Source organism: Aegilops tauschii, chromosome 4 (assembly GCF_002575655.3).
Source record: "Aegilops tauschii subsp. strangulata cultivar AL8/78 chromosome 4, Aet v6.0, whole genome shotgun sequence".
In the NCBI taxonomy this organism is placed as follows: Eukaryota; Viridiplantae; Streptophyta; class Magnoliopsida; order Poales; family Poaceae; genus Aegilops; species Aegilops tauschii.
Window position 1 is genome coordinate 103,757,117 of NC_053038.3, and position 72,089 is coordinate 103,829,205.

General features: G+C 46.1%; 2 protein-coding genes and 1 pseudogene across 3 annotated transcripts; 2 read left to right on the forward strand and 1 right to left on the reverse strand.

Moving 5' to 3' along the window:
• The first annotated feature begins 9,942 nt into the window (after nt 1–9,942).
• Nucleotides 9,943–13,080, forward strand: LOC109737052 (uncharacterized). The gene is made up of 2 exons (XM_020296277.4): nt 9,943–10,665; nt 12,721–13,080. The coding sequence occupies exons 1-2, from the start codon at nt 10,480–10,482 to the stop codon at nt 12,835–12,837; spliced, it is 303 nt and encodes a 100-aa protein (XP_020151866.1). The 5' UTR covers nt 9,943–10,479; the 3' UTR covers nt 12,838–13,080.
• A 1,964-nt stretch (nt 13,081–15,044) lies between these two features.
• LOC109737050 (uncharacterized) lies at nt 15,045–21,891 on the reverse strand. Of its 2 annotated transcripts, XM_020296275.4 has the most exons (8): nt 21,426–21,891; nt 19,364–19,810; nt 17,645–17,790; nt 17,524–17,556; nt 16,080–16,148; nt 15,896–15,976; nt 15,737–15,810; nt 15,045–15,281 (listed from the first exon to the last, which is right to left on the reverse strand). In XM_020296275.4, the coding sequence occupies exons 2-7, from the start codon at nt 19,425–19,427 to the stop codon at nt 15,763–15,765; spliced, it is 441 nt and encodes a 146-aa protein (XP_020151864.1). In that variant the 5' UTR covers nt 19,428–19,810; nt 21,426–21,891; the 3' UTR covers nt 15,045–15,281; nt 15,737–15,762. The 2 variants fall into 2 exon arrangements, with proteins under 2 accessions (XP_020151864.1, XP_020151862.1); XM_020296273.4 differs by lacking the exons at nt 17,524–17,556; nt 17,645–17,790.
• Nucleotides 21,892–23,710: 1,819 nt separating this feature from the next.
• On the forward strand, nt 23,711–26,713 carry LOC109737049 (putative disease resistance RPP13-like protein 1; annotated as a pseudogene).
• Nucleotides 26,714–72,089: the final 45,376 nt, after the last annotated feature.

A 72,089-nucleotide genomic window follows, 5' to 3' on the forward strand; every position in this document is an offset into this window, starting at 1 on the left:
GGTTTCCAGCTGGAGGCGGTGACTCAGCAGGTGGGCGAAATGCAGATCGAGAGCCGCAGTGAGAAGGCGGCTCAGCTGTTCGCAGCAGTGCCCCCTCCGGTCCTCCCAAGCCAGTCACCTCGTCCTCGCCACTCTGCTCCTCCGAAGTCCAGGGCCACCTCTGCCCCCTCTCATCGCAGCGCTCGACATGCAGCGGCGGGCATCACCACCCCAGTGGCGCAGAGGGCGGTGCTGCGCCTCGTTCAAGAGCTAGGAGAGCTCGGCCCAAAGGACAAGATGACACCGAAGGCGGCAGCACAGATCATGAAGCGTTTCCAGGAACCTCTGTCTGAGGGCGACATTGCTGCCATAGCAAAGCTCACAGGTCTCGACCAAGGCGCCCTCAAGATCACGGCGGGCATGGCTGGGCTAGCTGAAGCAGAGGAGATCATGCAAGTTTAGTTATGTTAGCAGTTTCAAACGTAGTTAGGTTCCGCCAGCGGCTGGTCTTCCACCGGCTCGAGTTAGGATCAGTGTTCATGTTTAGTTCTCTCCTGCTGCGGTTAGCTTTGCGACGACGGGGTCTTGGGCCTACTGGTGGCCGTCGTCTCCCCCGGATGTATGTGTTGGTGTATCGTTTCTTCTCTAGTAGTTTCTTCAGTTGGCGGAGCAACACCTGTTTCTTAGATGGATGACAGCGCCCTGAACTTCATGTCATGGAATGTTAGGGGGTTAAACTGCCCGGCAAAGCGTACTGCGATCAACGATGTAGCCTCCGCGCATAGATTAGCTGTGTTATGTTTGCAGGAAACCAAGATAGAGGTGTGGTCGACGACGGTCGCCAGGGAGATCGGTGGCTCTACGATGCAGGGCTGCGTGGTTCTGCCGGCAGTAGGAACTAGGGGAGGTGTAGCGATCTTCTAGGACAAAACAGTAGTTGACATTGTTTCACATCGCATAGGTAGCTTCTCCGTCACTGCTAGGGCTCTAGAGCTACAATCAGGACTACACTTCTGGATCACCACAGTGTATGGACCGACTGACAACGCCTAGAAAGACAGTTTTTAGCTGAAATTGCTGCAGCAGCTCCTCCAGTGTCTGAACCTTGGATGATCAACGGTGACTTTAACATGATCTATCAGGCCGCAGACAAGAGTAATGCAAATATCAACAGAAGGATGATCGGAAAGTTTCGCAGGGCCATTGATCTGGCTGGGCTGAAAGAAATAAAGTGCAAAAACCGCCGCTTCACATGGAGCAACGAAAGAGAAAACCCAACTCTCTGCAGCATCGACAAAGTTTTCCGCAATGAGCATTGGGAAGAGCTGCACTCTGATCACATCTTGTGGCTGCCTCAACCTCTTTCTCCGATCACTGCCCGCTCTACCTGACATCCGCAAGCAAGCCCTGCAGAAAGGCGCACTTCAGATTTGAAAATTTCTGGCCACAGTTCCCCCACTTCACTGAAAATGTTCTCCAAGCGTGGCAAAGGCCAGTGCCTCACGACTGCCCTTTTGTCAGAATCAAGAAAAAGCTTGAGCGTACGACAGTTGATCTGAAGATCTGGAGCAAGGCCACGTTTGGAAAGGCAAAGATGCAACCCCACATTGCAAATGAAGTCATACGTTTACTTGACCTGGCCCAGGAAAACAGAAGACTTTCGGCAGTAGAACTCAACCTCAGAAAGCAGCTAAAGCTCAAGGTTTTAGGTTTGGCAGCCATTGAGAGAGCCCGGAGGAAGCAAGCATCCAGGATCACCTGGCTGCGTGTTGGAGATGCGAGCACCAAGTTTTTTCACGCAAGAATGAAAGCGAGAAGCAGAAAAAACCACATCCACTCCCTCACAAGCGGCAACACTGAGGTTTATGATCATGCGGGAAAAGAAACGATCATCCATGATCACTTCACAAGATGTCTGGGCAAGCAGGAAGCCCGTCAAACAACTCTAAACTGGGACAGACTCAACATCTCGATGATCAACCCGCAGGGTTTGGACGCTCCTTTCTCTCATGCAGAAATTTGGGCCGTGATCGCTGATTCCCCGGCTGACAAAGCCCCGGGACCGAATGGATTCACTGGGCAGTTTTTCAGATCATGCTCACATATAGTCAGAGAGGACATCATGGCAGTTTTTTAGAAATTCTATCAGCTTTCAGGGCAAAATTTTGCAGACCTAAACACCGCCCTGATCGTGCTGCTGCCTTAGAAAAATGGAGCTTTTGCAGTGGGGCACTTTCGACCGATCAGCCTGATTCATTCAATTGCCAAGCTCATTTCAAAGGTCCTCTCCTCCAGACTTGCAGGTGCTCTCAGTGCGATCATCTCTCCAGCGCAGACAACGTTTCAAAAAGGAAAATGCATCCATGATAGTTTCCAATATGTGCAAAGTTCAGTTAAAATGCTGCACCGCACGAAGAAAAAAGCTCTGTTTTTCAAGCTGGATATCGCGAAAGCTTTCGATTCAGTTTCCTGGGATTACTTGTTTGAGCTGATGGAGCGAATGGGCTTTCCTCCGAGATGGAGAGACTGGATAGCGCTGCTGCTTTCATCGGCCTCATCATCTTGCATGCTCAATGGAGTACCAGGGCCCCCGATCGCCCATGGGTGCGGGTTCAGGCAGGGCGACCCTCTCTCGCCGCTGCTTTTCATCATGGTGATCGACCCATTGCACCGCCTGCTCGAAGCTACCGCAGCGGAGGGAGCAATGGCACCGCTGCCAGGTCACGGGATCAACATGAGAGTCAATTTATACACAGACGATGCAGTGATCTTTGCAAACCCCAAGAAGGAAGAGGTGGACACGCTGCTACTCTTGCTAAACAAATTAGGAGAGTCCACAGGTCTCAGACTAAACCAGGCAAAATCATCGGTTATCCCAATCAACTGCGGTGAGATTCAGCTGTCTGAGGTGCTGGCAAGCTTCGGCGGGTAACAGTCCTCTTTCCCGGCCACTTACCTTGGCCTCCCGATCTCCACGAGAAAGCTACGGCTGGTGCACTTCCAATTCTTAACTGATCGGATTCGATCTAGGTTGGTGGGATGGAAAGGAAGGCTGATGAGCATGGCGGGCAGGCGTGTTCTCGTGCGTGCGGTGTTAACCGCCCTTCCTGTGTTTGCTATGACCTTCCTCAAAGTCCCAAAGAAAATCCTAAAGGAGGTGGACAAAGCTCACAGGAAGTTTCTTTGGGCTCAGGAAGAAAAAGTCACTGGCGCCAAATGCAAAGTGGCTTGGGAAAAGGTTTGCCGGCCGGTGGACAAGGGGGGCTTGGCATTCTGGATCTCCACCGTTTCAGTTCTGCCCTGCGGATGAGATGGCTATGGCTCACCTGACAGCAACCACGGAGGCCATGGATGAACTTTCCTGTCCCGTGTGATCATGAGGACCGGCTGCTTTTTGCAGCTGCCACCTCGATTCAGCTGGGCAATGGAAGAACTGCCAGTTTTTGGACAAGCTCATGGCTCGGATCAATGGCACTATGCAAAGAATTTCCAAGTCTTTTTCAGCATTCGCGAGGAAAGAGCAGGACAGTACAGGAAGCCCTAGCTAATGACAAATGGATTCATGACTTGCAGCACGACAACACTGATGCAGTTGTTGTTCAGTTCCTGCAAATGTGGCGCAAATTACAGAGGGCCAACATCGCTCTATCCCCGAACGAGGAGTCGATCACCTGGGTGGCCGGCGGTGGCAATTCTTACACAGCCAGTGCCGCGTACAAGATGCAAACCAATGATGCTACATCTCCAGGAATCAAAGCGGCAATATGGAAGGCCTGGGCTCCTGGAACTGTCAAAATATTTGCCTGGCTGCTTCACCATGACAGACTTTGGTGCAATGATCGCCTGCAGCGGCGCGGATGGCCAAACGGATACTTCTGCGCCCTCTGTGTCAGAAACCTCGAGAGCTCTACGCACCTCTTCTGGGACTGCCCATTCTCCTGCTCGATCTGGGAGAGAGCCTCCACCTGGAGGGGCTGTGCAGCTTTGCAGTATAAGAGAGCAGCGAACCACAACTCCCTAAGCCACTGGAAAAGAATAGTTCAGCTCACGCCGTCAAGCTTCAGGAAAGGGCTGAAATCGATGATGCTGATGATCGTCTGGTAGATATGGAAGGAGAGAAATGCATGCGTGTTCAAAAACAAGCTGCCTCACGCTGGCGAGGTGCTGCACGCCATCAGGGCTACGCTAGAGCTGTGGAGACTAGCAGGAGCGCGATGCCTGGAGCCCCCTTTTGGGGATAATGTAGCGAGAGATTAGCCCTCTGGCAGCTTGGGTCAACTGTTTCTCTATTTTGTTCTCTCTTGTAACCATGATCACTTGATCCCCCTGTTTTCCTGCTGCTTTCTCCTAAATCAATGAAGCCGGTTACCCCGGATCTTTAAAAAAAACAAGAAGGCTTGTGGATCATGTTGTCTTTTGTACTATCGTACTTTCGCCCGGCCACCATCTTCTTTAGTTAGATCATCAAAACACCTTGGTACATCATTAATATTTTGCATTGACTCTTTGATGATGCACGCCAGCCTTTTACCCACGAACCCGCTAAGAGACAAGCATTGAGAGTGCCCTAAGGGCATCTCCAACGTCGATCCTCAAACCCCCCGCTTCCATCCGGACCATGTTATCCAGACCGCGGGAGCCATCCAACGCGACCCTGTATCGGTCCGTAGGGCGGTCGGGACAGGTTTTCCCCGTAAACTGGACAAAGGTGGGGAAGAGGGGCGAGGGGGGGCTTTGCAGAAGTCCGGACCACTCCCAAGCCCGCCCCTCTCGTGCTTTCCATCTCACGCACCGCGCCGCATTCATGCCGGCTCAGAGCATGTAGCAGCCCACATTGATGTCGCATTTGACCGGACGGGCAGGCGGCGCAGACGGACGTGATGTCTCGCGCATCACCACTGCTTCAATGCGGACACCGCGTCGCGAGAAACCAACTCCTATCACTGAGCCACGTTGAAGCAGGTTGACCGTCCCTCCGCATGGCCTGGTCGCGGCTAATTAAGCCACGCTCCAACGCCGTCCAGATCCGCACACCCTCCCGAGCACCGCACCATCCTCCTCCCCCTCACCGAGCCCTTCCTCCTCTCCGACGCATTCTCTTTGATGCACGTCAGCTTTTATATCCACGAACCCCCTTAGAGAGAGAGGGAGAGAGATAGGGGTTGTATGATTAAAATTTATGGTCAAATTATGATTTTTTGAATAAAATAAATATCATTAGTCCAATAATATGAATTTGATACATAAAATAATATATTTGTAATATTTATAAGTAATATGTTGTCTAAGTAACTAATATTCATAAGTAATTTATGGTCAAATTATGATTTACTATACAACTAATATACTCGTGTGAGAGATTTACGACTGAGTTATGAATTCGGACAGTCAAATTAGTCGGACAGGGTTTCCTAATAAGGGCATCTTCAACGCTGACCCTCAAACCGCCCGCATACGTCTAGACCGTGCGGTCCGGACGTGTTGTGCTATCCAATGCGGACATGTAGTGGTCCGTCGGGCGATCCAAACATACTTTCTCCCACAAACCGGAGACAAACATGGGGCTTTGCGGGCGTTCAAACCGCTCCCAAGCCCGCGTCTACTCGCCCTGGCCCATCAAAGTCCCCCACCCACCTCTCCCTCGCTTTCCTTCAAACGCCCGTGTCGCTTGCCGCACCACATTCATGTCGCCCCAGAGCACGCAACGGCCAATATTGATGCCGCGATTTGACCGGACGGGAGGGCGGCCTTGACGAACATGACCTCTCGGGCGTTGCCAATTCAATGCGGACGATGCGTACCAAGGAACCAACTCCGCCCGCTGCGCCACATTGAAGCGGGCTGACTGTCCCTCCGCCTAGCCTGGCTGCGGCTATTTAAGCCATGCTCCGACGCCGTCCAGATCTGCTCCCCCTCCCGAGCACCACACCATCCTCCCCCTCAACGAGCCCTTCCTCCTCTCCGACGCATTCTCTTTGATGCACGTCAGCTTTTTTATCCACGAACCCCTTTAGAGAGAGAGATATGGGTTGTATGATTATAATTTATGGTCAAATTATGTTTTTTTGAATAAAATAAATATCATTTGTCCAATAATATGAATTTGATACATAAAATAATATATTTGTAATATTTATAAGTAATATGTTGTCTAAGTTAACTAATATTCATAAGTAATTTATGGTTAAATTATAATTTACTATACAACTAATATACTCGTATGAGAGATTTACGACTGAGTTATGAATTTAGATAGTCAAATTAGTTAGACATCTCCAACGCCGACCCTCAAACCGTCCGCATATGTCTGGATTGTGCGGTCCAGACGTGTTGTGCTATCCAACGCGGGCATGTATCGGTCCACCGGGCAATCCAGACATACTTTCTCCCACAAACCAGAGACAATCATGGGGCCTTGCGGGCGTCCGAACCGCTCCCAAGCCCGCGTTTGATCGTCCTGGGCCATCAAAGTCCCCCACCCGCCTCTCCCCCGCTTTCCTTCGAACGCCCGCGTCGCTTGCCGCAATTTGACCGGACGGGAGGGCGGCGCTAACAAACGTGACCTCTCGGGCGTTGCCAATTCAATGCGGATATCGTGTACCGAGGAACCAACTCCGGCCGCTGCGCCGCATTAAAGCGGACTGATTGTCCCTTCGTCTGGCCTGGCCGCGACTATTTAAGCCGTGCACGGGCGATGCACAGAGGCGCACTCCCCCTCCCCAAGCACCGCCCCCTTCCATCCCCCGTCTGAGTGCCCGAACCCCTCCCCCTCTTCGAGCCAAGCGATGGCGATGCCGAAGTCATGGTGCTCCATGAAGGAAATATGCCCTAGAGGCAATAATAAAGTTGTTATTTTATATTTTCTTATATCATGATAAATGTTTATTATTCATGCTAGAATTGTATTAACCGGAAACTTGATACATGTGTGGATACATAGACAAAACACCGTTTCCCTAGTAAGCCTCTACTAGACTAGCTCGTTAATCAAAGATGGTTAAGTTTCCTAACCATAGACATGTGTTGTCATTTGATGAACGAGATCATATCATTAGGAGAATGATGTGATGGACAAGACCCATCCGTTAGCTTGGCATATTGATCATTCAGTTTTATTGCTATTGCTTTCTTCATGTCAAATACATATTCCTTCGACTATGAGATTATGCAACTCCCAGATACCGGAGGAATGCCTTGTGTGCTATCAAACGTCACAACAAAAATGGGTAATTATAAAGATGCTCTACAGGTATCTCCGAAGGTGTTTTTTGGGTTGGCATAGATCAAGATTAGGATTTGTCACTCCGAGTGTCGGAGAGGTATCTCTGGGCCCTCTCGGTAATACACATCATAAGAAGCCTTGCAAACAAAGTGACTAATGAGTTAGTTGCAGGATGATGTATTACGAAATGAGTAAAGATACTTGCCGGTAACAAGATTGAACTAGGTATGAAGATACCGACGATCGAATCTTGGGCAAGTAACATACCGATGGACAAAGGGAATAATGTATGTTGTCATTACGGTTCGACCGATAAAGACCTTCGTAGAATATGTAGGATCCAAAATGAGCATCCAGGTTCCGCTATTGGTTATTGACCAGAGAGGTGTCTCGGTCATGTCTACATAGTTCTCGAACCCGTAGGGTCCGCACGCTTAACGTTCGATGACGATATAGTATTATGAGTTATGTGATTTGGTGACCGAATGTTGTTCGGAGTCCCGGATGAGATCACGGACAGGACGAGGAGTCTCAAAATGGTCAAGAAGTAAAGATTGCTATATAGGACGATGGTATTCGGACACCGGGAGTTTCGGAGGGTATCGGGTACTTATCGGGTCACCGGAAGGGGTTCCGGGCACCCCCGACATATGTATGGGCTTAATGGGCCAAGGTGGGGAAGGAAAGGGGAAGGGGGGAACCCCTCCCGCCTTTCCTTCCTCAAGGGAGAAAGGAAAGGGGGGGGGCCTCCCTCCCCTGCCATTCTCCCGCACACACATATGGCAGGGGGGGGCGCAGGTTTGGGAGGATGCCCAAGTGGGATTCCTCCTACTCGGGGCGCCCCTAGGGCTGCTCCTCCCTCCCTCCCACCTATATATACGAGGAGGGGAGGCGCCTAGCACAACACAACATCAACTGTTAGCCATGTACGGTGCCTCCCTCCACAGTTTACGCCTCCGGTCATATCTTCGTAGTGCTTAGGCGAGGCCCTGCGTGGATCACTTCACCATCACCATCACCACACCGTCGTACTGACGGAACTCATCTACTTCCTCGACATCTTGCTGGATCAAGAGGACAAGGGACGTCATCAGAGCTGAATGTGTGCAGAACTCGGAGGTGCCGTATGTTCGGTGCTTGATCGGTCGGAGCTAGAAGAAGTTTGACTACATCAACTGCGTTATCATACGCTTCTGCTTACGGTCTACGAGGGTACGTAGACACACTCTCCCCTCTCGTTGCTATGCATCTCCTAGATAGATCTTGCGTGGGCGTAGGATTTTTTTTGAAATTGCATGCTACGTTCCCCAACACTCCGCGCCGGCATGCGGAGTCGGTGGAAGCTCCTCCTCTGGTGGTTCTTGGCGTCGCCGTCCACGCTCTCCGGGACCGTCGACGTCCACGGCGGCCGGCTCCTTCGCCAACAAGGAGCTCGTCATCTTCTCCGGTGACGAGGAGTATCAGACGCCGCAGCAGTAGCCGCAGTCACCGCCCCGACTCATCAAGGAGGCCGCTCTGACGGACAAAGATTTCGTATTTCAGATCGAGATAATGACGGAGTGCTCGCTCTGTCACATGGGCCCGTCGCCACCATCGCCGGCGCACGTAAAGCAGGAGCCACCATCCCCGTCGCGCCACAGCGTGACACGTGGGACGACATCCCTACTTTGGCCTGTCAAGGATGAGCCGGCCTCGTCCCAGCACAACCACGGTGTCCAGATCGGACGCCGTGTCAAGGACAAGCCGCTGTCGCTCCCGCACCACCAAGGCATCCAGATCAGACGCTAGGTCAAGGAGGAGCCGGCCTCCCCGCAGCGCAGCCGGTATGGCCGCATGGACGCGCCCTCGTCGCTGCCGCACCGCCACCGCCTCGCCGTTAAGGAAGAGCTGCCGCCCGCAATCAAAAGGCGCTGGGCCGCCTCCTCCACTACCTCGAAGGAGGTGGTTACGACGGTGCCTCGGGCTCGAGGGCCGTCGTATCAGAGGCGGAGCGCGCGGCGAGGCAGCAAGCGAGGTACGACTAGTGCAATGCCGGTCGCTGCTTCGCGTTCGCCAAGAGCGACGTGACGTCGGGCTGGGTCACAACGATCCTGACCTCGCCTCCGCATGGGCACTCATACGCTCTGTGATCATCGCGGAAACGATCGCCGGGCGCCGCCCTGAGGACGAGCTCGCCATGATCGACGAGGAGTGGTCGCTTAGCGATTGCTCCACCAACGCCAGCCGCGGCAAGGTCGCGGCCAGGGCTCCGAAGGCAACGTCCGCAGTGACCGCGGAGGCACTCCGCACATCATAGTAGGAGGCGGAGCGGCTCCTCCATGAGCGGTAGGCAGCCACGGCCCTCCGACGCCATTCTGCCGACCACGACGAAGACGGCACCGACGACGACAGTGCAGTAGGGCAGGGACCATGCATACAAGGTGGTCGTCCGGTATAGGGTTTAGATTTTTTTTGTAGTTTTTTTTAAGCGGTTAAAATATCGACCTTTTATGTAAATTATATCCGAACTTGAATGAATTCTCGTGTTCGAACGAATTTCGTTTGGTTAGTTCGCATTGATGTTGAAATGTATATATGCAACGTTAAATGACCACTTCCCGTATCCATGCCCGCGGACTAGTCCCCGCCGGTGAATGGACGTGTGAGAAAATTTGCGGGTCCCGGAGATGGCCCAGCAATTGTCGCTGCTTCTGTACTGACACGCGGGCTCGAAAATCCTACGTCACAAACCAACCGCGTTGTTTCCTTTTGAACAGGGCGGACAGGGGCCCTCATCCTCCTCCTCTCGTCTCCCACCGCGAATTTCTCCTCCTCTTTTATGCCCACAAAAGAAAAAAAAACACAATTTCTTCCTTCTTCGTCTTCCTCCTGCCGCCTGCGGGATCCAAGGAGCGGAGGGAGGGGATTCTCCCCGCGAACTCAATAAAAGAAACCCAATCTCGCGTCGCTCGAGACCAGAGTTGTTTACCGCCCCTCCATCTCATCAAAGGGATAAATAAAGAATACCATTGCCCAAAAGCCGCAGGCGTTAGGTGGTGGTGGTGGTGCGTGCCAGTCAAAGAAGAGGTCTGGGAAGGAAGAAGAATCAACATCCATCCATCCATCCGCCCACCAACCTACTCCTCCTCCTCCTCCTGCCATCCCTAATCCCCCTCCCCTCCCCTCCCCTCCCATTCTCGCCACGCCCCGCGCCGCACCACGCCGACGAGAGGGGCGAAAGGGGGAGCCTTGCTTGATTTGATTCCCGTGCGATCCTCGGTTAATAACTCGGGGCAAAGATGTGCCCGCTGAGGGTGATACTCATTTTCCTCTCCGCCACCATCGCCGGCTTCTTCCTCCTCCGGGGCCTCAACGCCGAGCCGGACCTGTTCCAGGACGACGACGCCGCTGCCGTCGCGGCGAACGACGACGACGACGAGGGGTCGCCGGGGTCTCCCAGGGACCCCGCGCCGCTCCATTCCAAGGTATTGCTCTTGCCTTGCTGCTGCCTTTTTCCAATCTCAGTGCACATTTGCGCAATCGTTGTCGCAAATTCTTGGCCGTTCGTGTTATTATTTAGAAAGATAGATTATCTAGGTCTTTGTAACGTACAGGTACAAGCAACGAGATTATGCCTGTGTATTGCACCGGCTAATGAAGTTCTGATTTTCCCGTCCAAATTAGCGAGGACATGCTTCCGTTTTTGACCCCCAAATGCGTGCACGGCACGAGGTAAAAAAGGGGAACATGTAGACGCGCAATGGGGATTCATAATGATTTTGTGTCGACACATTGTTCCTGGTTGAGAATTGCTGACGTCTTGATGCTCCCAGACTAACTGCTAGCGGCTTAGCACATCGTTCAGAGACGCCATAGATAAGCTAGCCTCACTATTGTTTACATACAGGAGTACCTGCCTTGTTGACAGTGGTGACTTGTGTGATGATTTCATAGATTGATAGCTGCTGGCCATGAATTTGTGCTAATTTTGCTAAATGGAGAAAGCAGTAAGAGGATGGGTACCCTTTCGGTAATTAACCAAGATTATCTAGGCCTTTATAACATACAGCTACAAGCAACAAGATTATGCCGCTTAATGAATTGCTGATTTTCCCATCCAAATTAACCCATGGCATGCTTCTATTTTTGATCCCCAAATGCGTGCACTGCAACGGGGATTCATAATGTTCTAGTGTCAACACATTGTTCCTGGTTGAGACTTGCTGACTTCTTGATGCCCCCAGACTAACTGTTAGTGGCTTAGCGCATCCTTCAGAGACGCCATAGATAAGTTAGCATCACTGTTGTTTACATACAGGAGTACCTGCCTTGTTGACAGTGGTGACTTGTGACCTCATAGATTGATACCTGCTGGCCATGAATGTGTGCTGATTCTGCTAAACGGAGAAAACAGTAAGAGGATGCATACCCTTTTGGTAATTAACCAAACTTGGAATCTTTGAAATTTTCACCAGTCTGAGACCACAGCATGTGAAGGTTAAGGTCACACTAAGGCTGCGTTCGGAATCCCTCCGCTCCATAACTCCTTCGCGGAGCGGAGTGGCATTCAGTAGAAATTTGGGGAGCGGCCAATAGGTAGCTCCGCGCGCTCCGCTCCCTGATGAAGGAGCGGGCGATTGCCGAACACAGCCTAAGATCTTCTGTTTCTCTTGCATCAACCGGTCTAAAATATCTGTGATGTAGCATCCAAACTCATACTCCCTCCGCCCTGATTCCTGAATTACTTGTCACGGAAATGGATAGAAATGGATGTATGTAGAACTAAAATACATCTAATCACATCCATTTCTGCAACAAGTAATTCTGGACGGAGGGAGTACTAGATACACCTATCTGGAACTGTATGCTATAGCCTACAAATTTGTGCAAATTCTTACAGTCCTGTTCATAGTGGTTCATACCTTTTTTGTCAATGCACCGAAGAGTCCTCATTTGGATTTTTCATCGTCTGGACAAGGTTGTAGCCACACCCAAATACTCTGTTGCTCTCATAACGTGGTATAGAATTTGTGTGTGAATGTTTACTCTCTTCGGATGTACTCCCTCCGTATCAAAATATAAGACATTTTTTAATTTAAATCTAGACCAAAAAATGTCTTATATTTTGATGCAAAGGGAGTAGCATCCAAAACCTATAGTACTCCCTCCGCCCCGAATTAATTGTCTTAGATTTTTCTGGATACGGATGTATCTAGACACAACAACTAATTTGGGACGGAGATTTTAGTTCAAATTTGAACTAAAATCACGACACTTATTTGGGAACAGAGGGAGTATATGTTTATCTTGAACTATATGCAGAAATATTATGTGAAGTTAAGTATTCAAACAGTTGATGTATGCATATTAACTTTGCTAACGTGTATTGGGTTACCATTGATGGAGGGTTGGTAAGTTTCATTATACTTAAGAAGAAGATTAGGCCACAGTTTTCCATTGTGCACAAATTTGCAAGAGATGTGCTTACTGCTTTTGTGATGAGAACCTAAGACTGAAGGGCTACTTGAACCCAAATGTAGGTTGCATCTGCCGCGAAGACAGGATTCTGGACGATGGTGGACATGGCAAGCGGGCGGTACCTTTGGAGGACCCTTGTTGCACCACCGGCAAAATCTGACTCCGAGAAGGCCCGGTGACGAACCTTCATCACCCGTTCGATACTCGTGTAATTGGAGCGCCCGAATGGGGATAATTTGCACTGTATCTGTTTTGGTTGCATCCTGTGTGTAATGCGGCGGCAGTTGTAACATGGGGGTTATATGTTTGGACTAAATGTGCCAAATTGTTTACGTATGAACCTTGTGTCGTATATGCTGAGAGCCTGTTGTATGGATTTGGAACTGAATTTGCATGTTTTTATTTAATCATTGTTTCCACTTCGTTGATGTCCCAAATGCGGCAATGCAAGTATAGCCATTTGGTGGTGGTATGGGATCTAGTAATTTGGTGAAATAGAAGATGATTTTTTTGACTTGCTTTGATGATGCAAAATTAGCTTTCTTTTGAGTTGTCTTGTTGGTTGCTGTGGTGCCTGGGATGCTACCTTGTGAACCGAGAGCTGTTGCAAACCTTGTGAGCCTGGAGTAGTTGCTTTTCTGAAGTGTATGCCTGCCATAGTAATAATATCTTGCATATAATTGCTGAATAAATGTATCATCTGGCTAACAACGTCTTCATTGCTGCCCAACTGTCTCTCAAATGCATAAACCATACTTACATGCTGCTTGTCTTAATAAAGTTGTCAAATACAGTAGTATTACTTGCAATAGCTGAACGTGTTTTCTTTGCTTTTCTCACATTGGCACTGCTCTGTGTTTTCTTTGCTTTTCTCACATTGGCACTGCTCTCTGAATAAACTCTCTGTCTACCCTCCCCTGACCTCCTGTATTCCTTCCTGAAGTGGATTTGGACATGTGTATACAGAAAGTGATACTGATTACGACCGAGAGGTTCCTGCATCCTTGAGACTGATAAAGCAGATGCTATCTGCTGATGTGGCTGATTATGCCAACGGGGTATTCGAGGCAACTTGGTCCATCTGAATCATGTTGATGCAGCGATGACCATCAATATCACATCTAGTCTTTGGTGCCATGGATTTGTCTCACTTGCGATTTTGCGAACCCACTGGGAGTGATGTTTCAAGCGTACTGTGCTGAGATGATGGAAAATGAGGGCAGGCCTGTAGATTTCGCAATGAGCACAAACGATTATGCAGTTTCATTTTTTTGTCCTGGAGGGCGGACAGCAGCAAGAGTATTAACAGATGCCATGCGATAAAGGAGATGCTTTTAGTGCCTGAAGAAATGGTTTACTGAGGTTTCACAAGTGAATCGATTTGATGCTCTAATGCATCTTGCTCCAATCTATTCGGAGGAAGATGTTCTGAAAATTCTTACAGTGTATGCAGATTTGGTGCGTGGTTTATTGGGTCTGTAAATGTTCTTTGTTGTGTGATGATGGACATGCTTCCAAAAAGGGTAAAATTATATACTCCCCCGATCCAAATTAATTGGATCAAAGGGAGTACTTGAATTTGTAAATAAGGAATCCATACCTGTGAAATATGTAGAGACGAGCGAACAAGGAACAATATTGAATCCACTGGGTAAAAGAAGGGAGAGGCTGTTTTTAGTGCATTTTTATTATAGCATGGCCCAACTTATGTGCTACATAATGTGGCCATGTTTTTAGTGTATTTTGTTTTCCACTATCGCTTCTTCTTTTTTTGCAAGAGTTTTCCACTATTGCTGTTGCTATTTACAGCGTCAGTCAATGTAAGGGATTTGCAACACGTGTTGCTATGTTGTGATCTTCTGCATAGTTCAAGCGCATCGAGTGGTTAAGCAAAGAACGGTGCACTTCTCCAAGTTTATGCATAAGCAGTACGCTATTCTTACCGGGACATGATAGAGCTACATGCTCCAAGTCTTGCAACAAATGACTCAATAGCATCTATTCAACTTTGAGTTACACAGAAAGATATCACAAGGGTTTTCACAATCATTTGGACTATGTCATCAATGTGCTTCCAATTGCTCTTACTCGTGTGCATAGACTATTTCTAGATCGGGGTCTTGAAACTTCCGTTTGTTCCAGAAATAATCGAGCTCTGCTCCAAGTTGGCAGTTTTGCCAAATGACTATCAATCTTTGTAAATCACTAAAAAATTCTGCTGTGAGATGGAAGCTGCGGGTGGATAGTCAACTGAAAGCCAACATATACTCACTCCGATCCATATTAATTGATGCTGCTTTAGTACAAAGTACAAAGTTATACTAAAGCAGCTTCAATTAATTTGGATCGGAGGTAGTATCGATTATTCCATCAAGCAGGAGTAATATAATGGCCAGCACAATTTGTAACAATGGTAGGCCAGTAATTACAGTACTTAAAATGGCCTGTGAAAATCAAACTAAATACATACATACATATGTTCAAACCCACTAGCTTAAACCCATATATTCAAATGTTCCAACCCTTGTTCCTCACACAGCAAAGCATGGATTCATCGTGTCAACCTCTTTATCTTCCTTGCGTGTCATCCTTCATCGTGTAAGCACCATCATGATGAGTTTTTCTGTGCAATAGTAGATAATGCATCCAATTAGCTATAACTGCTTGCTTCCTAAGCCAAAGCAAAACAAACTATTATACACAAACAAGGTATAAATTGCTGATTAATCGCACTGTTCCGATAACAAAACCAATACACACATAACATAGTAAACACATAAGCAGTCAGAATATAACATAATATTGGAGAAAAGCAAAATGTGACAAACATGGTCTTTAAAGAGTGATCATCTTGATTAGAATTAAGTACTATCTCCATTCCTAAATATAAGACGGTCTTATATTTAGGAATTAAACTGCCCAAACGCCTTATATTTAGGAATGGAGGTAGTAGATAATTCCGACTGGACAAAAGCCCGACTATGTGAATACTAGAAACAAACAGCAGCAAGACAAGCAATCCAACATTTTAGTGAAATGACGATATATTCCGAGAGAAAGGATGTGCAGAAGTAATACCCTCTCAAATGTGGAAATGTGGAAGTTTATGGTGCAATACAGAATCTCCTTTTATCCAGAGCTTCACAAGTTCCCTGCAAATTGGACAAACAGAATGTCCTTTTAGCAAACAATCTGGAGCAAAACAAACATAATTGATTACACAGCTCAGAAGTTTGCCTTGCTTATCACGCCATGTTTTTCGGCGGTCTCTATCTTCATCTTGAGAAAATGCATATAAAGCCGAGTACGTCTTGGGAACTGAGAGGGGGAAAAGAGAGAAGAAAGATAAACTTCAATGCTAAGATACCCTAATCACTTAAAAATGGTAACTGTGAGACTTCCAAAAATCAAACTTGGTTACCAGCTTATTGAGCTCCTTACAAATCATCTTTTTATAAGCACCATTCTCAACGCTTTCCTTTGAAGGCAACTGCATGATGTGGTATCAATTATCATGCAGAAAAAAGATGGAATTAGTGTATTTGCAAATCACAAATGCACAACAATATAAAGACAACGAGAAAAATTTAAAAATAGATAGATTGCACAGTATGTGTTGAATTTCAGATTATACGTTCAAGCTAACTTGTGATTCAATATTTGACGCTAGCACGCTTGCTTTGCTAAATTGTACTAGTTAATAGTCAGAGTGGAAGCTAAAGTTTCACCAAAAGATGCATTTTTGGCCCCTCGCAAGGTTGAAAGTGGACAGGCAGAACCCGAACTTTAAATTTGGCATTTTTGACAAATGCAGAAGTAGTTGCAAGGCATAAAACGACACTTAAGATAGCACTGAAGTGCCATCTCAAAGGTAGTAATATCACCCAGCACTACTATTAGAATATTTCCACATCTCTTTTCAAGCGAGACAAATGCCCCTCTCATCTCCCTAATAAGGTAAGATAACTAAATGTACATCTATGCCTCCTGAATGCTGGTGCGAGTTGAATGAAATTCTTATGATATAGTCTAAAAAGCTTGACAAACAAATCAAGTGATTTTTCTCTGTGTCATAGTACCAGAAATTTGAGTGAAAGATTAGAGCTCAGTAAATTTGTCGCAGGCATGAAGATCATGGAAGAATTCCTGCACGGAAGGAATTGGGAATTTTGTTGACAGTTTTGCTGTGTGGTAATTCACACATCGCTATGAGCCATCGGGGGGGGGGGGGGGGGTCCTGGGTATATGGGCCTTTTACTAAGGTATAATCACAAAAAAGGTCATGGGCTGTGCGCCGGGGGGGGGGGGGGGGGGGGGGGCGTCCACTCTGGCCCGCCACTGCTCAAAGCTAGTCAACCTCTAGCGCAAAGGGGTGAGTACTAGGATACCAAGGGTTTTTCAAATTATCAGGTTATAATGTATAACCACTTTGCATCTGACCAATGGGAGCTTTGACTACATTGTATCAAACTACTCATTTCAGCAGAAAACAGAATATCCTTATGCAGCTTCTCCCTCCAAACAGAATGCCTTTGCCCTTTTTAATCAGCACAAGTCTAGGTTTTGCCATATCACTAACTTCGCTGAACATATATTTCATTTACAGCATCCATGTTATGCTCTAAATTTTGTGAATAACTCAAATGGTTTGACAAGATAAATTCATCTCAAAAAATAGGGATGGCACCAAAGGAATCATTTCGGGAGTGCACAGACAACGAATCAGTAGCATATAATGTGACATATGCTACTCCAGGGCATCCATAATTCTAATCTCAGTAAAACTTGGTTGACAAATGGTTATTAGTCCTTCACTGATTGGAAAAAAGATAAACCAATAATTACATGACAAATTTAGATGCTACCTTGTCATGAGATACCTCAACGAGATGGTCAAGCTGAAAAACAATTAACTCAGGCGTTAAGCAATGCTGTGTGCCAAAAAAAAAACTCAAAGCGGGCTGATTATACGAGTGAGTATTTTACCGTTTCTTGTACCATATCTTTATAGTCATCCACATCTAGGCGGGCGAACTCGATAAGATCATAGAAAAGCTGAACTTGTCCCTCCTGGATATGCCTGATAACATCTTCACGCTTCTTGTTTTTTATCGAAAAAGGGTTGCCCCCCGCTTTATATTATAAAGCAACGATCACAAGATACACTTGCTGGGGCCTCAGCACAAGCAAGCCCAAAAGAAACGAAAAAGGAACTGAAGAGAAAATAATGCCAACAACGGCGGATCAACGAAAACAATGAGGACCCGCAACCGCCGCGCCCACCGGAAAATTCCACCACGCTCCTAGCACTCCGGACCGCCGCATACCAAACAACACCTTCAAGAAGGATCGCGACGATGACGACGCTGTTGCCCGGACATGTCCTAGGGTTTCCCCCGGTACGCGAGGGGTGAGGTGGAAGGGGTATGCCCGACACCCTTCAGGAAGGCACGGCGGCGCCCACAGGCGTCACCGCGTCGGTGCCGGCCCTGCCGACAAGGATTTCTCCCGACCATCCACCAACCACGACCCCAGACGATCCATCCCGCGCCACCAAACACACCGCCCACCAACTTGCGCCACCACGGTCGAGCAGTACGTCTCCATCGCTGTCTCACCATGGCAAACGAAACGGGACCGACGGAAACAAGACGACGCAACCAGGAACCAGGAGCGGCAACATCAGCAGCTTCGCGGGAGGGGACATCCTCCACCGCCCCCGGCGGGATCCGACCGGACGCAGCACAGGGGCAAACCGGGCCTCCCCCGGCCCAGCCGAGCCCGAAACGGGCTCGCGAAGCCCCCGTCGCCGCGCTGCAGAAGGCGAGCCACCGTCGCCACCACCCCCAGCACGAGTCACGCCCCCGACCCGCCGGAGACGCCACAAGCAGACCGGGCCAGGCCCGCCCATACCCAGATCGAGCCCAAAAGGGCCCAGATCTGGGCCCGGGAGGCCCGCCGCGAGCCACCGCGCCGCCCCGCCGCCAAGCGGCCGCGCCACCGCCCGCACGCCACCCAGCACTCCGCCGCCCAGGGAGCCGCGCTGCCGCCGGATCCATTGTCGCCGAGGAGCACCCCCGTCGGCCGCCGTCTACCCGAGCCGAGGCGCCATGCGGGGGGGAAAGGCCGGGGCCGCCGCCGCCGGCACCACGCGGGCAAGGCCCGGTGGCCCAGGCCGACGGCGGCGGAAGGGAAGGAGGGGGAGGGGAGGGCTGGGAGGGGCGACGAGAGCCCCCGGTCGCCCCGCTCGGGGGGGCGACGCGGGGGAGGAGGAGGGGGGGGGGGGGGGGAGGGGACCAGTAAAGTCTCCACGCTTCTTGTTTTTCAAAACAGTTTCATGCACTATGTGATAATACAGCTGTTTTCTCTGCCACATCTTCTCTCCACGGAGCATCAGTTCTAAACACTGATCGACGGCAATCTTAATTTGGAAAAAGAGCATTTTTCTGAAACCACTCCTTGCAAGGGCGATAGCCCTAGCAAACACCATATCTCTGGTTTCTTATCTTGTTAACTCCACCAGTTTGTCGAAAAAAACTATGTACTGAATATCACCTTCTAAGGTGGTAGGTTTAAAGTAGTCGATGCGTGGAGAGGGATCCTGTCGATAAAGCAAAGACAAACATGCATGGCCAAGGCTTGAATTGCGGTGCACTTCACAAAACTATTACGTGCAGCAAATTTTGTACTGTAGGAGATATGTACCTTGTGGAAGAAGTGCGCATAGGAAGTCGCAGAGAGGCCATTGCTCATGGCATCGTAGCAGCATGGTGCGGTGAGATTGGGGTCAATAAGAAGCTCGTCCTGCCTGGCCTCGCTCTTGAAGAGGGTCTCTTCTTTAGTGTAAGACTCCTTTGCACGGTGCATCTCCACACGAACGCGAAAAACGTCATCCTTGGTGCACAGTGGCTTCACCAAATCCATTGTCTCCCCAAGAATCGTAGCCGAAGTAGATGCCATGTAATTTTGTTCCTTGTCTGATAAGAATTTGGCCAACGCTTTATTGTAACTTAATCCATGGTATTCATCCGCCTTCATCTCCCCCTTGTCTTCTTGCCAACGATATTCCGAGGGGATATCCCGGAGCTCGGCATGACCATCCATGAATGTTTGGACTGTATGTAAACTTGGAGCCAGGATTTCCTTCTCCATCTATGATCAGCGAAAGGGAAATTACAAAATTTATTAACACAAAACAGCACAAAATATCATTGCTGAGGTTTATACTCTAGAGAATAAATAGTGAAATCATGATTAGAAAAGGCACAAATTATTACATTGAACATTTACTGAAAAGTTCAGATTTACATTCTACCAAAATTTGCAAAGTTGTAGAAATTGTGGCGTCGAGAGTCTGCTTAACCAACTCCCAAAGCCGCCCTATAGAGACGACCAACTCCTGTCAAGCACCACATTAACCCCAAGTGAACAATCAAATTTTCATGGCAACTATGGGGAGCAGTCACCTGCAAAGGACTAGCTTTTTGGCATTGACCCAAGTGGATGTTAATCTGGCATCAGAACTGAAAGTACTTGGCTAGTGAGGCTTGTCTAGAGAAGGCTAGAAACTGGCAAATGGCCGGGACGAAACTACAATCTGGCAAAAGGTTGGACTGGCTGGAGCAAGAGGGTTGCTTAATGCTTTGTACTAACTCCGTCCAGGTTTATAAGGTCCACACGTATTTTAAGAAAAAGTTTGACCGTTAATTTGATTATTGATAATATGCGTTAAATGCCACAAAAAGTACTCCCTCTATAAACAAATATAATACGTTTTAGATCACTACTAAGGGAGTATATCACTGGATATACCTTCCAAAGAAGTTCCCAATGGTATATTTTGGTCATATAAACTCATATTTTTTGATCAAGTTAATGATCAATTTTTTTTCTTAAAATAAGCGCGGGGATTATATAAACCCCAAACAGAGTAGTACTTTTTATATTTTCCTCTGCCCTTCCCTGCTGTATTACCTTTTTTTTCTCTTGTTAATATAATGAAAGCAACCATGTTTGTTTCCATCAGAGAAAAAGACCCTACATATGAACTACAGATTTTGTGCCAAGAGAGCAAAGTGGTAGCAAAGACAGCTCTAGCGGAGGAGACGCGACATTCTCTATCCGCCATCCAATCTGCTTAGCCTATTAGCTGTCCCTCGACGGCGTTGACTCTCATTCTCCTCCCTTGCAATGTTCAGGATCCCCGCAAAAGAAAAAGGGATAAAATCAACTCCACAAGAAGAAGATGAATGAAGGACGAAGGTACCTGGTCTAAATGCATCAGATCTGATAATTTGTTTCCTTGTTTACATAATTAATTTATTATTGCACTTTGCTGCCTTTTACTAGCAGGCACTAATTCTCTAGTTCATATGTATGGAAGATATTGCATATTCGGGTGGAGTAGTACAGTAGAAAGCATTAAGCAATCCTCTTGCTCTGAGCAGCCTAGCCATTTGCCAGCCTAGTCTGAACAAGCCTCCCTAGCCATGCATGTAGCATCACCTAAGGCCTAAGCTAGCTATGGCTCTGATAATTACAAGTAGAGTACTTAGTTTGCATGATTGGCTGCCAGAGTTAGCGTATACTCCATATAATATATATGCACAAACAAACAGGCAGAATAATAATACACAAATAATTCAACTTGCTCATCAGAAACAGCCATTTTAGTTGGAGCTTGCTCCATGGACGGTTATGAATAATGTGTGCATACATATTGGCTACTTAGTTCAGATGGATCGCGTAATCGACAGACAGGTTGTACCTGGCTGTGCTGTCTGGGACGACAATGACGAACAGTCGCGTCTCGATCGGCGACGCCGCAGTCAATGTCGTAGACGGTGCAGATGCAGGTGCAGGTGCGGCGGGGCTCGATCTCGTTTCAGTCCAAGGAAGAACCAATTCTGGACCGCCAACACAAAGTTGTGGCGTCCGGCGGTAAGTAAACCCAGATTCGGGTAGGGTACTGATTTAGGGGCTGGAGTCAGGTCGTGAGAGGTGTGCAGATTATCTTCAACACAAGGGGAATTCCTTTTTTTGAGAAAAACACAAGGGGCAATTTTGCAAGCAAAACGGCGAGACGACCTAAATGTTGTGGCCCATTTTATTAAGGATGGGCCTCTAATGGGTTGCATAACTATACCATAAATATCCCTGGCCCAAAAATACCGCCGCGTGTCACATCATCACTTAATAATCCAACGTGGTGCCTTGTCACCATGTTCTTTCTTTTTAACAAAGTACGCCTGACACTTGCATACACTCATCCCTATGAACGCACGCACACCCTACCCCTATGAGCACCTCCGAGAGACCCAGCCGGCATAACACCTTAAGATTTACGAAGTCACCACAGGAATGAACATCGCCGGAAAGACTGAAATAAATCCAGAAAAATGCGTGCACCAATGCAAGTCTAGGACTTGAACCCTGATGAGCTGGGAATACCACTACGGCGGGCTTATGCCGGCCTGAACCTTATATTACCAAAAGTGAAGCAAGTACAAAGAGAGTAGAGAGTTACAAGAGGATTCGGAGGAGAAAAAAAAGAAGATACATGATAGCTATAATCTTGCAGCTAAATGAGACAACATGGTCCCCCAATCCCGCATAAGGGATTGTTTGTCGGGGTTTTTACATCTGTGAGACCAGAGAAGAAGGTCCTCCGCAGCATTATCAGCGATTAGGTGAATGCCACGATCTTCATTCCTAAAAACCTTCACGTTGCGACGTTTCCAAGTCACTATGTTCTTTGAAATAATTGTTTTCTGTCATAAATTTATGTCACCTTGTGTTGAAGTCGTTTTTTCAAGGAAAAAAAACAGGCCAATTAAGTGCTCTATGGAAGAATAATGACGATTTTGGAGCATCACCATGACGGAAATATTTTGCTATAGATGCAACATATCCATGATGAAACAGTTCTCGTCATGGAAAATTGATTTCCATCATAGAAATTCATATGCATACATGTTTATCAGACGACTGATGTTTATTGAGTCATCATCCCTCATGTCTCAACTTCACGCATACAACCTTAGTTTGGGCAGATATCGCATACGTGTAAATTTTCTGCTTGACTGAAATATAACGGTTGGTACAAGCCAATGATTTGGACTCTAGTGTGCCACATGGTAATGAGATCTCCATGGTAATCATAGGGTAAATGCTGCAACCTGCTACTAAGATAACATACATTATTTGTAGAAGACTAGAGATAGGATGATCTGAACTCTGAAGTCGCCGCTCTAACAACCACATTGGCCTTCGGAGCGGTGTAAAATGCTCCATGAACCGATAATCTTCAGTTGTCCCCAACAAAAATATATGCCGCTTGTGGACGGAAGCAAGCCTCACACACACAAAACAAACGTTGATCCTTCACTTAATTTCTCATGACAATGGTTGTTGGTTCTGAACAGAGGCTGTTGAACTAACTGGAAGGGCCATCAACCTTTCAGTCGACACAGGACTGTCAAAAAACGTCTTACATTATGGGACGGAGGGAGTAACTGACTTCACCAGATCTATATATGACTGCACATGTATGAAATGCCAGTTCATCCTCAAACTCAAGCCAAACCAACAGCATGTGAAAGGCGCACTGCTGATTAATGTATCCTGTAGTTTACAATATCTGAACCACCCAGTTGACTACCAACACATTGCAGCATATGAACGGCAGCACAGATGCATGTGAGTCGGACATTTTATCTTCTGCACATGGGGGAAGAAGGTTCAGATAAGCTGGCAGTGGCAGTGCATTCCTGTGTTATTCATGTCCCCTCCTAACTAACTTGACTGACTAACTGGTCATCAGCTCAGACCCACCGGCCCTGGATTGGGTCTATGTTCAGAGCATAATGATAATAGAATAGGAACAGACAGTCAAGGCATCCAGTCGGATTAAAGAAATTGAGATAAGCGCATAGCCAGTTAAGCATACACCATTGATCAACCAACATAAGCTGCCAACTGAGCAGTGAAGCCCTGGAAGGTCTCATCCTCCTCTTCCAGGACCCCCCTGAGATCCAGAAATTTTGATCTGCCATGGTGATGGTCGAGCTCGCTGTGGCTGGATGGTTCGTGTCTGTCTGCCTTTCCAAGCTCGCCGACCCTGTGATACAGCATGCAAAGGACCGGTACAAAGACCAGAAGAATTTTGTGGCCAACACCGAGAAGCTCAAGTGGCGACTCGAGCAGATTTCAGAAGCAATCAGCCGGGCCAAGGAAAGGGAAGTTGATGATTCCAAATTGCAGTCGTGGATCCAGAGACTCGGAGATGCGGTTTTCACAGCAGAAGATGTTCTTGATCCCATCAAGTATGCAATGTTGAAGCACCAGGTAACGATCGAGCCTGTACTCAAGCGTTTAATTTCTCCTAGCAAAGATGCTTCTGATTTCATTCCCCAAGACACAAAAGACGCTGAAGATTTGACCAAAGTCATCATAAAGCTTGACAGAATTTCTGCAGAGATGAGTAGCTTGTGCTTCTTGTGTGGGCAAGATGCTACACAAGGATTGGTGCCTGATCAAGCTCCTGATTGGCGGGTGACCACTGCGTCCGACACACAACCAAATCTGGTTGGTCGGCAGAAAGAAGCAGATGAACTCATGGCATTTTTACTCAAACCTGAACAAGGTAATGAGAAAGTCTCACGTATTTCTGTTGTCGGAATGGGTGGTGTTGGGAAGACAGCTCTCGTCCGGGAAGCTTACAACGATAGCAGAACAGACTGCTTTGGAGTGAAGGTCTGGATCTGTGTATCACATAGAGCCAGCATCACAAGGGTCTTGATTGACGCAACCAATGCTGCTTCCAAAAAATTACTGCTTTATCGCCATCCTGCGCCCGACAAGGGCACCATCAAGAGTATGCTGGCAGATGTTTTGAAAGATAAGAGATTTCTCATAGTCCTGGATGACATATGGGATTAGGATTTATCAAGAAACATACTGGACGCATTCGATATGCCATTTAGTCAAGCACGTGAAGGAAGTAAAGTCATAGTCACTACTCGAGACCCAAGCATAGGAGAAGGAATGAGTACAGTAGGGCCAATTCATGTTCACGGCTTACAGTCTGAACATTATTGGCAACTGTTCAAGGAACTTGCATTTCATAACAAAGACCCAGAAGAGTATCCAGAACTCTTACCCATAGGCGAAAACATAGCCGAAAGGCTAAATGGCTTGCCCCAGGCAGCAGACATTTTGTCAGGCGTTACGGTCAGACTTCAATGCTAACCACTGGAGGGGTATTTCGAAAAGGAAAATGTATCAAATGGGAGCAGAGAAGGGTGGCCTCATGGCCACACTGAGATTAAGTCATGAACAGCTGCCAAGAGACCTCAAGGAATGTTTCGTTTCTTGTTCTCTCTTCCCAAAAGGGCATGCCTTTCGAAAAGAAGAAATTATCCGTGTATGGATGGCTCTCGGATATCTTGATGGCCCTGGAGCTGGAGTGCAAAGAATGGAAGATACAGGAAACAGTATTTTTACTCAGTTGCTGCAGAGATCCTTCTTCAAGGAAAACAATGAGGCACCAGGAACATACATCATACCTGAACCATTCGATGAACTTGCTGAATTCTTATCTTCTGGTGAGTACTTCAGGATCAAAAAAAGAAGCGAATTTGATGATGGGCCAATAAATATCCCAGAGAGGGCCCGTCATGTTTACCTTGATATCAATGATCTTGCAAGGGCCTCTGGAAGACTGAGTCGAATTACTAATCTGCGCAGTCTTGTGGTAGTCGGTCAGATATCCTCTGGCTCACAGAAGTCGGACTTGATTCAGACCCTTAAAGAACTTCTTATAGGGATGAAGTGCCTGCGCGTGCTGATGGTCTCCGAGCCTCTCCTAGCAGATCTTCCTAAACTGAAGCACCTCCGTTACCTTGAGATCCATGTTGAGGAAAATTATGGAAATGCGTCTCTTCCAGAATCTATATGCAAGTTATATCAGCTGCAGACATTGATCAGAAGGTTCTGTGGCAACAAATTGTCAATGCCGAAGAATTTCAAACAATTAATCAGCCTGCAGTTCCTCGAAACTGAACCGGAAGCAGTATGCACAATTGCTGATATTGGAAAGTTGACTTCCCTGCAAGAAATTAATACCTTTGAGGTTGGCGATAATGATAATTTCGGCATTAGTCAACTGGAAAATATGAACCAGGTCCGTGGTAGTCTTTGCATCAAAGGACTTGAGATGGTGGAGGGCAAGGATGAGGCTTTGAAGGCAAAACTAGGCAAAAAGGAGTATATTGAAACATTAGATCTACGCTGGAAGCTTGTGAGCAAGGAGAGAACTGAGTCCATGATGACTGCTCCTCACGAAGTGCTGGAAGGCCTTCAGCCACATTGCAATCTTAGCAAGCTCATAATAAATGGCTACACAGGCATGGAACCCCCAAACTGGCTGAAGGGGGCCCCGGCCCAGGAGCTAAATCTGAAGTGCATCGAGCTCTCAAATTGCAGTGGATGGAAGGACCTTCCACCTTTTGGCATTCTACCATACCTCAAGGTCTTGCATCTAAGGCAGATGAGATCTCTGCGGCGGATCGGGGAAGAGATATATGGCCAAGACATCCCATCTGGATTTCCACAGCTGCATGAGCTCTTGTTTGAAGGCCTCCGTAATTTAGAGGAATGGTTCTTGCCCAACAGAGACATCCAGTTACTTCCCAAGCTTCGCAGTCTGTCCATAACCAATTGCGGCAAACTGAAGGGACCCCAAGCCCTTCCATATTTATTAGAGAACTTGCCATCTGTGTTCATCAAGAACTGCCCCAACATCGGTAAAGACTATATCCGTCCCTCTATGACCATTGGCAAGCCAATATTGAAGAAAGATGTGGAATGCATCAGGACTAGCCCTGTTTATTGTCAAAAACCTGCATCCCTGAAACGGAAATTTGCTGATAGATCATGGTGAAGAAACTTGTCTTGTCTCATTTTCCTTTATGGTGTGTTAAAAAATATATTTTCCATGTTTTGTTCCTGACATTTGTCAACAATCTGATTGCAGAGAAATGTTCGCCAGAATAGTTCGACCTCAGGGACAGATATCGAGACAGACGAAAAGCTTTGAATGTTGCTTCATGATGTCGGACTGCCTTCCATGTCATCGACAACAGAAGACCATCATTGGAATACATCCCTGCACCAGGAACCAAATTATCAGTGTATTTTTCTATTGTGCCTTTTCCAATCAAGTACTTGTTTGCTCTACAGTTTCGAGCAAGTTCTAATAAATTTATGTATTGAACTATAGGATGTTATATCATAACCATTATGTTCCATGGTCCCACGTTTCATTTAACAGACAATCGCGTTTTATCCTGCTAGCTTCAGTTTCGTCTACAATCTGCAATTAATTTTCAAGTGATTTCAATTAATCTCCTGTTGATGGTTCCTGCCAGTAAACCATGCTTATTGATTATGGTCAACATGTATAGTAGTTACATTTCAGGCAAGTGAGGAAGATCATTGAATAAATTATGAAAAATAATAATAATAGCAAAAGTAATATACCACATGAACGATTTGGTGAACTAAACCATGCTCAATGATGCTAAAATAAGGTGACGGCAGTTCCTCTATGAAATACTCTTAACTGTATGGACCAGATAATTCATGGTATGGAGGAGAACTAAAACAAGGTTTAACATAACTATAGAAGTGCCATGTAGACAGGGTGAAGACGTCCTTGTTCTCGGGGTAAAATGTACGGCGGCCGCCCCCAACTTACATAACATATCCACCTGCATAAACGAGTTTTATCATATTCGCTGGTTGGACAAGACAGAAGGAGACAACTTAAGGTGAGTGCAAAACAAAGATCTTGCAAAGCTGCCACTGGCATGGCGCCTCCAGCAATGCAGAAGCTCGGCATGTGCGGGTGGCACTGGTAGCGTGCGACTCATAAACGGGTAAATCGTCGAACAGGTCGTGTGCACACACAAATACCAGCAGATTACAACCCTCGCACGCACTCCAGCGCCGTGGGATCACTCACTCATATAGAGTGGAGTAAATTATGCGGTCCTGTGACAGATCCCTGGTGGTGTAAGGTGAAATTGATGGGTAAGAAATAAGAATTGGAACAGCACGCGCATGGGCTATACAATGGTGAACTGATAATGAATGGGTCAGGAAGTAGAGAGAAGGGGAAGCAGTTGCCGGGGGAGGAAAAGCTTACGGGTTTGGATGGAGAACACTCCTTGCCCCGGAGATTTCTTGATCCATCAATCATCAGTGGGTTTAGGTGCACACTTCTCGCCCACAATAATTCTTTCTTTTTTCAATAATGAACACTCTCGCCCACTGTGGTGCTACGGAGAACCCTTCGGAAGTAACTAAAATTTTTTAGGGAAAAGGTCGTGTGCACAAATGATGATTTTGCACATTTAACCCCTCTTTAAAGAACTATAATCGACGTAGGCAAGAACGTCCGCTCTACTTTTCTCCACCCTCAATCGCTGCTTCGGGTCGCTAAACTTGTTTTGATACATAAAAAGTCTAAAGATGATACTCTTTTAAGCTATCAGCACTAAGTTCAATATATACTTTTCATTGTATGCCCAACGGGGACTTTAAATTCACTATGCTCCCTAATTTTGAAGCTCTCTCGATTAAGGTGTTTAATTTTGAATTTAATTTATGATTTTGATTTTGACGGATTTCACTCGGTTGAGGTGTTCAATCTTGAATTTGATTCATGAGTTTGATTGGGTTAACAATTTCCCAAATCAATCGGCAGCAATCAGCCTATAAATATATATCAAACCCATGCATCGTCTAATCACTTAGCAAAAGAGAAGCGTCACTGTAGCGCCAATATATTACATGTGACCACTAGGGCAAGAAACTTCTTCATATACGTGTTGGTTGATAAGCAGATAACATAGAATCACACCGCCGGAAAGGGCCCATCAAGACACCGCATGAAAGAAAACACACACTTCATCGGCTTCCCCATATACCCCAACCACATGGAAGTTTTTTTATGAAGTTCTAAAGACCTTCACCGGTGTACAATTCTAAGACATAGGTTAGGGGTTAGGGTTTCCATTAGGAGAGAGAGAGGGAGGGAGAGAGACGAAAGGATAGCTCAAGGTCAGGGTATTTTTCGGCCGCTCGCGAGTCGTGGCAAGATGAGCCAAGCCCGAGTCAAAATTTTCATCATTTTTATTTGGCGAGCCGAGCCAGGCTTGGCTCATCTTTTCAACTGAGCTGAGGTGGCTCTTACCATGTTTGCCACATGGTATGCATTTATATTTGTACGACTGTGATTTGCATTCTCAATTTTTTTGACACCGTGACCGTAGAACAATAGTTCTACGGTATATTTTCATTAATTAAAATATTTACAAGAGAATAAAAAAAGTGAAATACAAATGGGCTACAATGCCTCAACCAATGCCAGTGGGTTCTAACATAAGAAGATTACAAATTATTATCCATCCAGGACTGAATCTTGCTTGCTTTGGTAGCCTTAGCTCGCAGCATGAGCACTTTAAGACCTTCTCACATGTTGTATTTCCAGCACATAGGGTGAGCCACTGCTTGTTTGAAAATCTTGTCATTTCGCACCGACCAAATACTCCAGCATCCAGTAATGATTATGTCAATCCCACACTCCTTTGGAAGATCTGACATTGCCAGAAATATTTCATCGAAGTTTGAGATTCCTCTTCTCTTTGGGGGCGTGATTGAGTTCCAACATTGTATGGAGAAAGGGCAGTCCTAGAAGAGGTGCAGAGAAGTTTCTTCCATCTTATCATTGCACAATGCACATTCATATGAATCAAGGAACATGGATTTCCTTTTCAGAAGATTTCTGGTGTTGACCCTGTCATGGAGGAGCAGCCAAAAGAAGATCTTATGTCTGAGCAAATTTGATGCTTTCCATATTATATTGAAGATGAAGTGAGTGTTGCTTTGTCCTATCAAACAATTGTACATCTTGATAGAGGAGTAAGCTGGGGAAGTCCAATTATATGACCATGAATCCCTTTGTTCAACTAGTGGTGAACTGTTGAGTAGATCTTGCATTACCAGGAACTGCTGGTGAGCTTCAGAGGATAATGGTCTGTGGAAAAGATTTTCTCTGTTGCCCAGCTATAGTGCATTGTGTAGTGTGATGTCCACATTGATTGTGTAGGAGAAAAGCTCTGGGAAGTGCTACTGGAGGGGTGCCTGATTCCAAGGGTCCTTCCATAACCAAATAGTGTCCCCAATGCCTGGAGTGCATTTTTCAAAATTTTGAAATGTGGGAAGCAGTTTCATACCAAAAGAACCCATCACTTTTGCTCCTGGTGAATGTTGTCTCCCAAAGTATTTTCACACATGGTAAATCATGTTTATTGAAGAATTTGTGCAAGAATTTCATGAGCAATGCCTGGTTGTGGGTTGGGATATCAAGAACTCCAAGACCACCATGAGATTTAGGTAGGCAAGCTTTGTCCCAAGCGATCAGAGCTGGTGTATTTTCTTCAGTGCCATATTTTCTCCAGAAACATTGCCTTAGATATTTGTTGATTTTTTGCACCACTGTTAATGGGAGAGATAACATGCTCATATAGAATATTGGCATGCTTGCAAAAACAGACTTGATCAGCACAAGTTTGACACCGTAGGAGAGTAGTGTTGAACATCCTTGCAGCCTTGTCTCAATTCTCTTGATAAGAGGGAAAAAATCAACAACCTTGGGTTTGTGGACACATAGTGGCATTCCTAAATAAGGAAGTGGTAGAGATCCAATTTGGCATCCCATTAGAGCAAATAAGGTATGAATTTGTCCTCCAATGTGTTGATAGCAATCAAGGTTGATTTGGCATAATTAACTTTCAGACCAGTGTAATTTGCAAAGTGCAGAAGTAGGTTCTTGATGTGCATTAGTTGGTTGGAGACAGCAGGAAGTACCAGAACAGTATCATCTGCATACTGAATTATGGGAAATTCTAGGCATGAGGCATGTTTGATTGGTGGTTCAATGAGAGAGTTGCTCATAGCTTCATTCATCATAGACTGGAGGAGATCTGCTGCAATCACAAAGATCAGAGGGGATAAAGGGTCTCCCTGTCTTACACCAGTTTTACACAGGAACTGTTTACCAGGCACTCCATTAAGCAGAACAGAGGAGTAACCAGCGTTGTATATTTGCTTGATCCAGTAGATCCATCTCAGCCCAAAACCTTTAGCTTCCAAGATCTCAATGATGGTGTCATGGTTGAGAAGGTCAAAAGCCTTTTCAAAATCAAGTTTGAGGAGTAAGATTTCCTTCTTGGATTGGTGGAATTGATGTAGGTATTCATATGCCCATGCCAGGCAGTCCTGAATGCTCCTGTTATTGAGGAAACCATATTGATTCTTGTGTATCAATATCAGGATGACTTTTTGTAACCTGTTGGCCAGCAGTTTTGTGATAATCTTGAGGGTACAAATGAGGAGGTATATGGGTCTGAATTCACCTGGAGTGGCTGCAAAGCTATTTTTGGGAATCAAGGTGATGTAAGAGTACTTAATACTCTGAATGTGTGCTTTCCCCTCATGAAAATCTTGAATTAGGTGGTAAAAATCAGGTGCAATTATGTCCCAACAAGCCTTGAGAAATGCAGCATTGAAACCATCAGGACCTGGTGCTTTGTCATTAGGCATCTGCTTGATGATGTTATCAATTTCCTCATGTGTAAATGGTGCTTCCAGATCTTGAAGCATTTGATCTGGCTACAACAAGTTGTGTAGCAACAAAGGTTACTAGTTTGTCTGTGAGTTCCTAGTCTTTCCTTAAAAGCACTGAAGAGAATAGCAGCTTTGGATTGGTGATCCTGCTGTTCAATGCCATTTGAGTCTTTGAGCATAGCAATACAGTTGTTCCTCATCTTGATAGTGGCTTTGGCTTGAAAGTACTTTGTGTTTGCTTCTCCCACCTTGATGGCTCTGATGGTTGCCCTTTGCTTGCATTTTTTGAAATATCAATACCCTTGCAAGGTGCTCTTTAAGGATGTTTCTGCCCTTTACTTCATCCCTGGACAGTGGCATGTACTCCTCCAGATAATCAAAAAATATGATAACCTCATTGGTATTTCTGATGATAGCTTTAAGGTCAGAGATGTTCTTGGACCAGTTCTTTAGTCCTTTCCCGAGTCTCCTGAATTTTGCAGAAATGATTTTTGCACTATCTGTTTCTGGTACTGGTTGTTCCCATATCTCTTTAACCACTTGCTTAAATTGACTGTGCTCAAGCCAGAAATTCTCAAATCTGAAGATTTTTTATTTTGGGATAGATGTACCAATCTTGATAACACAAGGAGTATGATCTGAAGTGGTTCTGGCCAAGGGGATACTAGTTGTGTCCGGGTATGATAAAGTCCATGCTTTTGATGTGAAGAACCAGTCTAGTTTTTCAAGTAAAGGGGCATTTTGCATGTTACTCCATGTGAAGTTTCTGCCTTTTAGTGGGATCTCCAGCAGAGCTAGCTGATTTATCGCTTCATTGAAATGTAGCATGTCTTGAATGTTGCCACCCGCTCTATTTCTGTTCTGAGGATATCTAATATAGTTAAAATCTCCCAATACCAGCCAATTTTTATCATCCTCCATCTTAATGTTTGGAAACCAATTGATGAAGTTGGTTATAAGATCATGCTGACAAGGACCGTAGATGTTGGTCAGAGTCCAAGTTTCACCAGACTTCTTGGAAGTGAACTCAATAGTAATAGAGAAATCATTCTTTAGGATTGTATGCCCAGTGAAAAGTTGGTCATTCCATACCACAAGGAGCCCCCCCCAGATGCACCCACAGAGGTCAAGTAATCAAACTTGGATAGGCATTTAGGATATAAATTTTTTAGGCACTGACTATCAAACTATTCTCTCTTGGTTTCTTGTAGGCAAAGAATTGAGCAGGTTGATTCCTCAATTTTATTGGATAGAGCAGACCATTTCTTATCATCATTAATACCTATGATATTCCAATTTAAAACATTACAAGTATTGTTCATTGTGCAGGATTTAAGGAACTGATCAAGTTCTTACAAAAACACCAGGAGTGATAGACTGTGCCAAAAGTACATAAGCATAAACCACCATGGACTGACAACCTCTCATTACATGCATCCAAAATTGATGACCCACAAGTATAGGGGATCGATTGTAGCTCCTTTCGATAAGTAAGAGTGTCGAACCCAATGAGGAGCAGAAGGAAATGACAAGTAGTTTTCAGTAAGGTAATGTCTGCAAGTGCTGAAATTGTAAGTAGCAGAGTAGTTTGATAGCAAGGTAATTTGTAACAAGCAAGTAACAATAGTAGTAACAAAAGTGCAACAAGGTAGCCCAATCCTTTTGAGGCAAAGGACAGGCCCAAATGGTCTCTTATGATAAGCAAAGCGTTCTTGAGGGTACAAGGGAATTTCATCTAGTCACTTTCATCATGTTGATTCGATTTGTGTTCGCTGCTTTGATAATTTGATATATGGGTGGACCGGTGCTTAGGTGCTGTTCTTACTTGAACAAACCTCCTACTTATGATTAACCCTCCCGCAAGCATCCGCAACTACGAGAAAAGTATTAAGAATAAATTCTAACCATAGCATTAAACTTTTGGATCCAATCGGTCCCTTACGGAATAGCGCATAAACTGGGGTTTAAGCTTCTATCACTCTCGCAACCCATCATCTAATTGCTACTCCATAATGCATTCCCTTAAGCCCAAATATGGTGAAGTGTCATGTAGTCGACATTCACATGACACCACTAAGGGAATCACAACATACATACTATCAAAATATCGAACACAAAGTTCACATGATTACTTGCAACATGATTTCTCCCGTGACCTCAAGAACAAAATTAACTACTCACAAATGATAATCATGCTCAAGATTAGAGGGGTATTAAATAGCATAATGGATCTGAACATATAATATTCCACCAAATAAACCATATAGTAATCAACTACAAGATGTAATCAACACTACTAGTCACCCACAAGCACCAATCTATAGTTCCGGTAACAAGATTGAATACAAGAGATGAACTAGGGTTTGAGATGAGATGGTGCTTTTGAAGATGTTGATGGAGATTGCCCTCCTCAAGATGGGAGAGTTGTTGGTGATGATGATGACGATGATTTCCCCCTCCGGGAGGGAAGTTCCCCCGGCGGAATCGCTCTACCGGAGGGCAAAAGTGCTCCTGCCCAAGTTTCGCCTCGAGACGGCAGTGCTCCGTCCCGAAAGTCCTCTCCTTATTTTTTCTAGGTCAAAATGACCTATATACCAGAAGATGGGCACCGGAGGTGGGCCCCCTCTGGTAGTTATTTGCTCTAATATTCCTCAAATATTCCATAAAAAATCTCCGTGAAGTTTCAGCTTGTTTGGAGTTGTGCAGAATAGGTAGCCTAACTAGCTTTTCCAGGTCCAGATTTCCAGCTGCCGGAATTCTCCCTCTTTGTGTATACCTTGCATATTATGAGAGAAAAGGCATTAGAATTACTCCAAAAAGCATTATTATGGATAAAAACATTATAAATAACAGTAAGAAAACATTATGCAAAATGGACATATCAAAAATCAAGTACAAACTGCTAGATAGATGACATTCTACAGTGCCCATTATCCTAGTTACCGCTCTTGCTCTTTGATGCAGTCTTCTGAGTTGTGGTAGTGCCATTGGACATGCTGCTCTTTTGTTTCTTGTTTCTCATATGTGCCATGTCCTCCTTGCCTTCTCCCACAAAATTAACCTTGCAAAAAGAGGAGTTGAGGTTTTTGATCACCTTCTTAGGAACCAGAGGTGGTAAAGTGTGGCATGCTAAGCAGTTCTTGTCAACACAAACTATTTTTCTGAAACCTTTGCTGAGTTTTTGAAGTCTACAACTCCTTCTTACCTTTGCTTCAACCAAGGGGAGTTTGTCTTTCCTTTTCTTGTTCCTAGCCAGAGCAGAGGTTGAAGAAGCTGATTGCCCCTCAGTGGATTTGCATGCTGGAGTGGCCATGTTTTCCTGGTCTACTTCTGTAGAGGTATCTTGCTGTGACAAGTAGTTCAGTGAGATGGAAGCAGGACATGTGTATGGTATAACAAAAGGTTTGAAAATTTTAGATTCAGATCCTTGAATGATATAGTTCCGTACTTGAGATGTTATAAACTTTTTAGCCCATTCAAATTTTTCTAGAGATAGAAGAGCTACAGAAAGGAAGTTAACCCATTCAATTGTACCTGAATGACCTGCTTGCTGTCATGCTTAAGCTTGAAATGTTTATGCCGTATCTCTGCTCCTTCTATCCCAAGTAGTGTTAAATCTACATCTCCAAGCACAGGTGAAAGCCTTTCTTTTTCCATTATCACTGGATCAATAGCATCTGATGAGATATGAACAAACCCACCATTAGGTTTTGATTGACCTCAGCATATTCAGGGATAGGAAAACCTAGAGGAGCAGATAGTTCTGCGGATGAGCTCTCACCTTCAGTCTGTCTGCCTGGTGATGGAACAGTTGCCCTCTGGTCATCTATAGCTAGAGCTCTATGTTGAGGTGAGATGACTATAAATGCTGCCTTTGATGTAGCGTCTCCAATCTTTGTGCCAGTTGCATTCTCAGTATGCAAGTGCTGATGTTGTTGAATGGTAGGAGGAATAGATGCCTGCAATTCTTATTTCATAGGGTCAAAACCTTGATTATTAGATTGCTCTTGTTGGACTAGAATGGCCTCCAGGTGGATATCTTGTTGTAGTGGTAGACGATGGTTGAGTTGGGCTTCCATTGATGGGCCATCTGGTGCAAGTTGCAATGGATGGGCCTGTACTATCACCAGATTCAAATCAGGCAGTTCTTGTATAATGGGATCAATGTTACGCCCATTAGCAGATTCTGGTGAAGGAGCGCTGCTGTTGGTAGGAGCAAGAGAAAGGGTGATGGTGTTGTTGTTGTTGTTGTTGTTGTTGTTGTTGTTGTTGGAGCTGCACTGCCAGAGCCTCATTTTCATTCAGTGGTGTCATCAAGTCTTGTAAATCCACGAACTCACCAGGGTGATTTTCAAAATAAATTTGAACATTTTCTTGTGGGAGGGCCCAGTGTCCCCAATCGGGTAAACCATCATCTCCCTCTTCCATTGCATCATCTTCATTGGGTGCCTATAGACCTGGCTGATCAAGGGCCAACTGGAGATTTGGTGGATTAACCACCTGATTAAGATCTGGGATGTGCTGCTGGTGAACATCATCTTCCTCATGGTGTTGGAGAGGTCCCAGGAAATGGTTGTGCTGCTTGGCATGGAAGTTAGCTTGATGTGGCAAAGGATGAGGGTTGCCATCTGGAGGAATAGGATCTTCATCTGGCGCTTCTGCACCTAGCATATGTTGTTGTATTATCACAATGGGGACCGTTTCTGATTCTGTCTGAAAGCCCTCCCCTTCTCCTATGACAACACTTGTAGGGATATCTCTGAGTTCTTCAACTCTGACTTTCACAAGCAGACTAGATCTGGTACTTTTCACTCTGTCCCAGTGAACTAGTTTGCCAAAACTTCTGACTGCATTGGCAATCTCATGCATGCGACGTCCACTACAAAAAAAGACACATCCTTGACATTTTGGGCCGAACGAATTTTTTCTGTCATACATATGACACTTCTATGACGATAATTGTGACAAAACCCGGTATCATCATAGATGTGGTGGGCTCCTACTTCTATGACAAAAAATCATGAGAGAAAATGGGCTTTTCGTCCTGGGCGGGCCGGAGACGCAGCTGCATGACATTCTTTGGGCCGTCCATGACGGAAAAAACCGTGGTAGAAGCGAGGGGGAGGAAAATTTCGGGGAGTTCCCGGTTACGGTGGGAGGTCGGGGGCCGAGCGATGCGCGTTTCTCTCGTATACGTACGCGCGTGTGTGCGAGGCATTGGCTCTAACTGAACCCGAGCGAGGCGTTGGGCTCTAACTGAACCCGAGCAATTGCACTGCAGGCTACGCGTTACTGAACCCGAGCAATCGATCGATGGCTGTTAACTGAACCCGATCGAGCGATTCACAGGACCCCGTGGTGTGGTGGAGGGCTGGATGAACAGTAGACGGTGGAGGGGTGCCCGTGGAGGGGTGGTTGAACAGGACCCCGTGGTGTGGAGGGCTGGATGAACAGTAGACGATGGAGGGGTGCCCGTGGAGGGGTGGGTGAACAGTAGCCGGTGGAGTAGCGCGCGGTGGAGGCTGGATGAACAGGAGCCCGTGGAGGCTGGAGGGGATCGACGGTAGCCTGTGGAGGCTGGAGGAGGTCGACGGTGGAGATGAACAGTATCCCGTGGAGTCCCGTTTTGCGGTACGCCACACCCCTCCCGATGAACAGGACCCCCGTTTCGACCGTAGGAGGTCCGTTTCGTCCGTTTTGCGGTACGCCGCACCCCTTCCGATCAACAGGACCCCCGTTTCGACCGTAGGAGGTCCGTTTCATCCGTTTTGCGGTATGCCACACCCCTCCCGATCAACAGGACCCCTGTTTCGACCGTAGGAGGTCCGTTTCGTCCGTTTTGCGGTACGCCACACCCCTCCCGATCAACAGGACCCCCGTTTCGACCGTAGGAGGTCCGTTTCCTCCGTTTTGCGGTACGCCAGACCCCTCCCGATCAACAGGACCCCGTTCCGAACATAGGAGGTCCGTTTCCTCTGTTGTGCGGTACGCCAGGCCTCGTCCATCGCATGTTCCGTCCAAGCCCTCCCGATGAACACGACCACGCATTCCGTTCCGACCCAGCCGGTTGGCTCCCACGCGTTCCGTTGCCTCCCGATGAACACGACGCATTCCGTTGCCGCCCCATGAACACGACGCATTCCGTTGCCTCCCCATGAACACGACGACGACGCTGTTTCTCCGTTCCGACCCAGCCATGTACACGAGCCCTGGCCGTACGTATGCGCGAGTAGGCGTTCGAGACCCCGCCCGTATGTACACATACGTGGCCGTATTTTATTTCTTGCACCCTGGCCGCTGTACGTACGTGTACATGCTACGTGCGCGCCTCTACTATGACACGTGCGTGCCTCTACTACGACACGTGCGCGCCTCTACATCCACCAGTATATATGTACGTACACGTTCGCGACCAGAATGACAACGCTGCGTACGCTTCGACCAGGTGGGTCCCGACTGTCAGGCACTTCCTTGCCTGCGAAGATGTAGCTGGTGGGTCCCATCAGTCAGGGGGCGAATCGTTTTTTTGCCCGGACGCACTTCCTTGCGTGCGAAGATGTAGCTGGTGGGTCCCAGCAGTCAGGGGGAAACGTTTTTTCACGAAATACAGTGGCCTGTCCGGTGGGTCCCAGCTGTCAGGTGGAGGAATCATTATTTTCCGTTAATAAGGAGGCACTTCCTTGCTGCGGCCGTGGACCCAGCTGTCAGCCTCTCCACGTACAGTCCACGTCCGATGGAAGTCGTTCCTTGACCACGTTGACCACGCCGCGCCGAGAGCACCAGGGCGGTGGACGACGGCGAGGCCTAGGAAGGGGACGACGGGGAGCCGGGGAAGACGCGGCAGTGGAAGCCCGCGCGGAGAGGAGTACGAGGGTTCACTGGTTCGGCTGCGGTGTGAGGCTGCCGTCGCCGCAGGGCCTGGCCAGCGGTGGGAATAGTAGGGGGCGGTGAGGCCTCCGCGGCAGCACAGCCGGCCACGGGAGGCAGGAGCATGCGGCACGACCGGCGCTACTTTGGGCGGCTGGAGCAAGAAGACCAGAGGTTGAAGAAGCACTACGGCCGTTGGATGGACATCGTACGGTCACTGGAGCTAGAATCGTTCATATTGACTAAAGTTGACAAAGGCCCCCGTCCCAGTCAACTTAGTAGGCCCACAAGTCAGCCTCCCACCATGGTGGGTCCCAGCTAGCAGGGGAGTATTCATTTTTTGTGCGTAATAAGGAGGCACTTCCGGTGGGTCCGACCTGACAGCGGGGGGAACGTTTTTTTCGCGAAATACGCTGGCCCGTCCGATGGGTCCCAGCAGTCAGGGGGGAAACACTTTTTTCAGGAAATAAGGTGGCCCGTCCGGTGGGTCCCTGCTATCAGGTGGAGGAATAATTATTTTGCACGTAATAAGGAGGCACTTCCTTGCGGCCGCCTGGACCCAGCTGTCAGCCTCTCCATGTACAGTAGTCTTCCGATGGAAGTCGGTCGTTGACCACGTTGACCACGCCGCGCCGAGAGCACCAGGGCGATGGTCTGGACGACAGCGAGGCCTAGGAAGGGGACGACGCGGAGCCGGGGAAGATGCAGCAGTGGAAGTACGAGGCTTCACTGGTTCGGCTGCGGTGTGAGGCTGCCGTCGCCGCAGAATAACAGGGGGTGTGGGTGAGTGGAGGGATGGCCTGGCCAGCAGTGAGAGTAGTAGGGGGCAGTGAGGCCTCCGCAGCAGCACAGCCAGCCACGGGAGGCAGGAGCAGGCGGCACGACCGGCGCTGCTTTGGGCGGCTGGAGCAAGAAGACCAGAGGTTGAAGAAGCATGACGACCGTTGGAAGGACATCGTACGGTCACTGCAGCTAGAATCGTTTATATTGACTAAGTTGAAAAAGCCCTTGGTACGTCAACTTAGTAGGCCCACAGGTCAGCTTCCGAAACAGTGCGCCCCAGATGTCAGGGGAAGGAATCATTTTTTGGGCGGGTGAAGCTAGAATATCCGAGATTAAAGAAGAAGCACGACATCCGTTGGATGGACATCCAATGGCCACTGCTGCTAGAACCGTGTGTTGACTATAAGTTGACAAAGCCTTGCATACGCGTCAACTCTGTTTTTTTAGGCGACGCGTCAACTTAGTAAGGCCAGAAGTGTGTGGCAGAGAACTTATAGCCCATTTGAGATTTGTAAGAATGTGTAGCCCATTTTTGAATTCTAATGGAATTTACTACAACCCATTTACAGTTTGTTAAAAGTACACCCATTTCAACCAACCGTTCAAAACAGAATTCAATAAAATTTCCCACATTTTGATGGGATCCGAAATATTTTTATCCCAAAATTTCTAGTCAGATTAAATACAATTTCAATATAAATTTATATTACGTAAAAATCCAACGAAACATTGCGCTCGCAACAATTAATGAAATTAAAATTTTCAATATCCAAAAATAATATTTTATAAACTAATCACGTGTTTGGTGCATTTTTCTATAGTTACTGCCCAGTTTTTATAATTACATCCCATTTATTATTTTTAAAGCCCATTTCTTGTTAAGCCTAATGCATCCCTCCTAGGAAAGATTTGCAGCCCAGCGGGGCGGAGAATAACAACTTGACCTTGCCTGGGTATTCCTAAAAAAAGTATAGCGGGGCTAGCCATTTTCAGCTTGAAAAAAATTAATATCTGGGCTGGATATCTGGCCTGGGCTAGACGGGCCACAGCCCGCCCAGTTAATACCTGCAGTGATGTTTTCGTTGTTGTTCAGAGGAGAAAAATTAATATCTGGGCTAAACATTGAAAAACTCTGCAGTGCTCACACCTCAAAAACACAAATACTGCTCGAGCTGCTTGGTCCCAGCTGTCGGCCGCTTCTTGTGCAATTCTCTCGTTTATTGACTACTACATAGGTTGACAATGGTGTGGGACCGTGATGTCAGGAAACCAGGAGGAAGCAAAATAAATTATAGTTATATATATATATATATATAAAATAAGGAGGCACTTGCGTACGTGAGGCTATGGACCTGGTGGGTCCCCATTGTCATCCTCTCCAAGTAAAGTCATCTCCTCGCCCGCGCGCGCTTTCCGCCCGAAACAGTCAGCGCCGCCCGCCCCGCTTCCCGGTGCAGGCGATTGCTCCGCCTTCAAACGACACAAGTGCCGTCCGTCCGTTCATCTGCCGCCCACATTAATGATACGCAGTTGCCGAGGCGGCCACTCCGGCGCCACACGTTCGTCCCTCCGCCCGCCCACCATTGCTATATAAACTGCTGCGCCGGCCATAGCCGCAGTCATCCGCATCCATTCCCTTTCTCCTTTCCACACCACTACTGCCCACCATGGCTTCCTCGCGCTCCAGCGCTCTTCGGGACGGGCGGACGACGGACCACAAGGAGATGGCAGCCATTGTTGCCGATCGGCTGGCCGGCAAGCAGCCGGAGGACGACGACGTCCCAATGGAGAACATGGTAGTCAACGATCCGGCGCCAACCACCTCCTCCGTGCCATCCTCGCCGGTGCATTGCACCATGACCATCAACTAGGCCCGTGCCCAATATATGGACAGGGTGAGGCAGATGCGTGAGGAGCAGTTTCGGGAGGCGCAGGCCGACGCCGCCTACAACCACCATCTCCTCCAGGAGCACCTGCAGGCGGAGGAGCAGATCGCCGCGGAGCGGGCGGAGCAGCAGGCGCTGCTCGACTCGTACCGCTCCGCCCGCAAGGGCCGCCTCGAGCGCTGGCGGTACCGCATGCGGGTGGCGGAGGCTGCGGCCGCCTACAAAGAGGCTAGCAAAGAGGGCGATGAAGCGGGCGAGGCGCTGTTTGGCGAGACCGAGGACGAGGCAGAGGACAATGCAGGCTCTGAAGAGTCCCCGCTCCGCTGGCGTCGACGAGGCCCTGCTCCGCCGAGGCCCCGCGGCGCCAACAACGAGGCAGAGGACACCGCCGGCTCCGCCGAGGCCCGCCCCGCCAACAACGAGGCAGAGGACATCGCCGGCTCAGCCGAGGCCCCACCCTGCTGGCAACGTGGGGGAGGATTTCCACCGCTCCGCTGAGGCGCCGCCCGCCGGCAATGAGACAGAGGACATTGCCGGCTCCGCCGAGGCCCCGCCCCGCTGCCAACGAGGCCGCGCCACACAGAAAACGAGGAAGAGAAGAACACGGTAGGTCGCCACCGCTCGGGTCCAAGTAAGGCCACCGCTGCTACCCTCCGGTTGAAGCCAAGCTAGGCGGGTTGACCATTGACGGCCGGTTAGCTTCTTGGCGGCGACGTGGAGTCGGAGAGCTGCGCTGGAGAAGAACGCTGCTTCTACTTAACTGCTGGTGCAGTTGGCTGACTGACACGTGGGCCCAATAGGCCACATGTCAATTACGCAACTGCACCTGCAGTTAAGTCTCTGAAGCTTCCGTTCGGCTCAGCGGGACACAGGTGGGTAGCTTCGGTTAATTAATTATACCTCCAGCGCACCCCTTTTTAGTTGAAGAATGTATGAAATGTAATGAAATCCGGCATGTTTATATGAAATCCGACCGTGTATGAATGAATTTATTTCGATTAGTTCGAATTCCTGTATCACTGGCATTGGATGAACATGCAAAACAATACGTACTAGCATTATTCCCAGGGTGATCACCTCGTTTGCAGCAGTTTCACATGTACTCCCTCCGGTCCTTTCTAGTCTGCATACAAGTTTTGTCTGCAGTCAAAGTATCTCTACTTTGACCAATCTTATACAAAAAAGTATGCACTTTCACAATGTGCGAAGTAAAAAGGAACAGAAGGAGTACAAAGAGTTTGAGCAGCTTTTTAGCGTTTCTGTACATTGCAATCAAACACACAGGCCTGGCAATTCATAGAGAACATTCAGAACAATCAATGATTATGCATCTCAGCAACTCACATGTCAGAGGCAATATTTACTTCACAACTAAAGAATAAAGAAAAAAATTGATCGACGCTGCTGCAGCAAAGGGCGTCCCATTTAAAAATATCAAACGCATGTCTTGCTAAAATCAATGAGCAAAATTTGACAAGGTTGTCCCATTCCAAAATATCAAATGCCTACGATTGTGGAATGGGCAGGGTTTGCCATCAGTTCGGACATTGACATGGCACCTCGTGCTAAATAAACCAGCTGTTCTTTTTGTGCAGTTCCACCAAAATCAACCAAATTCGCGCGTAGCTTGTATGATTTCGCCCTTATATGTTGCAACGCCTTGAACTTATCGGCACCTCCTTTCTTGTGGTGGAAATGAATGATTCAATGTATTCATGAACATTTTGTGCAGTTCCCATTGAAATCAAGCTGAGCACCCCTGTTTGCACAAATACAAAAAAGTGATTAGTATAAAGCAAACTGTACTATGAATTGATAGTTTCAACAGGCACATACATGGTCCATGTAGAGCACACTTTTAGAAAAATGGAACTCACCAGAAAGAATCCTAGAACAACATTGTACTCGCGCATCACAGCAAAAAAATTGAGATTTGTCAGTCCTTCTGAGCTGAAGTTAGTTTGGTCTTGTGGGGAGTAATGTAACCATCCTTCAACTGCTCCTTCTGATGAGAAGATAGACAGGGCTTCTTCATCCTGGCATAATCGAAACTAGTCACTTCACATACTCCATATTCTTCTTCAGAGGAAGATGATCCTGTTGTGCAAAGACAAGAGGACTACTAAATGCTAGCATCCCTGTTTGCTCGAAAAAAAGTAAAGGAAATATTTAAAACAACACAGATGAAGCACTTCTCAAGGACAATACCACTTTTTCATGACAGTATCTAAACAGTAGCACAACACCAATAGAGATGACAAAGCTCAATCATATGGATGAAATCAGTGGGCGCGTACTAACCTTTGTCAGGAGGCTTATTGTGTAGAGCATACAGATGAAGCACTTCTCCAGAACCATCTGTTGCTATCTACGATGGTGGCCATGCTTACTATATACTCCTCGATTAGTTTAATGTTTCCAACATCTTCTTGTGCAGTTCCACTAAAATATATGGTATCTTCAAAGAAGATCCCTGTTTGCACAAGTAGAGATAATTACATATTACATTAAGAGTGGCATCAAATCAGTGGCAAAACAATTGCTTGTTCCAGCCATAGCAATAAATTAAGATGCAAAACTATATCATTACTTGTGTCATCACAGTTCCAGTGCTTCATTACAGCACCGGGAGTTGATTTTTGTTTTTCTTCCACTTGTTCTTCCCCTTCATCACTTGGTTCAATAACAGACAAGCTTCGCCTTCAATGTAAGATTTGGCATGTCAATTAGGGAGCACAAGTATAGTACTAAACTTAATTTTCTGATGAAAGTGGCAAAATGCAGGCCAGCAGTTGTGAAATATCCTTATCTTACCTCAATGGGATATTACGGTGCACATACAGATTGGAAGTCTTGTCTCCATTTGTGCAGTTCACTAAAATCAAGCAACATTATTGTACAAGTAGCACAACATATGAAAGCACACTGTAGAATCATGTGAAAGAAGGCTAGTACTGACCAATGATGCGGAATTCAAACAACTCACAAGAAGAAGATCTGAAGCAAATTCGCCTTAACGGATAGGAAGTAAGATCTCCTCTTGTGCAGTTCCACTAAGATCAAGCAATCAAGCAACGTTGTCGGTGTTACATTTTGGTTGAACTGCACAAAACACTCTTAAAACAAAAGTGTTTTGTGCAGTGCAACAAAAGGTCACAATGGCAACAAGGTGAAGTAGATAACCTTGTTTACACAGAGGTGCAAAGGAAACAATTAGTGGTCAATAACGGTGGATGACATAGAAGCCAACAAAAAGAAGCATCTACCTTATCTAAATGGGAAAGAAAGCAAGACAGTAGCATTTCTCAAACGGTGGCATTGATTAATATTAACATAGAGATTATATTAACAATAAAATTCGTTAAACATGTAATTTGCTTTTAACTATGGCATTGCATCAATTTTCCAGCGGCATTATTAGAGGGTGTTTGTTTACAGGGACATTTTGGTGTAGGGACTAAAAAAACTCCGTGTCAGTCCCATCTAAACCAAACAGGAGGGACTTTTAGGGACTAAAAGTGGGCATTTGGGACTAAAGAAAGAAGACCCCGAGGGAGTCTTTTTGGGACTTTTTCCAACAGTTGCCCCTGCCACGCATCGCACCTTGTCTCTATTAGTTCATTACTAGGGGTAGCATGGTCTTTTACCATGTCATTTAATAACCTCTAGTCCATGTTTAGTCCCTGGAACCAAGCAGGTAGGGACTAGGGAGTTTTTAACCAAACAGGGCCTTAGATTAGCAACAGCTAATGAGTTGCACGGGACAGTGGACGCACCAGCACCATGTGCATCTAGCGATGTACTGTGGTCATGCACAGTCTGTTGCAACAAAGAACAAACAACCAAGGAGCATATTTGTGTTGGTCCCAGTTTTGTTATCTTTGGACACCTTTCCCTATGTGAGCGCAGCAAATCTAGTCCTGCTCAAACTCTACAGCCTTCTCCCTTCCTTTCCTTTTTGAACTAGTACTTTTGCCCCTTCCTTTCCTCTTTGAACCACGTCCTAGATTTATGCGATACAACTTTCCCCCATTCCTTTCCTCTTTGAACCACGTCCTAGATTCATGCTATACAACTTTCCCCCTTCATTTCCTCTTTGAACCACGTCCTAGATTCATGCTATATACAACTTTTCCCACTACTTTCCCCCACTCCTTTCCTCTTTGAACCACGTCCTAGATTCATGGTATACATGCAGCTAGAGCAATGCATGTGGAGTAAGTAAATTATACTTTAAGGTTCTTGGGGCGTGGTTCGGTGGGCGAGGGAACGACGGCGAAGAAGAAGGGGTCGGAGGCCCTCCCGCGCCGCCGCTGGGTGGAAAGTGAACAGCTGCGCCGGTAGTCCCTCGCCGACGGCGACAGCGTCAAGCCTCCTTCCCTTCCCGGCGGACGGATCCTGCCGGCTCTTTGAGCAGCGGTGAGGGGAGAGAGAGGCCAACAAAGTCTATTTTAGATCTGGAGAGGGCGAGAGAGTGTGAAGAGAGCAACTACAAGCGTTGAGGCTCCAACGGGAGAGGGCGAGAGAGTGTGAAGAGAGCAACTACAAGCGCTGAGGCTCCAGCGTGTATATATATACTGGAGAGAGAGTGTGAAGCGTGCAAACCCTAAAAAACATTTTGACCAGTCAAAGAATTCTCCTGGCACAAATTATGCTCAAGTGTAGTTATCGAACCCGAGACCTCAAGTTTGATGAGCGAACAGGCTAACCAGCTACACAACCCTCCCGTTATGTTCAACGAGAGGGAAATAACCTTTTATACATTCCTGCATTCGTGTGACAAGCATGCCGTGTTTTTTTGTGTGTGTGTGGGAGTCATTGGGATTTCAATCATAATCGTGTCATGTGGCTTTGGTGGTAAGGCTATCCACAGTGGTGCAGAAATAATGCAGCCTTAGTCACCTTACCTCTCTCCACGTAGTACGTTGGGTCCCACCAGTCAGAGGGTGAAACAAACAAATTAATAAGAAAAATTAAAAGCGCCAGCGATGTATCTTACCTCACACATCTCGCTACTGCTCGGGAACACTATCCAATTGATCCCTCTGTTCGCTCACGTACTATTTTAAGTGAATCCTTATTATAACATGCACACAAATTTTGGGCACTTGTATTCGACTTAAGTTAGTGTGCCACCGTATCTCGTATACTTACTACTCCCTCCGTCTAGGTGTAATAAGTCACGTTAGAAGGTGCAACGGGACCAAGGTGTGTGCGTGTGCGTGTGTGTGTGTGTGTGTGTGTTTAACAGCATGTGTGTGTTAGAGAGAGCGACACATCGACCTACTCCTATAGAGAGATGTTGTGTAGTGTACGATTTTAGCCACGAGAGTCGGTGCATCCTCTCGTTTCCGGGCGTGTCCGGTAGGGACATGCAGACAGCTGCCACGCCCGCTCCTGACCAGCCTGGCCCACCCAAAGCCCCTCCATCGCCCGCGTGCGCTTCCCGCTATAAACGGTCAACGCCGCTCCAAAGAATCGGTGCCGCATTCATGCCCGGGCAGAGCGGACGCGACCTCTCACTGGCGCAAGAGTGATGGTTGCTTCGTCCGTCCAACTTACTGCTGGGTCTATGTGATTTGACGGCTCATTGGTCTTTATTACTGAGGTGGTAGGACTGTTGGATGTCCCACGCTTTCGACGAAAGGAGGTACTACTACTAGATTACAATTTTCTCCATTCTTACAGCGGAGGCGTGCAAGAGCAGTGAAAACACGCAGGCTTAGTGATTACATGGCCCACCTCACACTATCACCGTGCGACACCTAACTCTTTACATAGTACTCCCTCCGTTCCTAAATATTACTAGATGAGTCCCCGCGCGTTGCCGCGGAACAGCGGTATATCTCTCTGGGCAAAATTAACGATTTTATAGAACTAAAAAAACTCTATAACCGCATGACAAATGTGGTAGCCAAACTAAATAAACTCCCATCATCATTTAGATCATCCCACACAAGGAAAAAAGATCAGCCAACTCCTACTGCATAACAGGATTATATTTTTCTTTTTGACATGTTAATGGGACTTAAAAGCTCACTTACATGCATGCTACCGGTGCATGCTTGCATGCAGACATGTTGATGTGATTTAAAACCCACTCACATGCATGTGCCACGGTATTTCTGCATGCTTGCATGTGGCTTAGTGCGGAGCCTCTCAACGTCTAGATCAGACGGCTATTATGGACTGATTTACTTCATCTAACGGCTACATCAATTTTGATGATGTGGCTCAAGGAGAGGATAGAGAATTCCTAGTAGTGGGGGCTAGCTATTAATAGTAGATAAGTCTTTGTAGAGATTCCACTACATACGGAACAAAATGAATGAATCTACACTTAAAATGCATCTATATACATCCGCATGTGGTTCATGGTGAAATCTCTACAAAGACTTATATTTAGGAACAGAGGAAGTACTAGTATAGTACGTACTGTAATTTATCAGCGAGATAAATTTGTACAATGCTATGAAGCTTCCAGCTTCTGTTACATGTATCTTGCGTCCAAGGTTGCCCGTTGCAACATTTCATCAAATACAAAGGAGACTAACATGCATGCTATTGCATCTCAATGATTGACAGGTCATAGCAAATATGTACTCCCTCCGTTCCAAAAAAAGTGTCAACTTTGTGCAAACTTTAGTACAAAGTTGTACTACTACTAAAGTTGACACTTATTTTGGAACAGAGGCAGCTAAAGAAAAAAACGATCCATGCAGTCCCTAGCCCTTGAACCGTGAACCCTGACCAGGCTTCAATTTGCTGGCAACGTTCGAGCTTCCTAATAAATGAAGTTTGCAACCTTTTGACCATCGGATCATTTTGTGCAGTTTCACCAAAATCAAGATGAGCATCCCTGTGGCAAAGAAATTGAAGAAGCGTGATTAGAATAAGATTACTGGGATTAGTTGATGAGACATAAACTCATCACAAATACAGTACGTAGAAGCCAGTAGAGGTATGTGCGGGGCAAAGAAGTAGAGAAATATCCACAGGGAGTGATGTGGGCAGCTGGAGCAGTGGTGCAAGCCGGCTGTAAAGGGAGTTGTACCTGAGGGACGTAGCTCAACCTTGAGGAGGGCGGCGGGAGGCAGCAACTGCCCACGTCGCCGCAGTGAGCAAGGGACGAAGGCAACCTCACCGGCTTTGTGAGAGAGAACGGCGGGGACCCCTGATCGAGACGTGCCGACAGTGGGTTTTCGCCGTCAGCGACGGCCACCGCATCTACACTAAGCATCCACCCCTTCCCCAAGCGGACGTGATCCGCCGGGATGTTAGAGATGTGGCCACAGTCATTTTGTGCGAGAGAGTGTGAAGAGAGCAACCCCAACAAGCAACCGTGTAGGCTGGCCCGTCCTGACTATGTATATAGTGGAGCGGTTTCCTTTTCTCTCCATATGAACCTATCATATTGTGTACGTGCCACTGAAGAAAAAAAACTTTATTTATAAATGACGCGGCACCTACTACTCGTTCTCCTATAACCTTGTGCTTGGCATCTCCAAAATATTAACCTTGCGATTGGCTCTTCGCCTCTTCGGGAAGTCGAGCAATAATGGTAGTGCAGTATATATCGTTCTGGCTATATGAGACCGAATGAATTGCTGCACGTCCACCACGTGGGCGAGGGTCGAGGGGCGAGGGAGAGTGCTACATACGGAGCAAAATGAGTGAATCTACACTCTAAAATACGTCTATATACATCAGTGTTTGGAGTATGTACTAGTAGTTCATATTGAAATCTACTAAAGGACATATATATTCCAAACAATATGATATAATATCTATAACCAAGGTAGTAGGGACGAGGAGTAAACGGAGGGAGTAGTAAATTTTTCTCCTCATCCTGCGAGCCACCGCGCGCATGGGCAAGGGAGCGGGCGTAAGGCGGAGCAAGCTTCACCTCATCCTGCGAGCCACCGCGCCCGTGGGCGGGGGAGACGGCGTACTAAGCAAGCTTCTCCTTGTTCTGCGAGTTGACGGGACACATCAAAAGTACTCCAGTGTATAGAGCCTTGCCTCTAAGGTAGGCCCCACATGGTTTGCCTCTTTTTTTAACATAACACGTCAAGTCGCAATTTGTTTGTTCACCCGTGGTAGACGATCCTCCCTCCACCAAGTGGACAACCAGTACACGTACCAAATTACCATGTGGGCTGCCTTTTTCGTACAGAAATGAGCTCCACCGTGTACCCGCGCGGGTGTGGCTGGGAAAGAGATGGGAGTACGTGCGCCGTGCATGCACCTCTTCTCTTCGTGCACGTCCCCCACCTACGTGGGTGTGTGTGAGAGATACAAACCACGTTCGTGAGTGTTTTTTGTTTTGGGGCGGGGGGCGGGGTGGGGGTTGATTTCGTGAATTATTTGTGGGAATATGTGTCGATGACATCTCAAACAAAATTTTGCATGCAATGTGTGTGAAATGGAGGCCTATCCATATCATACATAGAGGGTCGGGCAATCCACGAGAAGAGAGGGAGGGGTCATAGCTATCGATAGAGTCGAAGAGAGGATCAAGTGGGTGGGTGCGAGATCGATGAAGAGAGCCATCGAAATTGTGTGTGTGTGCAAGTCAAAGATATAGGGCGACTGGCCTACCGAAACGTTAGAGGGCACATGTCAAGTTTGTGTGTGGCAGGGAGACATGACTAGAGCGCTCGATGTATCGGTGTGTGTGGGGGGGAGGGGGGTGGGGGAAGGGGTAGGCAGAGGCCTAACTATAGAGGTAGAACGACTCGTATATGTGTTGAGAAGGAGAGACCCAGCTATGTCTTGAGGGAGATCGGTCGACATCCATACATAACTGAAGGACGGGAAATATGATGGGACAGAGAGAGAGGAGAGAGAGAGAGGGAGGGAGAGGGGTAGAGTGCTGGATGGGTGATGGAGTTGCTTCTAGAAGATGGTGGGAGAGGCCTACTAGACAAACTGAGGGTGGAACTGCAATGTTATCAATAAGAGTGGGGATGTGTTTCTGTGTGTGCCTGTGCGTGATAGATCTGTCGGGACGCATCCATGGATGATGAAGGGGAACCATGTGTTTGGTAAGCAAACCTAACTAGATCGGTAGATCAATTGTTGTTTGTCAGAGGAAGGGAGAGACACAACTAATGAGGTAGATCGATTGACGTGTGGGTAAAAACGAGTTATAAGGACCTAGCTAGCTATATGTATAGCGAGAGAGCGGTCGGTGTACGTCCATTTGTTAGAGGCAAATAAGGCCCAGCGAGACGGATAGACAGAGAAAATGGATCTAGGAGGTGGTGCGAGAGGCCCAACTACTAGCTAGATAGGGGGAGGAGTGTGCGGTTGTGAGATCGATGAAAAGAGGGGCGAGAGTTTACACGTGTGTCTGACCGTATGAGAGACACGAGGCAAGGACACATAAAGGAGGAGATTGAAGGTGTGTGTGTATGTTGTAGGCAGGCATCGCTGGAGAGGTTTATCGATCGGTGTGTGTCGGAAAGGAGTTGTGGAGACTCTGGGAGAACGACCTAAAGAAAAAAATGAATGTGCCCGGTGGATAGAATGCCGAGGGAGGGGGAGGGCGAGGAGGGCGTGTGCATGCACGAGAGAAAGTTAGTGGTAGCTACAAAGGTTAGAGGATTGTGTGGGTGTAAGAGACTAACAAAGATCATAGTTTGATATTAAAGCGGATTCATATATTTGAATAGGAGATCATAGTGTTTTAAACATTGCATGCATGAATATAGCGGTGATACACGTGCTGTGCACATGTTATACCATAATGTGATAATGCATGGCGTTTGCAACTCACAGCTAAATGCCGAACAATCTAAACCATACTATACATCAAACAATCTCACGTTTTATTTGAATTTGTGATAATGTGTGGCGTTTGCAGCTTACAACTAAATATCGAACAATCTAAACAATACTATATATCGAACATTCTCACATTTTATTTGAATTTGTGGTAATGTGTGGTGTTTGCAACTCACATCTAAATACTTGTAGGCGTAGGGGGCGGGGCACCATACATAATGTGATAAACACATTATACATATGAGACACGGTTTAGATTATGAAGATCTAGCTAGAGCTAGAAATGTAATGTGATTTGAAATCAAAATAAAGTGGATTCAAAAAACCTAGTTCGAGTTCATATAGTACACATAGTTCATATGTAACTCGAGACTAATCATGTGGTGTGCTGTGAAGATAATACACAAACGATGGTTTAACTTGACAATAATGATGATTGTAGATCTTATTAAAACAGAGAAACGAATTCAAATGCTTTGACTTCACAACAATCATTACTGTAGATCTTATTCAAATAGAGAAACAAATTCAAATTTAGTTCATATTGAAGTGGTAGTATATACGTTTGGAATGCACTAAAACGTTCATTTGAGTAGTAGGTTGCATGCATTATACACGTAGTGAAATATTTTAATTGAACATAACATGAATTCAAAGTTTTGAATGACATTTGTAGTGCGCATTGATTTGGTACATTACACGTTAGGCTTGTCTGGAAATTTCAACCCGCGCCTTGTTAGCCCGAAATATTTAAGATATATCTTTGTCTCGTTGTGCTCCGACAACTCCCTCTTCCCCGACGACGTCGTCCACAGCAACACCTCGACGTCCCTCATCCACCGTACCGGATGAGGATCCGTCGTCGATCTCATCGTCCCGCCGGTTCAGCCACCCCGTCCTCCACCTCCAAGGAGCTGCCCCGACGTTCCCCTTGTCTTTCGCGCCACCTCCATTCCCACACCACCGTCTTCACCTGCACCACCGGAAGAGCATCATCATCACCGTTTCCTCGGATGAAGCTGCAGCCTAATCGGCGCCACCAAAGAGGTTGTACACTAATCGCCGCATTTTCTTCTTGATTCGATCTCACGGTGCTGCCGACGCTCGGTCCCGAGCCGACATGGCGCGGCTCCATCCACGGCGGCGTCGCCGGCCACTTCCTCCATGGCGTCGCTCCCTCGGCGGCGACGTCCACATCAGTAGGAGCTGCTGCTGCTTTAGCTCTCGCTCGCGCTGCTGCTCTGCTCTTGCTCTCGGTCCCCTGCCTGGTCTGCTCTTGCTCGCGCTGCTGCTCTCGCTCTTGCTCTTGCTTGCGATGCTGCTCCAATTTAGCTACACTTCAGTCGATTGAATCGACTTTTGGGTCAGTCGATTTTCAGGGGGTGGGGGGGGGGGCTCGCCGGGGTGAAGGAAGAACCAGCCGTAGCGGGGAGGGGGCTCGCCGGAGAGGTACCCCACTATCTATCTTAGGGTTCAGGATGGGGGCGGTGGTCGCCGGCGGTGGCGGGGCGTTGGCGGGGCGGTGGCGTGGGGATCGCCGGAGAAAAAGCTCGGCACGGGGGGGGGGCCTAGAGGGATGGCCGGGGCGGCGGCGGACCGGCGGTGGGGAGTGTTTTCGGGGCGGGCGGGGCGGTGCACCGCCGGCCGCGGGCGGCGGGGGGCTGCTGTTTGGCCGGCGGTGGCTGGTGGCTCAGGGGGGTGGAGGTTGAAGATGAACCGCATGCCCTTGATTTCGTATCCAACGGCTGCAAAATCGACTGACCAGAGATGAAAAAGTCAATCGACCGACGTGTAGCCTCACCTTCCTAGTGCGTTCAGTTTCGACAACAAAATTCAGTTTTGACAGTTAAGTTCAGTTTCGACAGTTAAGTTCAGAGATGAGCGGCTGATGTATTTTACATCTAGCACTTTGTGGTTATGTATTTTACGTCATGTATTGGAGATGCTATTAGAATTCCACTCAGGTTAACGTTGTTCGTTGTCTCTCTTGTCCTGCTTCAGCCTCGGCGTCGTACAACTCACGGGAGCTGCTCCAACGACGAAACCCTCCATCACAGTGGAGCAGTACCTCGGGCTCCATCTCCAGACACCTAAGATCTTCTTCCCCTCCTCCGACAGCAAAGTCAGACGGAGCATCCTCACCGGCCAACCCAATCACGCTGAGATCGACATGGCTTCGCCAAAGAGGTTGTACACTTGTTGCATCTCTTTTTTACTCTACATGTTATATATATTGTCCACTGAGCACACGGATTTGTTCCTTTAGTGTCTCCTTGAAAGAAAAAACGTAGGAATTTTAATTTTCACTTGTCCTCCTTTTCAAATTCCTATTCATGAAGCACAAGACTAAGAGATAGTAGCATAATAGCATTATAACCGTACATTTTCTTGTGGTTTGACTTAATCTCACCATGCTTCTTTGCATCATGTGATCTTCCAATTGTTGTGAATCAAACACCCAGATTGGCAGAAATCCTGTGTTTTTTAATTCTCTGTTTTGCACGTGCATTCCTATCCTATTCCTGTCTATTTCCTATCCCTGCATTGTTGGAATCCTCCAATTCAAACGAGCCCTTACAGAATTACTTCTCTTACAGATAGTTGTCAAAGAAAACCTTGCGTGGTTTGTCCCGCTCCTGCTGCACCGTCGTCCACCCCAGCTCAGCTGCTCCAATGACAGAAGGGTCCAGCACAGCAGGGATCCGGCCTCCAGACTGTCTTTCGCCGCCTCAGATCTTCTTCCCCGCCGCTGGCAGCCATGAAAACTGCATTACCATCATCAACCGAGCAGATGACCTCGAGGACTACACGGGTCCGCAAGAGAGGTTGCACTCTTTCGTGTCTGCTAACGTTATGCATCGCTTAATATTACATGCTACTTTATCGTCCTGTTCACCGATTAGACTCTGAGTCAGCTCCAAACTAATGGTTAAACTTGAGTTTTTAAATGGTTGTGGGGTACATATCGGGGCCGCTATCAATAGTATCTATCTACTATCTGGTTAATCTCTGGTGTCTACTATGAGTTTCATGTTGGGTGGGAAACAAACAGTAAAGAAGCCATTATCTATATTTTTTAACTGAAGCCATTATCTGCCTGCTATTATTGGTTTTGGGTCTATCCACAGGTTGCTACCATCACTCTGGATTTCTGCATGCACTCCTTACATAATCTCACTATGTTTTATTCCTATGCATGACAGTTATTGTAAACAGTGGAACTGAACATGTAGAGCAAAAGAGACGAGCCTTGAGTGGCAATAAAATTTCATGCAGACGTCGCTCCATGGTAGGCGCAAAGGCAGCCCCCCTCCACGCATTTTGGATTGTAATCGAGAGGAAGATATCTGTTCTGAGGGGGATTCAGAAGGAGAAGACAACTCCTATTTACCCCCTGAGGTCTTCGCTCTAACTTGGCATGCTGATGTTGGTTATATCATGCATATGGTGTCTTGCATTGCTTATTTTATACATCAAATATGTCATCTGCTTAGTTTAGACATCCTTTGTCCGAATGCCATCTGTTTAGTTTATTCATCGTTTATGTGAATTATGCAACGCCATCTTGTCTAGCCAGGCATCATATATGTGAATTTTGCAATGCCATCCTGCTTAGCCAGTCATCTTATATGTAAATTATATCAGGCCATCCTTTTTTTTGTTACATATTACATTTGTCAACAATGTTAGTACATTCAACTGCTCTTCGTGTGCATCAGCCATTTGACACGGTGATGGCAAATTCTGGAGTGAAAACAAGGTCTTCAGAGCAGACTATGCTATCTGACGAAGCGCATATCTCGCTGGTTACGGATAGCTCCTTAGAGGAGGATTCAGAGACAGATGACCAGTCCTATTCCCTCCGAGGTGTATGCTCTAACTTGGCAGGGTTATGTTGCTCATATCGTGCGTATGGTGTCTCGCATTGCTATGTCATTTGATTAGTTTAGACATGCTTTGTGTGAATGCCACCTGTTCAGTGTCTAACTACCATATATGTGAATTATGCATTGCCATCTTGTTGCAAGACATTATATATGTTAATTATACAATGCTATCTTGTTGCAAAGGCATTATATATGTGAATTATGCAATGCCATGTTGTTTAGCCAATCATCATGTATGTGAATTATATCATGCTATCATTTTTTTGTATTACGTGTTCCATTTGTCAACAACGTTTGTATATTCAACTACTCTTCCTGTGCATCAGCCATTTGAAGCGGTGATGGAAGTATCTGGAGTGAAAACAAGGTATTCAGAGCAGACAATGCTACCTGCTGAAGCAGACATCTTGCTGGTTACAGAGAGCTCCTCAGAGGAGGATTCAGAGACTGATGACCAGCCCTATTTCCCCCCTGAGGTCTATGCTCAAACTTGGCAGGGTTATATTACCCATGTCATGCATGTTGTCTTGCATTGCTTAGTTTTTACATCATATATGGATTGCCATCTACTTACTTGCTTACTATATAAATCATTTATTTGAATTATATCATGCCATCATGTTTACATAGTACATACACATCATCTATCTGAATTATGGCATGGCAACCCATTTAATAAAGACATCATATAGTTATATCATCTCATCCTATTTAGTGTTTACAGTCATCATATTTTGAATTATGGCATTCTATCCGTGAATGTATGTGAATTATGGCATGCCAACCTATTTAATAAACACATTATATAGTTATGTCATGTCATCCTGTTTACATAGTCTCATATTTTGAACTATGTCTTTCCATCTTTTTTAGTTAGCCATCATAATGTGAAATTGTGTCATGCTATCCTGTTTAGTTAGCCATCATATATGTGAAATTGTGTCATGCTATCGTGTTTGGTTAGACAACATAAATATGAATTATTTCATGCCCTCTTTTATTCCCCACTATCCATTGCACTTGTCTATCATACAATGTCTATACTTTCAATTACTTTTCTTGTTTATCAGCCATTTGAATTGGGGAGCGTGATGGCAGTATCTAAGGGAGTAACAACACGGTCTTTAGAAAAGATAGTGCTACCAGTTGATGTAGATAGAACCACGGTTGTACTTGCCCAAGGACCAGATCCACCACACATAACCCAGACTCTCGCAGATTGTACCCCTACCCAGTTGGACAGAGAACCAGCTACACCCCTTCTAACCCCAACCCCGGCAGATAGTAACCCATTTCCAGTTGACACAACACCGTCTCCACCACAGAGCACCCAAACACGAGCAGTTAGTAAGGGAACTGCAGTGACCAAAGCACGAGGACCACCACTCCGAATCCCAACTCAACGCTTAAAGGAGAAGAAGATTTGTTCTCAGGTCAGGTTCTGTAGCTATGGTTCATACTCCTTTGCTCTTGCATTACTGTATTTACTCATACCAACTATTTTCAAATTTGAAGGATGGAATTGAAACTCCAATGGCGCAATAGTATGTTTTAAACCTGATTCTTTAACTAGTTTGCTGTTGTAACCTGCTCTATGTTGATTTCAGTTTCAATTGAATAAACAGTTATGTTCTCATGTCATGCACATTACGAGTGTTGTTATTGCTCTATAGTTACCCACACTTATATTCGGTCTATTATGCTTTGTCTTGAACAAATATTATTTGAACTGTGTCTCTATCTTGATTTGGCAACAAAAACTAGAACGATATAGACCATAAAGTGACCATTGTACATAGATATATGTTTGTTTCATGCTGTTATCCTGTCCACTTTACTACTGAACTCATTTACCAAAATGAGTTTCGTATACAACATGGTAAACATGTGATGTGTCAGCTTGTTTCTCTTTTAGAATGCGGACAAAATATTGGAGAACAGTACCGCGTTATCCAATGGTAAAGGAAGTAATGCAGATAAGGTTCAAGATAGTGAGACATCCCTGTTGGTCTCCAAGAAAGCTGATAAAAACTATTTTGACGACAGTGAGGGAACCCAAAAGTCCTGTCTTGATGTAGTGTTCGAGTTACTGGCCACTACTGCTGGCACAAGCTCTTCGAACTCGCTGCCTGAATCAGTTCGTCTTCTTGAGTCTCAACTTCAAGTTGAAAGACATCGATCAGATGTGCTGCGACAGGAAGCTGAAGGACTGAGGAAGTCCCTGCAGAATTTAGATGCATATTTTCTGGTGCAACAACAAGCGCTGGAGGATTTAAGCGTCAAACAAGAGAAAGTTAATAAGCTTGCTAAGCATCTTGCCAGCATTATGGGTACCCAGGATATTGTTTCTTGAGAACTTCTGAAGTGGTTTCAGTTCTGGATTTGTTTTGCTGCGGCGTTTATTTGCGCTGGTCGCCAACTTTGACAACCAGTGTATATGATATGCTGCTTTGTTCCCTATATTTGCACTGGTGGCGAACTTTGATGCCCAGTGGATGTAATATGTGTAATAGCCGTGATAGCCTAGCGTTAGTTGCTTGCTTATTTATTTCCTTGTTGTCTTGTTTATTTGTTTGCTTGTAATCATTGCAGTTCTTTTTCCGCGGTTAGCTAGTGGCTACAATAACCTATTTTTTAAAACTAGGCCACAATAACCATGGGCTAATATTTACTGTAGTGACATTGGGCCTCCTACTGGCCGTAGAAACAGTGGGCCTTCGACGGGTCGTAGAAACAATGGGCCTTCTACGGGCCGTAGAAACAATGGGCCTTCTGCGGGCCGTATCATCAATGGGCCTTATACGGGCCGTATGATCGATTGGCCAAACATGGGCCAAACAGACCGCATTATGGCCGTAAACGGGCTAGAGTTGGAATCGTCCGTTCATGGGCCGACCATAATGGGCCATCGTTAATAGGCCGTATTTGATGACGCTATGAAAACGGCCCAACGTATTAACGGACCATAAATGGGCCGACTGTAACGACGGGCTGAATTTGGCCCACAAGCAGAAAATGACCATAACGGGCCGTAAGTAATCGAATGCTGGAAATGAGCCCAAGAATAAATGGGCTCTGAGAAGGCCGAAAGATTTCATGGGCTGGAAACGGCCCAACGGAATAACGGGCCGTTAATGGGTATAAAGTGATACACTGTTCATTACGGGCCAGTTTCACCACGGGCCGTTAATGGGTGTAAAGTAATACATTGTTCATTACGGGCCAGTTTCACCATGGGCCGTTAATAGGCCAAGAGTTACATAGGGCCTCATATGGGCCAAAAGACGTCATGGGCCATACATGCGCCAGAAGTGAAAACGGGCTGGAATCATATTGGATGGCCCAGATGACGCTACTGGGCCTAATTCGGATAGGGCGTAACGGGCCTTGGGTTAGTGGGCTGTAAATGGGCTATATGCGAACAGGCCATTAACAGGCTTTCCATGGGCCGGCCCGCCAGCTTTTGACCAAGTCAAACGGGCCGGCCTTTTCACATGAATGGGCCTCTGTTGGGCCGTGCCACGTGTCGATGTATCATAGGCGCCTTCCGTCCAATGAGTGGATGACATCTGTCCCAACGATGAGCCAACACGTGTTTCCTCCAGCCAATGATGATTTTACACGTGGAGAATCGCCATTGGTCGGGGCTGTTAACGCGTTATCGGATCCAAAACCCGACCCGATAGCTTAACGGCGTTCCATTACGGTGGATGCCATGTGTCGGTCACCCTTGACGAAAGCACTTCTGTGATGCGCGATTTATCGTCATGGAAGTGGACACTTCCGTGATGATAATTTTGGTAATGTCATGGAACACTTCTACGACAGCACAGGTATGACTATCTTGATTCTGTCATAAATTTTTCATGGATGTACATGCATGACAAAAAACGCGACCTACTGTGACAAACACGTATCATCACGGAAGTGTCTTTTTTTGTAGTGGTCTGTCAAAAGGGAACCCACAAAGCAAGATCCAAACCTCTCTATTGAGCACTAATCTTCTCCAATTCATACCTTCGTTGTGCTTTTGAAAAATCACATGCACATCAGTGAAAGGATGGGGATTGTCTGTGAGTAGAGTATCTTTGTCAAACACACTATCTAACTTGATGTATGCCTAACCAAAAGGGCATGGAGTGATCTCTGAAAACCCTATGTGCTTGACATCGGAGAGGAATTCTGTCAATACCTCACGGATGTTGTTGAAGGCTACCGGGAGATTGGGAATGGGGACGATTGTAGCAATGACCCATTCCCCATGCGTCTTCGCCGCCGCACCCGCAACCACCCTAGCATGAGCAGGCCTCCCCTCGACATTGATGATCGGGTGATTTGGTGGTACGAAGGGGATGGGATTGAAGGGGGAGTTCGCCATCGTGCTGCTGGATGGAGGGGGGATGATGATGCCGGTCGAGGAGATGGGGGGACGGCGCAATGTAGCAGAGGCAGAGGGGCATCTAAGAATCTGGAGCGGCGCGGTAATGGCTGGTACCAACTAGCGGCGGGGTAGCAAAGGGAAGAGCTTGATGACTGCCATGATTAGTGGCAGTGACAACAGGTCTAGTCTTGTCAATCACGGGAAGCGAGCCAGTCTTGCACTGTTCAAGGGGAGGTGGTGATTTCCATGTGGTAGACTGGATCCGAGTTTGGTCTTGGGATGATATACGCCCAACTTTATCATGGGAATCTTTGGCAATGTGGCCCCATCTTTTGCAAGCCCTGCACTTGATACGATTTTGACATTCAGGGCTGAAATGGCCCGTGAGGAGGCACCAAACACATAATGGTTCTGTATTGGGCCTGGCTAAGGAGTGGGCCTGGGCGTGGTCACGGGAGGTTTGAAACTGATTAGTAACTGCCTCATGATTGCCCAAAATTGAATGGGTGCGCCTTTGATCATGTCCCTGATTCACCACCAAGGATGAACTAGTCCGAATCGGATTCTTGGTAGAAATGGCTAGTTGGCGAGAATGAAAATGAGCAGGTGTAGAAACCGCTTGTGCTTATGATTTACTAGGATGTTTTACGGAAGACATGGGTCCATTCATCTTCCTTCTCTTGAAGGTAAAGATCAAGCTCGTAGGATGAGTTTGGGCCTCCATCCCCATAGAGAAGATAGTTAAGATTGAACGATGAGGTGAAGATGTTACCTCCCTTAATTATGGTGAATCCCACTTCTTTGGAAGAGACGGAGAATTTGAAAGACTAATTCTGGAGCTACTTGACTTTGAAAAGAGATGCTCTCCTTCCAAAGCAGGATAGAAGGATAGTACTTACTGATTCTTCTGTGAGTTTGATCTTCGATCTGGTGAATTCGGCTACCAGGAAGAATTCTTCCATGTATTGATCCGCTTGGAAGTTGGTGCGCACACCCCACTTCTTCCATACATCTTCTTCAAAAGCATGCCCTGTGGCGAAGTTGAGATCGGCGAACGACATGGAGATGGCTGCCTGAGCCGGCGGGGGGGGGGGGGGGGGGGGTTGACGATTGGAGGGTGTAGCGCCGGATGATACGTCTCTGTCGTATCTACTTTTCCTAATGCTTGTTTTGGACTCTAATTTGCATGATTTGAATGGAACTAACCCAGACTGAGCTATTTTCAGCAGAACTACCATGATGTTGTTTTCGTGCAGAAATAAAAGATCTCGGAATGGCACGAAACTTTTTGGAGAAATTTTATGGAATAAAAAAAATACTGGAGCCAAGAACCACCGGAGGGGGCCCCTGGGTGAGCACAATCCACCAGGGCGTACCCCCCTCCTAGCGCACCCTGGTGGGTTGTGCGCACCTGGTGGCCCCGCAGATGCTGATTCCAACCCTATAAAATCCTATTTTCGGAGAAAAAATAGGGGAGAAAGAATTATCGCCGCCTCATGTTCTTCATCGGGAGGCCAGATCTGGAGTCCATTTGAGGCTCCGGAGTGGGGGATCTTCGATCTTCGTCAGCACCAACCATTCTCCATCGCCAATTCCATGATGCTCCCCACCGGGAGTGAGTAATTCCTTCGTAGGCTTGCTGGTCGGTGAAGAGTTGGATGATATTCATCATGTAATCGAGTTAGTTTTGTTAGGGCTGGATCCCTAGTATCTATTATGTTTTGAGATTGATGTTGCTATGACTTTGCCATGCTTAATGCTTGTCACTTTGGGCCCGGGTGCCATGATTTCAGAGCTGAACCGTTTATGTTATCACCATTATATCTATGTTCTAGATCCGATCTTGCAAGGTATAGTCACCTATTACGTGTTATGATCCGTAAACCCCGGAGTGACAAAAGTCGGGATACTTTTCGGTGATGACCGTAGTTTGACGAGTTCACGTATTCAGTATGTGTTAATGCTTTGTTTCGGTTCTCTATTAAAAGGAGGCCTTAATATCCCTTAGTTTCCATATGGACCCCGCTGCCACGTGAGGGTAGGACAAAAGATGTCATGCAAGCTCTTTCCATATGCACGTATGACTTTTTACGGAATACATGCCTACATTATATTTATGAACTGGAGCTAGTGCCGTATCGCCCTAGGTTATGACTGTATATGATGAATATCTTCCAACGAATTCACCGATCCAATGCCAACGAATTTCTCTTATATTGTTTCTGCTAAGTTACTACAGCTGCTGTTTCTGTTAGACTTGCTACAAAATCATTGCTACCACTGTTACCGTTACTATTGCTATTGCTACTGCTATCAAAACTATCATATTACTTTGCTACTGATCACTTTGCTGTAGATAATTAATCGCCAGGTGTGAATGAATTGACAACTCAGCTGCTAATACCTACAAATATTATTTGGCTCCCCTTGTGTCGAATCAATAAATTTGGGTTGAATACTCTACACTCAAAAACTGTTGCGATCCCCTATACTTGTGGGTTATCAACACCTTTTTCTAGCGCCGTTGCTGGGGAGCATAGCTATATTTGTTGAGTTACTTGGGATTATTAGCAATTTATCACTATGAAGAATCTGAAGGATACCAAGACTAAGATATTTCCCTCTAAGACAAGGGGAGGTAAGGAACTGCCATCTAGCTCTGCACTTGATTCACCTTCTATTTTGAGTAAACTTGCAACAACCACCACATGCTATTAATTCTAATATGTCGCAAGTTATTGATGATGCTACTTCTATGGATAATGCTTATGATGATGCTAGTACCTTGCTTGATGATAGTGTGCCGCTAGGTGATTTTCTTGATGAACAAATTGCTAGAGCTAAAGAGAATGAAATTGTTGAAACTGATGAAGTAGTTGAAACTGAAAACCTTGAATCACCTATTAGACCTAGTGTTGGGGAATGTAGTAATTTCAAAAAAATTCCTACGCACACGCAAGATCATGGTGATGCATAGCAACGAGAGGGGAGAGTGTTGTCCACGTACCCTCATAGACCGATAGCGGAAGCGTTAACACAACGCGGTTGATGTAGTCGAACGTCTTCACGATCCAACCGATAAGGTACCGAACGCACGGCACCTCCGAGTTCAGCACACGTTCAGCTCGATGACGTCCCTCGAACTCCGATCCAGCCGAGTGTTGAGGGAGAGTTTCGTCAGCACGACGGCGTGGTGACGATGATGATGTTCTACCGACGCAGGGCTTCGCCTAAGCACCGCTACAATATTATCGAGGTGTAATATGGTGGAGGGGGCACCGCACACGGCTAAAAGATCGTAGATCAATTGTGTGTAGAGAGGTGCCCCTGCCCCTGTATATAAAGGAGCAAGGGGGAGGCCGCCGGCCAAGGAGGAGAGGCGCACCTAGGAGGAGTCCTACTCCTACCGGGAGTAGGACTCCCCCCTTTTCCATGTTGGACTAGGAGAGAGGGGGAAGAGGTGGAGGGGAGGAAGGAAGGGGGGCGCCGCCCCCCTCTCCTTGTCCTATTCGGACTGGGGGGGAAGGGGGGCGCGGCCCTGCCCTAGCCTCCTCTCTTCTCTTCCACCTAGGCCCACTAAGGCCCATTAAGTTACCGGGGGGTTCCGGTAACCTCCCGCTACTCCGGAAAAATCTCGATTTCACCCGGAACACTTCCGATGTCCAAACACAGGCTTCCAATATATCAATCTTTATGTCTCGACCATTTCGAGACTCCTCGTCATGTCCGTGATCACATCCGGGACTCCGAACAACCTTCGGTACATCAAAACATATAAACTCATAATATAACTGTCACCGTAACGTTAAGCGTGCGGACCCTACGGGTTCGAGAACTATGTAGACATGACCGAGACACCTCTCCGGTCAATAACCAATAGCGGATCCTGGATGCTGATATTGGTTCCCACATATTCTACGAAGATCTTTATCGGTCAGACCGCATAACAACATACGTTGTTCCCTTTGTCATCGGTATGTTACTTGCCCGAGATTCGATCGTCGGTATCTCTATACCTAGTTCAATCTTGTTACCGGCAAGTCTCTTTACTCTTTCCGTAATACATCATCCCGCAACTAACTCATTAGTCACAATGCTTGCAAGGCTTATAGTGATGTGTATTACTGAGTGGGCCCAGAGATACCTCTCCGACAATTGGAGTGACAAATCCTAATCTCGAAATACGCCAACCCAACAAGTACCTTTGGAGACACCTGTAGAGCACCTTTATAATCACCCAGTTACGTTGTGACGTTTGGTAGCACACAAAGTGTTCCTCCGGTAAACGGGAGTTGCATAATCTCATAGTCATAGGAACATGTATAAGTCATGAAGAAAGCAATAGCAACATACTAAACGATCGAGTGCTAAGCTAACGGAATGGGTCAAGTCAATCACATCATTCTCCTAATGATGTGATCCTGTTAATCAAATGACAACTCATGTCTATGGCTAGGAAACATAACCATCTTTGATCAACGAGCTAGTCAAGTAGAGGCATACTAGTGACACTCTGTTTGTCTATGTATTCACACAAGTATTATGTTTCCGGTTAATACAATTCTAGCATGAATAATAAACATTTATCATGATATAAGGAAATAAATAATAACTTTATTATTGCCTCTAGGGCATATTTCCTTCAGTCTCCCACTTGCACTAGAGTCAATAATCTAGTTCACATCGCCATGTGATTTAACATCAATAATTCACATCACCATGTGATTAACACCCATAGTTCACATTTTCATGTGACCAACACCCAAAGGGTTTACTAGATTCAATAATCTAGTTCACATCGCTATGTGATTAACACCCAAACAGTACTAAGGTGTGATCATGTTTTGATTGTGAGATAATTTTAGTCAACGGGTCTGTCACATTCAGATCCGTTAGTATTTTGCAAATTTCTATGTCTACAATGCTCTGCACGGAGCTACTCTAGCTAATTGCTCCCACTTTCAATATGTATCTAGACCGAGACGTAGAGTCATCTAGATTAGTGTCAAAACTTGCATCAACGTAACCCTTTACGACGAACCTTTTGTCACTTCCATAATCGAGAAACATATCCTTTTTCCACTAAGGATAATTTTGACCGCTGTCCAGTGATCTACTCCTAGATCACTATTGTACTCCCTTGCCAAAATCAGTGTAGGGTATACAATAGATCTGGTACACAGCATGGCATACTTTATAGAACCTATGGCCAAGGCATAGGGAATGACTTTCATTCTCTTTCTATCTTCTGCCGTGGTCGGGCTTTGTGTCTTACTCAATTTCACACCTTGTAACACAGGCAAGAACTCTTTCTTTGACTGTTCTATTTTGAACTACTTCAAAATCTTGTTAAGGTATGTACTCATTGAAAAAACTTATCAAGCGTCTTGATCTATCTCTATAGATCTTGATGCTCAATATGTAAGCAGCTTCACCGAGGTCTTTCTTTGAAAAACTCCTTTCAAACACTCCTTTATGCTTTGCAGAATAATTCTACATTATTTCCGGTCAACAATATGTCATTCACATATACTTATCAGAAATGCTGTAGTGCTCCCACTCACTTTCTTGTAAATACAGGCTTCACCGCAAGTCTGTATAAAACTATATGCTTTGATCAACTTATCAAAGCGTATATTCCAACTCCGAGATGCTTGCACCAGTCCATAGATGTATCGCTGGAGCTTGCATATTTTGTTAGCACTTTTAGGATTGACAAAACCTCCTGGTTGCATCATATACAACTCTTCTTTAATAAATCCATTAAGGAATGCAGTTTTGTTTATCCATTTGCCATATTTCATAAAATGCGGCAATTGCTAACATGATTCAGACAGACTTAAGCATAGATACGAGTGAGAAACTCTCATCGTAGTCAACACCTTGAACTTGTCGAAAACCTTTTTGCGACAATTCTAGCTTTGTAGACAGTAACACTACTATCACTGTCTGTCTTCCTCTTGAAGATCCATTTAATCTCAATGGCTCGCCGATCATTGGGCAAGTCAATCAAAGTCCATACTTTGTTCTCATATATGGATCTTATCTCAGATTTCATGGCCTCAAGCCATTTCGCGGAATCTGGGCTCATCATCGCTTCCTCATAGTTCGTAGGTTCGTCATGGTCAAATAACATGACCTCCAGAACAGGATTACCGTACCACTCTGGTGTGGATCTTACTCTGGTTTACCTACGAGTTTTGGTAGTAACTTGATCTAAAGTTACATGATCATCATCATTAACTTCCTCACTAATTGGTGTAGGTGTCACAGGAACCAGTTTTCTGTGATGAACTACTTTCCAATAAGCGATGAGGTACAGTTACCTCATCAAGTTCTACTTTCCTCCCACTCACTTCTTTCGAGAGAAACTCCTTCTCTAGAAAGGATCCATTCTTAGCAACGAATGTCTTGCCTTCGGATCTGTGATAGAAGGTGTACCCAACAGTCTCCTTTGGGTATCCTATGAAGACACATTTCTCCGATTTAGGTTCGAGCTTATCATGTTGAATTTTCTTCACATAAGCATCGCAACCCCAAACTTTAAGAAACGTCAACTTTGGTTTCTTGCCAAACCATAGTTCATAGATGTCGTCTCAACGGATTTAGATGGTACCCTATTTAATGTGAATGCAGCTGTCTCTAATGCATAACCCCAAAACAATAGTGGTAGATCGGTAAGAGACATCATATATCGCACCATATCTAATAAAGTACGGTTACGATGTTTGGACACACCATTACACCGTGGTGTTCCAGGTGGTGTGAGTAGTGAAACTATTTCACATTGTTTTAACTGAAGGCCAAACTCGTAACTCAAATACTCTTCTCCATGATCAGATCGTAGAAACTTTATTTTCTTGTTACGATGATTTTCGCTTCACTCTGAAATTATATGAACTTTTCAAATGTTTCAGACTTCTGTTTCATTAAGCAGATATACCCATATCTGCTCAAATCATCTGTGAAGGTCAGAAAATAATGATACCTGCTACGAGCCTCAATATTCATCGGACCACATACATCTGTATGTATGATTTCCAACAAATCTGTTGCTCTCTCTCCATAGTTCCGGAGAACGGCGTTTTAGTCATCTTGCCCATGAGGCACGGTTCGCAAGCATCAAGTGATTCATAATCAAGTGATTCCAAAATCCCATCAGTATGGAGTTTCTTCATGCGCTTTACACCAATATGACCTAAACGGCAGTGCCACAAATAAGTTGCACTATCATTATTAACTTTGCATCTTTTGGCTTCATTATTATGAATATGTGTATCACTACGATCGAGATCCAACAAACCATTTTATTGGGTGTATGACCATAGAAGGTTTTATCCATGTAAACAGAACAACAATTATTCTCTAATTTAAATGAATAACCGTATTGCAACAAACATGATCAAATCATATTCATGCTCAACGCAAACACCAAATAACACTTATTTAGTTTCAACACTAATCCTGAAAGTATAGGGAGTGTGCGATGATGATCATATCAATCTTGGAACTACTTCCAACACACATCGTCACCTCGCCTTTTACTAGTCTCTGTTTATTCTGCAACTCCCGTTTCGAGTTACTACTCTTAGCAACTGAAGCAGTATCAAATACCGAGGGGTTGCTATAAACACTAGTAAAGTACACATCAATAACATGTATATCCAATATACCTTTGTTCACTTTGCCATCCTTCTTAACCACCAAATAGTTGGGGTAGTTCCGCTTCCAGTGACCAGTCCCTTTGCAGTAGAAGCACTTAGTCTCAGGCTTAGGACCAGACTTAGGCTTCTTCACTTGAGCAGGAACTTTCTTGCCGTTCTTCTTGAAGTTCCCCTTCTTCCCTTTGCCCTTTTCTTGAAACTAGTGGTCTCGTCAACCATCAACACTTGATGTTTTTCTTGATTTCTACCTTCGTCGATTTCAGCATCACGAAGAGCTCAGGAATTACTTTCGTCATCCCTTGCATACTATAGTTCATCACGAAGTTCTACTAAGTTGGTGATGGTGACTAGAGAATTCTGTCAATCACTATTTTATCTGGAAGATTAACTCCCACTTGATTCAAGCGATTGTAGTACCCAGACAATCTGAGCACATGCTCACTGCTTGAGCTATTCTCCTCCATCTTTTAGCTATAGAACTTGTTGGAGACTTCATATCTCTCAACTCGGGTATTTGCTTGAAATATTAACTTCAACTCCTGGAACATCTCATATCGTCCATGACGTTCAAAACGTCTTTGAAGTCCCGATTCTAAGCCGTTAAGCATGGTGCACTAAACTATCAAGTAGTCATCATATTGAGCTAGCCAAACGTTCATAACGTCTGCATCTGCTCCTGCAATAGGTCTGTCACCTAGCGGTGCATCAAGGACATAATTTTTCTGTGCAGTAATGAGGATAATCCTCAGATCACGGATCCAATCCGCATCTTTGCTACTAACATCTTTCAACATAATTTTTCTCTAGGAACATATCAAAAATAAACACAGGGAAGCAACAATGCGAGCTATTGATCTACAACATAATTTGCAAAATACTATCAAGACTAAGTTCATGATAAATTTAAGTTCAATTAATCATATTACTTAAGAACTCCCACTTAGATAGACATCCCTCTAATCCTCTAAGTGATCACGTGATCCATATCAACTAAACCATGTCCGATCATCACGTGAGATGGAGTAGTTTCAATGGTGAACATCACTATGTTGATCATATCTACTATATGATTCACGCTCGACCTTTCGGTCTCCGTGTTCCGAGGCCATATATGCATATGCTAGGCTCGTCAAGTTTAACCTGAGTATTCCGCGTGTGCAAATGTTTTGCACCCGTTGTATTTGAACGTAGAGCCTATCACACCCGATCATCACGTGGTGTCTTAGCACGAAGAACTTTCGCAACGGTGCATACTCAGGGAGAACACTTTTATCTTGAAATTTTAGTGAGAGATCATCTTATAATGCTACCGTCAATCAAAGCAAGATAAGATGCATAAAAGATAAACATCACATGCAATCAATATAAGTGATATGATATGGCCATCATCATCTTGTGCTTGTGATCTCCATCTCCGAAGCACCGTCATGATCACCATCGTCACCGGCGCAACAGCTTGATCTCCATCGTAGTATCGTTGTTGTCTCGCCAACTATTGCTTTTACGACTATCGCTACCGCTTAGTGATAAAGTAAAACAATTACATGGCGATTGCATTGCATACAATAAGGCGACAACCATATGGCTCCTGCCAGTTGCCGATAACTCGGTTACAAAACATGATCATCTCATACAATAAAATATAGCATCATGTCTTGACCATATCACATCACAACATGCCCTGCAAAAACAAGTTAGACGTCCTCTACTTTGTTGTTGCAAGTTTTACGTGGCTGCTACGGGCTTAGCAAGAACTGTTCTTACCTACGCATCAAAACCACAACGATAGTTTGTCAAGTTGGTGCTGTTTTAACCTTCGCAAGGACCGGGCGTAGCCACCCTCAGTTCAACTAAAGTGAGAGAGACAGACACCCGCCAGTCTCGCGTAAGCGTACGCGTAATGTCGGTCCGGGCCGCTTCATCTCACAATACCGCCGAACCAAAGTATGACATGCTGGTAAGCCGTATGACTTATATCGCCCACAACTCACTTGTGTTCTACTCGTGCATATAACATCAACGCATAAAACCAGGCTCTGATACCACTGTTGGGGAACGTAGTAATTTCAAAAAAATTCCTACGCACACGCAAGATCATGGTGATGCATAGCAACGAGAGGGGAGAGTGTTGTCCACGTACCCTCGTAGACCGATAGCGGAAGCGTTAACACAACGCGGTTGATGTAGTCGAACGTCTTCACGATCCGACCGATCAAGTACCGAACGCATGGCACCTCCGAGTTCAGCACACGTTCAGCTCGATGACGTCCCTCGAACTCCGATCCAGCCGAGTGTTGAGGGAGAGTTTCGTCAGTACGACGGCGTGGTGACGATGATGATGTTCTACCGACGCAGGGCTTCGCCTAAGCACCGCTACGATATTATCGAGGTGTAATATGGTGGAGGGGGGCACCGCACACGGCTAAAAGATCGTAGATCAATTGTGTGTAGAGAGGTGCCCCCTGCCCCCGTATATAAAGGAGCAAGGGGGAGGCCGCCGGCCAAGGAGGAGAGGCGCGCCTAGGAGGAGTCCTACTCCTACCGGGAGTAGGACTCCCCCCCTTTTCCATGTTGGACTAGGAGAGAGGGGGAAGAGGTGGAGGGGAGGAAGGAAGGGGGGCGCCGCCCCCCTCTCCTTGTCCTATTCGGAATGGGGGGGGGAAGGGGGGCGCGGCCCTGCCATAGCCTCCTCTCCTCTCTTCCACCTAGGCCCACTAAGGCCCATTAAGTTACCGGGGGGTTCCGGTAATTTCCCGGTACTCCGGAAAAATCCTGATTTCACCCGGAACACTTCCGATGTCCAAACATAGGCTTCCAATATATCAATCTTTATGTCTCGACCATTTCAAGACTCCTCGTCATGTCCGTGATCACATCCGGGACTCCGAACAACCTTCGGTACATCAAAACATATAAACTCATAATATAACTGTCACCGTAACGTTAAGCGTGCGGACCCTACGGGTTCGAGAACTATGTAGACATGACCGAGACACCTCTCCGGTCAATAACCAATAGCGGAACCTGGATGCTCATATTGGTTCCCACATATTCTATGAAGATCTTTATCGGTCAGACCGCATAACAACATACGTTGTTCCCTTTGTCATCGGTATGTTACTTGCCCGAGATTCGATCGTCGGTATCTCTATACCTAGTTCAATCTCGTTACCGGCAAGTCTCTTTACTCTTTCCGTAATACATCATCCCGCAACTAACTCATTAGTCACAATGCTTGCAAGGCTTATAGTGATGTGTATTACTGAGTGGGCCCAGAGATACCTCTCCGACAATCGGAGTGACAAATCCTAATCTCGAAATACGCCAACCCAACAAGTACCTTTGGAGACACCTGTAGAGCACCTTTATAATCACCCAGTTACGTTGTGACGTTTGGTAGCACACAAAGTGTTCCTCCGGTAAACGGGAGTTGCATAATCTCATAGTCATAGGAACATGTATAAGTCATGAAGAAAGCAATAGCAACATACTAAACGATCGAGTGCTAAGCTAACGGAATGGGTCAAGTCAATCACATCATTCTCCTAATGATGTGATCCCGTTAATCAAATGACAACTCTTGTCTATGGCTAGGAAACATAACCATCTTTGATCAACGAGCTAGTCAAGTAGAGGCATACTAGTGACACTCTGTTTGTCCATGTATTCACACAAGTATTATGTTTCCGGTTAATACAATTCTAGCATGAATAATAAACATTTATCATGATATAAGGAAATAAATAATAACTTTATTATTGCCTCTAGGGCATATTTCCATCACCTAGTCCTCCTAGATATGAAATGCCTAAGATACCTGAAGGTTATGTTATGGATGAGGAGACAACTAGAGACTTTCTTGCTTGCAATGATAGAGATGATCTTAATAAATTATTATGGAAACTGAAAGAAAAATATTTGAATGCTAGAATGAAAGTGATCCTAAGTTTGCTACTCACCTATATTTGTTGATGATAAGGATTGTGAATTCTTTGTTGACCCAGAGTTAATCACTTTGGTTGAATCTAATCCCTTTCATGGTTATGAAACTGAAACTGTTGTGGCACACCTTACTAAGTTGAATGATATAGCCACCCTATTTGCTCATGATGAGAATATTTGCTACTATTATATTCTCAAATTATTTCCGTTCTCATTAAAGGGTGATGCTAAGACTTGGTATAATACTCTTGCTCCTGGTTGTGTGCATAGTCCCCAGGATATGATTTATTACTTCTCTAAAAAATATTTTCCTGCTCATAAGAAACAAGCTGCCTTACATGAATATTTAACTTTGTGCAAATTGAAGAAGAGAGTCTCCCACAATCTTGGGGGAGGCTTCTCCCATTGCTTAATGCTTTTCTAGATCATCCTCTCAAGAAAAATCAAATACTTCTTCACGATCCAACCGATCAAGTACCGAACGTACGACACCTTCGCGTTCAACACATGTTCAGCTCGATAACGTCCTCGCCTTCTTGATACAGAAAGACGGGCGAAGTAGTAGATGAGTTCCAGCAGCACGACGGCGTGGTGATGGTGATGGTGAACTTGTTCCCGCAAGGCTTCGCCATGCACTATGGAAAACTAGTCGGAGGACTAAACTGTAGAGAGGGGTGCCGCACACGGCTAAGAGATTGTTGTGGGTTGTGTGGCGCCCCCTCCTCATGTATATATAGGTGTGGGGGGAGGAGTGGAGGAAGCCAGGGCGCCCCCAAGGGGGAGGCGGTCACCCTTGGCCTCTGCCCTGCCGCGCCCCCTTTCCTTATAGGCGTATGGGAGGAAGGCAGGGGGAGGTGGCGTCCCCCCTTTCCTTTCTCTCATGAGGAGGAAAAGGCGGGAGGGGCCAACCCCCCTTTCCTTCCCCTAGGGCCGGCGGCAAGGGAGAGGGGCGCACCAACCCCTTGTGGGCGGGTGCGTTCCCCCCTTTGGCCCATTAAGCCCATATAGCCTCCCGGGGCTTCCCGGAACCCCTTCCGGTGATCCGATGACTACCAGATACCTCCCAAAACTCTTCCCGTGTCCAAATAACATTGTCCTATATATCAATCTTTACCTGCGGACCATTCCGGAGCTCCTCTTCATGTTTGTGATCTCATCTGGGACTCCGAAAAACATTCGGTCACCAAAGCACATAACTCATATAACATTATAACGTCAATGAACGTTAAGCGTCCGGACCCTACGGGTTCGAGAATTATGTAGACATGACCGAGACACCTCTCCGGTCAAGAACTAATAGCGGAACCTGGATGCCCATATTGGTTCCTACATATTCTACGAAGATCTTTATTGGTCGAACCTTATGACAACATACGTAATTCCCTTTGTCTATCGGTATGTTACTTGTTCGAGATTCGATCATCGGTATCTTCATACCTAGTTCAATCTCATTACCGGCGAGTCTCTTTACTCATTCCGTAATACATCATATCGTAACTAACCCCTTAGTCACTTTGCTTGCAAGCTTCTTGTGATGTA

Excerpts from the sequence above, each read along its gene's own strand:
- LOC109737050 (XM_020296273.4), bottom strand. The coding sequence starts at position 19,810 with ATGGAGAAGGAAATCCTGGCTCCAAGTTTACATACAGTCCAAACATTC. Across the intron at positions 15,977-16,079 it reads GTAAGGAGCTCAATAAGCTG|TTCCCAAGACGTACTCGGCT; the intron begins GTAACCAAGTTT and ends TCCCCCTCTCAG. Across the intron at positions 15,811-15,895 it reads AACATGGCGTGATAAGCAAG|GGAACTTGTGAAGCTCTGGA; the intron begins GCAAACTTCTGA and ends TCCAATTTGCAG.
- LOC109737052 (XM_020296277.4), top strand. The coding sequence starts at position 10,480 with ATGTGCCCGCTGAGGGTGATACTCATTTTCCTCTCCGCCACCATCGCC. Across the intron at positions 10,666-12,720 it reads CCGCGCCGCTCCATTCCAAG|GTTGCATCTGCCGCGAAGAC; the intron begins GTATTGCTCTTG and ends ACCCAAATGTAG.